General features: G+C 41.6%; 2 protein-coding genes across 4 annotated transcripts in view; one reads left to right on the plus strand and one right to left on the minus strand.

Annotated features, from left to right (window-relative positions):
* The first annotated feature begins 946 nt into the window (after window positions 1–946).
* LOC143297087 (lachesin-like) lies at window positions 947–29,491 on the plus strand. Its single transcript, XM_076609259.1, has 5 exons — window positions 947–1,069; window positions 10,918–11,134; window positions 18,750–19,058; window positions 27,934–28,051; window positions 29,470–29,491. Exons 1-5 carry the CDS (start codon window positions 1,025–1,027, stop codon window positions 29,489–29,491), a joined length of 711 nt encoding a protein of 236 aa, XP_076465374.1. The 5' UTR covers window positions 947–1,024.
* A 15,359-nt stretch (window positions 29,492–44,850) lies between these two features.
* LOC143296916 (ubiquilin-1-like) overlaps window positions 44,851–72,089 on the minus strand; it is a 30,887-nt gene continuing 3,648 nt past the window's right edge. The window contains exons 4-15 of one of the 3 annotated variants that reach the window (XM_076608926.1): window positions 71,253–71,387; window positions 64,787–64,912; window positions 63,324–63,374; window positions 61,627–61,704; window positions 61,077–61,200; window positions 59,135–59,290; window positions 57,651–57,793; window positions 54,974–55,057; window positions 53,537–53,652; window positions 52,466–52,700; window positions 51,091–51,178; window positions 44,851–50,248 (exon numbers count right to left, since the gene is read on the minus strand). In XM_076608926.1, coding sequence (XP_076465041.1) covers window positions 50,187–50,248; window positions 51,091–51,178; window positions 52,466–52,700; window positions 53,537–53,652; window positions 54,974–55,057; window positions 57,651–57,793; window positions 59,135–59,290; window positions 61,077–61,200; window positions 61,627–61,704; window positions 63,324–63,374; window positions 64,787–64,912; window positions 71,253–71,387 — 1,398 coding nt within the window. In that variant the 3' untranslated portion in view covers window positions 44,851–50,186. Of the gene's footprint in view, window positions 50,249–51,090; window positions 51,179–52,465; window positions 52,701–53,536; window positions 53,653–54,973; window positions 55,058–57,650; window positions 57,794–59,134; window positions 59,291–61,076; window positions 61,201–61,626; window positions 61,705–63,323; window positions 63,375–64,786; window positions 64,913–71,252; window positions 71,391–72,089 lie in introns of all 3 variants that reach the window. The other 2 variants (XM_076608925.1, XM_076608924.1) reach the window with 2 other exon arrangements.

Genomic DNA, 72,089 nt, shown 5'->3' on the forward strand with positions numbered 1-72,089 from the left:
ACACAACCGAACACCGAACACATTTTGTTTACACAAGTGAGTCAAAAAAGGGTGGCCCTGTAGTGTAGCGACGCGTTCTCCCTGGGAAGAGCAGCCCAAATTTCACACAGAGAATCTGTTGTGATAAAAAGAGAAATACAAATACAATGCAATACAATACAAATAATGAAAGAACAGTGATGATGACATAGTTATGGTTTTCATGATAAACGTACATCCACAAGACGTAACCCATCGCAAGTCATTCTTTTCACACCGAAAACATCACACAGCTGCTGTACTGCCTTGATTCTAACCACAAGTGTTGATCAGTAGTCAAGTTTCAGTTTCAGTTTCAGTAGCTCAAGGAGGCGTCACTGCGTTCGGACAAATCCATATACGCTACACCACATCTGCCAAGCAGATGCCTGACCAGCAGCGTAACCCAACGCGCTTAGTCAGGCCTTGAGAAAAAAAAATATATATATATATATAGAGAGAGAGAGAGAGATAAGCTTACATAAATGAATAAATAATAATTATGATATAAAAAAGGTAGTAGTAATGAAAATAATAATAAAATAACAATAATAAGAATAAATAAATAATCAACTAAATAAGACAACAATGATGATAAATAAGCAAATAAATGTAAAACATGAAGACACACATTCACACATACACCCACACATGCATAACAGATATGCACCAAACACGCAGTTTCACAGATATGAAAGCACAGTCAAATACATATAAACGTACATGAGCTCCAACACACACACACACACACACACACACACACACACACACACATTACCCTGCACCTCCTCTACCCCCCTCCTCCACACACTCATTTCTAGTCTAGTCTAGTCAGTAGTCAAGAAGTTACCCAGTAAACATTCGTTCTAGTTTTTCACGTTCTTTCTGTCTGTCTGTCTGTCTGTCTTTTTCTACCTCCACAGTGCTGCAGGCGGGTACTGAGAGGCGAGGAGAGTTCTCGGAAGGGAGGTCACCCCCGCAGACTGTGACGGTGGACGTGGGACAGATGGCTGTGCTTTTCTGCTCCGTCAGTGACCTGGGAGACAGGACGGTGAGTCCGTGTGTGTGTGTGTGTGTGTTGTGTGAATGAGTTTGTGTTTGTGTGTATGTGTGTGTGTGTGTGTGTGTGTGTGTGGCAGGACGATGTGTCTGTGTGTGTGTGTGTGTGTGTGTGTGTGTGTGTGTGTGTGTGTTGTGTGAATGAGTTTGTGTTTGTGTGTATGTGTGTGTGTGTGTGTGTGTGTGTGTGTGTGTGTGTGTGTGTGTGTGTGTGTGTGTGTGTGTTGTTTATGCATGAGTTTGTGCGTGTGGGGGAAGTGGGGCGTGAATGGGTGGTTGTATGTATATGTGTTTGCGTGTGTGTGCGTGAATAACACTTTTCACACACACCTCATCGCTTTAAAGAAAACACACCTATGCTGCGATGTCGGTGATGGTGGTGGTGGTTATGTGAGTGTGTGTGTGTGTGTGTGTGTGTGTGTGTGTGTGTGTGTGTGTGTCGGGGGGTTGTATAGAATAGGTAGAGTTGTTTGTGTGTGTGTGTGACTGTTAGTATGAGTATGGTGTGTGTGTGTGTGTGTGTGTGTGTCCGTAGAGAGGGGTTAAGTGGCTGTGTGGTTGGTTGTGAGGGGTGTTTGGTTGTGTGGGGTGGATGTGTGTGTGTGTGTGTGTGTGTGTGTGTGTGTGTGTGTGTGTGTGTGCGAGAGAGAGAGAGAGAGAGAGAGAGAATCTGACTTAATGGTTTACTGGCTGGCTGGCTGGCTGTCTTCCTATCCGTCTCTGTATCTGTCTCTTCGTATGCCTGTGTGCCTCAACATGATTAAAATGATCACCATCGACGTCATCATCATCATCATCATCATCATCATCCTCGTCATCATCATCATCATCATCATCATTTTCATCCCAAATGTCGGTTCTAAACGACTACACGTGCGCACCAGACTGGACTTTTTCTCCACACAACAGTTTCCCTCTGCCCCTACCCCCACTCCTCCACACACACACACACACACACACACACACACACACACACACACACCCCGCTCTCCCCCCCCTCCACCTTCAAGCCATCTGCCTGGCTGATCAGCTGATGAGCCTCCAACAAGTGAAAGTCGCCGGTGTGTCGCCTGGAAATGACCCCTAGCACAGAAACGGCCCACGTCTTTCCGTCTCGCTTGCAAGATGTCACGTATTTCTTTCCCGGGGTTACTGACGCGTTAAAGGGGCGGGACTCTTTTGACCTGGACTCCATGACCTTTGACCTCTCTGACTCTATGGCTCTCTCTCTCTATTTCTTTTTCTCACTGTTTATCCGTTTCTGTCTCTGTCTCTCTATCTCTTGTCTCTATCTAGCTAGCTAGCTATCTGGCTATCAATCTATCTTATTTTCTTTCTGTCTCCTTTGTCTTTCACTTTCTGTATTTATCTATCTGTGTCTGTATACCATTCTCTGTGTGTGTGTGTGTGTGTGTGTGTGTGTGTGTGTGTGTGTGTGTGTGTGTGTGTGTGTGTGTGTCTGTCTGTCTGTCTGTCTGTCTGTCTCTCTCTGTCTTTATATCAGTTTTATCAATTTATTTATCCCTATCATATCTGTTTCTCTCTCTCTGTGACTGTATTCTCTCCTCTCTCTCTCTCTCTCTCTCTCTCTCTCTCTCTCTCTCTGTGCCAACTATGTCACTAGAGCTTTACAGCTAATGACATTAAGGAACCTCTGCAAGGCTGCATACTTTCAAATTGGAAAGATCAGTTCCGTCCGACATCTTACTTCTCAAGCAACACAAACTCTGCCGGGTGTGCTCTCTTGTCTTGTCCAGACTTGATTATTGTAGTTCACTCCTCATTGGTTGTCCCCAGTACGGGCTACAACCCGCAATTGCCGCGGCCCGTTGTTGCCGCGGCCCGCAATTGCCGCGGCCCGTTGTTGCCGCGGCCCGCTATTGCCGCGGCCAGTTGTTGCCGAAGCCCTTTTTTTTTCTTTTTGTTGGTCTTTTTTTAATGGGTTTTTTTTTTAATTTCATTATGTACATTAATTTTTATTGACGAGAAAATCTCTTACACAAGGAGAAAGGACGACCCCCAGCGGAAGTTATAATTCGTCAGGAAGGATTTATTCGCTGAACAAGAATAGAAGAGTAAAAGCAAACAAAAGACAAAACATAAGAAAAGTATAGAGAAATGCATAGATCAAATGAAAGTGAAAGTTAGAGGAATTATGACATGAAATGATATTTTTTAATTGTGAAACAAAACAACAATCTTGTTTGCATCGTTGTCTTATAAATCAAGAAAATTAATCTGGATTCGTCACATTATGTTCAACACACATTCAGGTGTCATCACATATTAAAAGCCAAAAAAAGGGGGGGAGGGACAAAAACAAGGGAGTGGGGGTGGGGGACAAATAAAACTAAAAAAAAGAAATAAAACGTTCGTAACGTACCACGCTTTCTCAAGAAGACAATTTTACAAAAAAAAAATCAAAAGAAAGTGCACTAACGTGTTGTTGGAACATAAAATACCATACCTTATTCAAACTGCTGTAGCAAGGTCAAGGTCAAGGTCAAGGTTCAAGATTTCAATGTGAAATCCAAAATCGTTGCGGCAACAACGGGCCGCGGCAATAGCGGGTTGACCCCCTCAGTACTAACACATAAACTCCAGAAAGTTCAAAACGCAGCAGCAAGGTTCATTTTTAAGAACCAAAAAGATTGACAATATCACTCATCTTCTGCATTCTCTTTACTGGTTACCAAATTTCTTTCCTGCATTCAGTATAAAGTCGCAACTCTTACCTTCAACTCCATTTTGTGTGCTACCCTTCAGTGTTTAAGAGAAGTCATTCTGACCTACGTACCCCCACGACAACTCAGATCATCTTCCGATTCACGGCGGCTACTCGCTCCCCGTGTGTAAAAAAAAAAAACCCAGTCCTTTGGTGATTCTTCTTTTTTCTTGTTCAGCTCCATGTGTATGGAACAGTTTACCTCACGATCTTCGCCACTCTTCCTCATTTCGATCTTTTAAAACTGGTCTGAAATCACATCTTTTTGAAAACGCGAAAACACAAACCGTCCTTCCCTTTCCAGTGGCATTCAGTTATAATCCATGAAGACTCCTCGCGTGCGTGTGTGTGTGTGTGTGTGTGTGTGTGTGTGTGTGTGTGTGTGTGTGTGGCTAAGAAATTTCTGTTTCATGCTTTTGTACATCTTTCTTTTTTTTTCTTTTCTTTTTTTTCTTTTTCTTTTTCTTTTTTTTCTTTTTTTTTTTTTTTTTTTTTGCGCGTGTGTTTTATGTTTATTGTAAAGCGATTTGAGCTCCCTTTCAGAGAGGAAAGCGCTCAACAAGTATCTATTATTGTCATTATTATTATCATTATTATTATTAAACATTTTAGTGTCCAGTGTTCGGTGTTCTCTCTCTCTCTCTCTGTCTCTCTCTCTCTGTCTCTGTCTCTGTCTCTCTCTCTCTCTCTCTCTCTCTCTCTCTCTCTCACCCCCCACCCCCCACTCCCCACTGTTACTGGATCAGATGAACGAGAATGGATGATAACTGACTTCCTTGTAAATCTTACAAAATGCTGCTTTTGCTGTGTTATCATGACAAGGTGTGCTGGGTATAACAAAGCACGAAGCACTCTCAACAAATTTAAGATTCGGCTTTGTTTGGGATAACCAGGGTGTAGAAATTTTACGAGAAATATTACCTCATTTCAAGCAAATACTGATTGATTGTCATTGTCAAAAACGATAGGAAAAACAAATAAAACTGCACGCAGGAAAAAAAAAAAGGGGGGGGGGGGGTGGCGCTGTAGTGTAGCGACGTGCTCTCCCTGGGGAGAGCAGCCCGAATTTCACACAGAGAAATCTGTTGTGATAAAAAGAAATACAAATACAAATACAAAAACGGCACGAACATCTTAACAAGAACAGAAGATTTAGCGTGTATCATAATTTCAAAATCAACCTATCTCTGAAAAAAAAGAGTAAACACATAAGAGACGTGCGTACAAGGTTTAGAATGGTATACTCCGATGTACGTACACACAAAAATGACATTAGCTTCTATCAGTCCAAATGATCTCGAATATATTGAAGATGAAAAACACACTTCATTTTCCATAGATATATTCCGTGTCGGCGCACAAAATATCCCTGTGACAGAAGTCTGGATTTCACAACGCAGGATGACCCGTTGTGAACTGAGAAGTTTTATTTTCCTCTCAAATAAATGTCGCTCTGCTTTTATTTGGAAAACAGATAGGGCCCAAATGTCAAACACTGAACACTGTGGCTTTTTTCGTTGTGTGTGTGTGTGTGTGTGTGTGTGTGTGTGTGCTCTTTGTTTTATTCATCTGTCACCTATTGTTCGCCTACATTTCCTGTCCATTAGTGTGTGTGTGTGTGTGTGTGTGTGTGTGTGTGTGTGTGTGTGTGTGTGTGTGTGTGTGTGCGCGCGCGCGTGCATGTGTATATACGTGTGTGTGTGTGTGTTTCTTCTTGTTCGAATTGTCTCTTTTTTGATTTTTTAATGTTCTTTTTTGTCTTTTTATATATCTTTATTATTCTGGTTCGCCAAGACATGGCCAGTGCACTGAGGTAATGCGTACGTCAAGCACCTCCACCTCTCTAACCTCCCCCCCCCACCCCCCACCCCCGCCCCAACCCCCTGCTCCCCGCCCCCCTCACCCTCCGTTTTTTTGTAATCAGCACATCGCGTGTATGGATCAGCCCGCACGCTTTTGGCGCCTTCTGGAAAATGAACAGAAACTGAAGCTGTCCATTGCTTTTTTTTTCCTTTTTTTTTTCCTTTTTTTTTCATCTTCTTTTCTTATCCCTGTTCTAATTTTCTTTTCTTTTCTTATTTTCTTTTTTTTTCTTTTTTCTTTTTTTTTATAAACAAGCTCTGTTCCTATTTTCAATACTTTGTGGGGTTTTATATCTTTCTCTTTTTTTTCTTCTTAATTCATTTTATTCCTGATTTCTGTGTTCCTATTATCTGTCCTCAATTCTTCCCCCCCCCCCCCCCCCCCCCCCCCCCCGCCCCCCCCCCCCCCAACCCCCCCTTCTTTTTTATATCTAATTTCCGTATGTGGTTTTCTCCCTTTCTTTTTTTTCTTTTAATCTCTGCATTCATTGCCTGCTCTTTGCACTTCTTTTTTTTAAATTTTTTTTTGTTATCTGATATCTATTCTTATTGCATGCATTGTGCGCTTTTGGTTCTCATCGCGGACTGACTGGTGACTGGGAGGACTCATGTTCGAGCCCGACAAAGGTGTGCTCGTTTCTTCTTCTTCTTTTTTTTCTTTTTTTCTTTTTTTCTTCTTTTTTTTTCAACATTTTTTTTTTATTCAGACAGAGGTTTACAGATACAGAATATATGTTTTGTGCATTAGAAAGTATAGGGTAAGCATATAATTAAGTTCTATGTTCTGACAAGTCCACAACTCAAAACAATATATGTCCAATGACAAAATTTCAAGGTAGCATTGAAAAGCTTAAGCTTGCATTAAACAGTTATAAAGTGCCCATTTTTCCACAAACTTGTTAATATTCCATAGTTATGTTAGTGTGCTTGTTTCTTTGTCGTTTTTCGACGCGGGCCTGGTTCCTGCCCACAGTTGAGTGTTGTTGGTTTCTTAGATAATGGCAAAGAGTGGGTGGGACCCACATCACGTCAAAGGTCACCCACATCACGTCAAAGGTCACCCACATCACGTCAAAGGTCACCCACATCACGTCAAAGGTCACCCACATCACATCAAAGGTCACCCACATCACGTCAAAGGTCACCCACATCACAACAAAGGTCACCCACATCACGTCAAAGGTCACCCACATCACGTCAAAGGTCACCCACATCACGTCAAAGGTCACCCACATCATGGATGTGTCTTTGGGAATGTCGCTCAAATTTCCTGACCAATACTGGATGGGTTCTTTTTCTTATCTATCTATCTATCTGTCTATGTATGTATATATGTGTGTGTGTGTGTGTGTGTGTGTGTGTGTGTGTGTGTGTGTGTGTGTGTGTGCCTGTATTATGACGGTATATCCTTGACACGTATTCCCAAACCTAAATGGACTTCCATGGCAGTCCCACCCCCAACCCACCCACCCCCAAAAATCATAAATAAATTAAATAAATAATTGTGACATTTAACTATGTTCGTTAGGAAACTCAAATGATGAGGAGGAGGAGGAGGAATTTTGTTTAATGTCCTGTCACACATTCCGGTGATTGAAGACAGTATTAATGTATGCATTTGAGTATTATCGTTTAGAAGAAATGACATTTCCGACAAGATCGCCATTTCGTTTCGGGAATTTCCCAAAAGGGAAATAATCTAAGCTATGTTTGAGAAGCTGGTTGAAAAAGGCTGATCACATCAAGGTAAAACAAAAAAGGGTTCATTGTCATCATTCCAAAAATGACGGTGATTCTTTATCTTTCTGTGCTCGAGGTCACCATCTCCGACGTTCACTCCTATCACCCTATGGGCTTTCACTGGCATGCCTTGTTGTTGTTGTTTTTCCCCGCCATATAGGCAGCCATACTCCGTATATGGAGATGTGCGTCCAGGTTTTGTTCTTGTTTCCGTAACCTCACGGAACACTAACATGGATTGCGGCCGTTTTGATTTTCTCCCTAATTTCCGTGTCTCTGTTGTCTGTTTTCTCTCTCTCTCTCTCTCTCTCTCTCTCTCTCTCTCTCTCTCCTTTTTTTCTGTTATTCATTTCCGACCTTTGTTTTCTCCTTTGTTCACTCTGTCATGTCTGCCTTTTGTGCTTATTTCTAATCTCTTTTCTTATGTATTCTGCCCTTTTTCCACAAAAAGAGCACAGTGGTCGGGCCACTCAAACCTGCGGCGCCCACCAGTCGCCGTGGTGAAATGGTTAGCGTCGCGGACTGACGACTGGGAGGACATGGGTTCGAACCCCATCAGTAGCGGGTTTTTATTCTTTTTTTTTTCTTTTTTTTTCAACCTGTGGCCGGCTTTTGCCCAGTGTTATGGGCTCAAATCGGAAGACTGGGACTCCACAAACATGTGGCCCAGAGGTAACGCGTCCGCCTTGGAAGCGAGAGAATCTGAGCGCGCTGGTTCGAATCACGGCTCAGGCTCAGCCGCCGATAGTTTCTCCCCCTCCACTAGACATTGAGTAGTGGTCTGGACGCTAGTCATTCGGATGAGACGATAAACCGAGGTCCCGTGTGCAGCATGCACTTAGCGCACGTTAAAGAACCCACAGCAACAAAAGGGTTGTTCTTGGCAAAATTTTGTAGAAAAATCCACTTCGATAGGAAAAACAAATAAATATCTACCTTTTAACCCATTAAGCGTCGATGCCGGGAAAAGAATCTCTACCTTTTAACCCATTAAGCGTTGATGCCGGGAAAAGAATCTCTACCTTTTAACCCATTAAGCGTCGATGCCAGGAAAAGAATCTCCACCTTTTAACCCATTAAGCGTCGATGCCACGAAAAGAATCTCTACCTTTTAACCCATTAAACGTCGATGCCGGGAAAAAACCTCTACCTTTCAACCCATTAAGCGTCGATGCCGGGAAAAGAATCTCTACCTTTTAACCCATTAAACGTCGATGCCGGGAAAAGAACCTCTACCTTTTAACCCATTAAGCGTCGATGCCAGGAAAAGAATCTCTACCTTTGAACCCATTAAGGATCGATACCGGGAAAAGAATCTCTACCTTTTAACCCATTAAGCGTCGATGCCAGGAAAAGAATTTCCACCTTTTAATCCATTAAGCGTCGATGCCACGAAAAGAATCTCTACCTTTTAACCCATTACACGTCGATGCCGGGAAAAGAACCTCTACCTTTTAACCCATTAAGCGTCGATGCCGGGAAAAGAATCTCTACCTTTTAACCCATTAAACGTCGATGCCGGGAAAAGAACCTCTACCTTTTAACCCATTAAGCGTCGATGCCACAAAAAGAATCTCTACCTTTTAACCCATTAAACGTCGATGCCGGGAAAAGAACCTCTACCTTTTAACCCATTAAACGTCAATGCCGGGAAAAGAACCTCTACCTTTTAACCCATTAAGCGTCGATGCCAGGATTTGAACACAAGACCCTCGGAAAGTACAACACTTAAACTGTCCGGTTGTTGCTGGGTTTTTTCAGTCATCATTGACAACATTTGTTGAAGCCTCATTACAACAGAAACTCGAACGCTTTGAAGTTCTCGCTGTTGTTTATGATAAAGTCATATAATTATATTGAAACTGTCTGAAGAATTTTTAAACCAAAATTATTATGCAACATTTATGAAATATTACTATCCTATTCGGCTAGATTTCTAAAACACTCCGTGTTAGTTATCAATACAATCTGTGTTATTTGAAATTATATGGGGTTTTTTGCGTGTGTGTGTTCGGGTAATACTGTAAACGCAGCATTATTTCATTCACTTAATTACACGTCCGATATGTACTGGGTAACCTTGCCACATACATTGTCGCCATGTATTGTTTGCCTTTTGCCCCTTTTTTTTTTTTTTTTTTCCATGTGCCTCAATGGAGACTTTTGGGAATAAATCTTGGCTTGACTTGTTGCCACCAGACAAGGGGGAGGGGAGGGCGCGCGGTGGGACGGGAGGGGGGTAGGGGGGGAGGGGGCGTGGTGGAATGACTGTGGGGAAGGAGAGGGAGAAGTATAGTGTGAAGGTGGGTAGAGATGAAGCGGTGTGCCATGCGTGGATCGTTGGTGTGAAATAGCCACAGCCTTCTTTCCTGCAGGACCTGTGTGTGGGGGGGTGCTGAACGTCATGGCTAATTCAACACGCGTGCGACGGTCAACACCTCTTGTTCCCCCCCACCCCCCCCCCCCCCCCCCCACACACACACACACACTCCCCCCGTCCCCACCCCCCTTCCCTTCCACACCCCTTCCTGCACTGGCATTTCTCTCTGTCTCTGTCTCTGTCTCTCTGTCTCTGTCTCTCTCTCTCTCTCTCTCTCTCTCTCTCTCTCTCTGCGCTTCATGTGTTATGATCACTGTCTGGGTTGGGCTCAGGGGATAGGATGTGTGTGTCTGCCTGTTTATCTGCATGTCTGTCTGTCTGCCTGCCTGTCTGTCTGTCTGTCTGTCTGCCAGCCTGTCTGTCTGTCTACCTGTCCGTCTGTAAGCACCGATTTGGTTCCAGTCCAATCCAGAAACACTCTTCTTAGGTTGTTGTTGTTGTTTTTCGCTAATTTCCTTGTCCCTGTTGTCTGTTTGTCTGTCTGTCTGTCTGTCTCTCTCTCTCTCTCTCTCTCTTCTTTTTTTGTCTGTTATTCATTTCCGTTCTTTGTTCTCTCTGTCCTTATGTCTGCCTATATAGATAGATAGATGTGTGTGTGTGTGTGTGTGTGTGTGTGTGTGTGTGTGTGTGTGTGTGTGTGTGTGTGTGTAAAGTATCCGTGTTAAACGCTTGAAACTTGGTCTCTGACCGAAGCTAGGTACATTAGAATAGAATAGAATATGTCTTCATTACCAAGTGTACCGGGGTCACAAGGAAAATTGGGGGTGGGGGGGAGGGGATAGTAATGGAGGGGGAGATACGAGCATAAATTGAAAATCATACACAAACACAGAAGCAGTAGAAATTAGGATACATACAAGTGCATATCAATATAAAAACGTGTGCATATTCACACACGCGCGCGCACACACACACACACACACACACACACACACACTCTCTCTCTCTCTCTCTCTCTCTCTCTCTCTCGTTTGAGCAGAAGCTGCTTATTACATGTGGATGGGAAGGGGGGGGGGGGGGCTGATGACTAGATCTTCAGGTAGATGGTTGTTGACTTATACATTAGATGTAGAAGTGTCCGTGTCGTCATCATCATCATCATCATCGTCATCATCGTCGTCATCTCCCAACAGGTCACGTGGCGGAAGCTGCCCAACCGAAACCCGCTGACGATCGGCACGCGCACCTGGGTAAAGGACTCGCGCATCCACGCGGAGCACGTGCCCAACAGCAGCCAGTGGAACCTGGTGATCGAGAAGGTGAACGCCTCGGACACGGCCACCTACGAGTGCCAGGTGAACGCGCGCGGCCGGCAGCAGTTCCGGCACCAGGTGCACCTGGAGGTCAAAGGTGAGGTGGAGGTTGTTTGTTGTTCACGTGTTTTTTTTGTTGTTGTTATTTGTTGTTGTTGTTTGTTTTGGTTGTTTGGTTGGTGGTTGTTGGTTTTTTTTTTGGTTTGGTTTTGTTTTGTTTTTGTTTCTTTTTTTTGGGGGGGTTGTTTGTTTTGTTGTTGTTGTTGGTTTAGATAATCTTTAATTGTTGTTGTTGTTGTTTTGGAGGGGGGGGGATTGGGGGGGGGGGTCTTCCTGTTCTATTTTTCATTATGTATACGTACGTATATGTGTGTGTGCGGATATATATATGTATATGTATGTGGATGTATGTGTGTGTGTTTTTCTATGCATATATGTAGGTGTTTGTATGTTTTCTTTCTTTCTTTTATATATTATGCATACATATGTACGTATGCGTGCATGTATGTATAAATATGTGTATAGATAGATAAATATAGATACACACACACACACACACACACACACACACACAGAGGGGGGGGGTTGAGAGAGAGAGGAGGGAGGAGAGAGAGGGAGAGAGAGACAGAGAGAGACAGACACAGAGAGAGAGAGGAGGAAGGAGAGAGAGGGAGACAGAGACAGAGAGAGACAGACACACAGAGAGAAAGGGGGGGGAGCAGATGTGGCGCAGTGTATAAATATGGATCAGGCCGCACGCTTGGACACCTCCTTGAAACTGAAACTCGGATTCTCCTTTATTTTCTCTCTTTTTATTTTCACTGTTCCCTAGTTCTCTCTCTCTCTCTCTCTCTCTCTCTCTCTCTCTCTCTCTCTCTCTCTTGCAAGTAGGTTGCTGTTTCTTTTCTTTCTTTTTTTTTTCGGAGGGAGCAGGGAAGGGGCTAGGGGAAGTTGTGGAGGGGTGGGAGGAGGTAGTCTCTTCCTCTCCCCCCCCCCAGAAGTCACACCCTCTCCCCCCCAACACACACAGAACACTGAACACCCCCCAACACACACACACACACACACACACACACACACACACACACACACACACACACACAGAGAGAGAGAGAGAGAGAGAGAGAGAACCGTGCCCCATGCCACTTACCTCGTCTCGCTTCCTCGTCAATTGCCTCTCTTGCTGGCTTCAGTGGGTGTGGGTGGGATGATGGCAGTGTGAAGTGGTGCGTTTCAGCTCTGTGTGAATGGGGGAATTGTGTGTGTGTGTGTGTGTGTGTGTGTGTGTGTGTGGTGTACGCTCTTATGCCATGATTGTGTCTTGAACACAGCCAGTAATTAATCTCTGGATGCGTCTTATCTATTTAACACTGGCATTGTCAGTTTTGTCTTAAAAAGGAGCTTACTCGCTCGCTCGCTCTTGCTCTGTGTTGTAGCCTTGCTAGACCCTTCAAAACAGTTTTTCTGTCGCTTTTATTACTTGCCAGGTTAAATTTTCCAGCCAGTGACAACATGCTAATTGGGTACACGAATATGAATTATGAAATAGTCTTTTTCCTATATAAAAGAAGCCCCCCTGTACAGGAACATACCGTCGTACGCTGCGGGGCTATCGGACTGGAAACGTGGCAGACTTTGCTGTACTTGTTAAGGAGTCATGTGACGTCCCGACGTGTCGTCAAATAACGCCGTGTGCTGGCGGCGGCTGATTGGTTCGTTTGAATTTTCTTCATCCAGAGTCCGGTCAGCCATTACCGTAAGAGGTCACTTGGAAAAAAGTCTGGCCAATTTTGTTCGGATCGGTTCAGTTTAGCTGGTCGTGGTGGAAGCGTGTAACCATAATTAGTCTTCTGTCAGTCGGATTTGTGTAAGAAAGTCGTCTCTTTCTGTTTGTTTGTGATATATGTATATGCCTTGATTTATCTCTGTCTTCGTGTCACTGGAAACGTCCAGACGGTAGCTGGTGGTAGAAGCGTGAGACCATGATTATTCTGTCAGTTGTACTAATGCAAGAAACGGTCACCATCCGTTTGTATATTTTTAACGACTTGGTGTAGTATATCTTGTTTTCGTCTCAGGTATCATTATTGTTGTTGTGATGATTGTTATGGTTGTTGTTGTCTTATTTATTACCATATCGTCGTCGTTTTAGTTTAACTGCTACAAATCAGGGGCACTTATTTTCTGTCTGTGACGAGCAAAGAACAAAATCAACAACAACAAAACCAACATTGCACACATGCACAAGCACACAGTCAGAGACAGAAATGGGGAGAGAGAAGAGAGAGAAAGAGAGTGAGGCAACCATTTCCTTTTAACACCCTCAGTTTATCTCTCAATTCTCACCCCATTTCCTTTTAACACCCTCAGTTTATCTCTCAGTTCTCACCCCATTTCCTTTTAACACCCTCAGTTTATCTCTCAATTCTCACCCCATTTCCTTTTAACACCCTCAGTTTATCTCTCAGTTCTCACCCCATTTCCTTTTAACACCCTCAGTTTATCTCTCAGTTCTCACCCCATTTCCTTTTAACACCCTCAGTTTATCTCTCAGTTCTCACCCCATTTCCTTTTAACACCCTCAGTTTATCTCTCAGTTCTCACCAGTCAAATGTTTTCTGGTAATGTAGCTGTGCAGTTTTCCTCCACCAACACACTCTCTCTCTCTCTCTCTCTCTCTCTCTCTCTCTCTCTCTCTCTCTCTCTCTCGCTCTCTCTCTCTTGATGAATAACACAGATCTTATATCGTTCCTTTTTCCTGAAATGTATTGATTAAATCTGTATAAAGTGCACATTTTCCTCTTTATTTCTCCCTATGCAGCTTTACGTTTAGTTTGTGACTCCATTTGTTTTTTGTGTGTGTTTTGTGTGTGTGTTTTTTCCTACGATTTTATTTCTGAGTATAATTTTAAGTGTGAATGAATAGATATAGGGTGATAATTCTCTCTCTTTCTCTTTCTCTGTCTCTGCTGTTATCATTATCATTGTTATTGCTGTTTTATTATGATGCTAATGTTGGCGTCGTCGTCGTCGTTGCTGTTTAAATTCAACAAATGAGAAGTGCATGTTTTGTGTTTGTTTGGGGTGAAAACAAAAAATATAGAAAGAACAGCGCACGTTTGCGCTTACACCCAGCAAGAGACAAAGACAAATGGGGCGGGAGGGGGTTGGGTAGAGTGTATCAGTATCAGTGACTCAAGGAGGCGTCCATATACGCTACACCACCTCTGCTAAGCAGATGCCTGACCAGCAGGGTAACCCAACGCGCTTCGTCAGACCTTGAGAAAAAAACTAACTAAATTAATTATTTTTTTTTTTTAATAAACCCATGTCTCTTGCTGGGGCAGAGAGAGAGAGAAAGAGAAACATGGTCGATGGTCGTAAAAGCCTATAAATATTTACCTTTGACCTTAACGAGTTATGCCTCAACTCTAACATGCATGCATACATACATACATACATACACACACGGATGCATACACTGACACAGACGCACGCATACACAAACGCACACAAGCGGCACACGTGTGCTACACACAACCGTTGCGCACGTAGAAGCACCACACACGCCTACTCCAGCTTATACCTAGTGTAGCATCGCCAGACTCATCAGAACTCTCAGTCTCAGTGTCTCTTTTACTTTTCTTTTCTTTTTTTTTCTTTTTTTTTCTTTTTTTTTTCTTCTTTTTTTCTTTTTTTTTATTACCAGATTAAATTTTCCAGCCGATGACAGCGTGCTTATTGCGTGCATGCATGGAAAATGAATTAGCCTTTTTTTTCTTTCTTTTTTTTTTTGCCCCCAAAGGCGCCCCTACTGTACAGGAGAAACATACTGACGTCCACTGTGGGGGGGTTTCAGACTGGAAAGTTGGCAGACTTTGCTGTGTACTTGTTCGGGAGCCACGTGCCCTTTTCACGTATCGGCGAGTATCGCCGTTTGTGTGGTGAGGTTCTATGGAGTTTCCCTGCAGGGTCGGGCCGGCCGTTTTTGCCTGAAGAGGTCGCATTGAACGTCTGGCGTTTTGTCGTGATCTAATGAACGACCGTCGGTGTGTGTGTGTGTGTGTGTGTGTGTGTGTGTGTGTGTGTGTGTGTGTGTGTGTGTGTGTGTGTGAGTGTGTGTGCGAGTGTGTGTGTGTGTGTGTGTGTGTGTGTGTGTGTGTGTGTGTGTGTGTGTGTGTGTGTGTGTGTGTGAGTGTGTGTGTGTGTGTGTGTGTGTGTGTGTGTGAGTGAGTGAGCACGTTCCCTCTTTTGAGACACTCTCTCTATTTCGCACAGAGAAATCTATTGTGACAAACAAAGTAATGCAACGCAATGCAATGCAATACAGTTGCGCTGAAAATATCATGCAACATTACAAAAACTGAATGTCATGCCAATAAACTAGCCATCCTTTTTTTTTCTTTTTTTTTTTTTTTTTTAGTGTGGGAGGGGTGAGGGAGGTTGCAGCATCATCTACAACAACAAAAAAGGCAGTGGGAAATTAGATTCTCACTTCCGACACTAAACATAAAAGATTCATAAAGTTCGTGATGTTCGGTTCTGGTATGGTTTTCGTTAATCTTCCTTTTTCTTTTCTTTTTTTTTTTCTTTTTTTTTTTAGGTCGTGATTTTTTTTTTTTTTTTTTTTTTTTTCAAAACACAAAATTTCAACATGTCCGGCAGAAAAAAAAGGAATTTAAAAAAAAACTAGATTAAGAGGACAGAGAAAATATGAGCAGTTGAGAACTAGAAATCAGTACTGCAGAATGTCCAGAACGTAGGTGTTACACGCAAGCGCGCGCGCACACACACACACACACACACACACACACACACACACACACACACACAAAGCACGCACGCACACACGCATGCACATCCACGCACGCACGCACGCACACACACACACACACACACACACACACACACACACACACACACACACACACACACACACACACACACACACACAATCACTCACTCACTCACTGAAAACAAGGGAAATAAGTTGCTGGTCCCATGCCAAATTTGCAGTAGAAAACTCAAATGTGGTTCCTTCTTCCAGTGTAACACCAGCAAGAGCTTTAATTTTCTGGCAAAAATTCTGTGGAAACATCCACTTTGACTGACGGGAAAACAAGCACATTGGCGGACAGGAAAAAAAGGCGGGGGGAGGGGGTGGAGTGGGGTGGAAGGAATGGTGGCGCTGCACTCAAGTGACGTGCTCTCCTGGCGGAAAGAGAGGGCCCGATTTTCTCACAGGGAAATCTGATATGACAAAAACAAAAAAAGTAGCTTTCAGTTTCAGTTTCAGTAGCTCAAGGAGGCGTCACTGCGTTCGGTTCAAATCCATTTACGCTACACCACATCTGCCAAGCAGATGCCTGACCAGCAGCGTAACCCAACGCGCTTTGTCAGGCCTTGAGAGAAAAAATAAATAAATAAATAAATATATTATGAAATAAATAAATAAATAAGTAAATAAGTAAATAAATAAATAAATAAATAATATAGTTAAAAATGAATAAATAAATAAATAATATAAGTAGCAGTACAGTACAATAGTTCCAGTTTCAGTTTCTCAAGGAGGCGTCACTGCGTTCGGATAAAACCCATATACGCTACACCACATCTGCTAGGCAGATGCCTGACCAGCAGCCATAACCCAACGCGCTTTGTCAGGCCTTGGGTGCATGCGTGTTTTTTGCGTGTTCATCACAGCGGATTTCTTCGACAGAATTTTGCCAGAGGACAACACTCTGAGTCGTTGCCATGGGTTCTTTTTCAGTGCGCCAAGTGCGTGCTGCACACGGTACACTCGGTTTATCGTCCCATCCGAATGACAAGACGCTTAGTCAAACATGGGAGAAAGGGCGAGAGCGGGATACGAACCCAGACTCTCAGGGACTCTGTATTTGCGGATGAGAGGACTTAGCCATTTTGCCACCTTTCACCTTGAAAGTACAGAACAATTCAGTACAGTATAAAATACAGTCGGCACGGCGTTAGGCAACAAGTAAATCAAAGGTTCTGTGGGAACGGTAGGTATACTGTGTGTGTGTGTGTGTGTGTGTGTGTGGTGTATGTGTGTGTGTGTGTGTGGTGTGTGTATGTATGTTTGGTGTGTGTATGTGTGGTGTGTGTGTGTGTATGTGTGATGTGTGTGGTGTGGTGTGTGTGTGTGTGTGTGTGTGGTGTGTGTGTGTGTGTGTGTGTGTGTGTGTGTGTGGTGTGTGTGTGGGGGTGTGTGTTGTGTGTGTGTGTGTGGTGTGTGTGTGGTGTGTGTGTGTGTGGTGGTGGTGTGTGTGTGTGTGTGTGTGTGTGTACGTGTGTGTGGTCGTCAGGTGGGAAAGCATTTACACGGCGATACCATCATTTGCCCATTACACACATCCCGGTAAAAAAAAATATTGGGAGAGTGTGCAACACAGACGTGAGAATAGTGGCTACTGCTGATGATGCACTGCGCTTAGAGGAGGTTGTACTGTTGATTGTTCTGGTGGGAGTGATGAGGAGGAGGAGGATGGTGATGATGGTGGTGGTGATAATGATGATGATCATGCTGATGATGATTATGATGACATGATGATGCTGATGATGATGATTGTGATGGTTATCGTGATGATGATGATGTTGATGATAATGATTGTGATGGTTATGGTGATGATGATGATGATGATGATGAAGATACGATGAGGATGCTGATGACGATGATGATAATTATGACGACATCATGATGATGATGATGACGATATGCTGACGATCATGATCATTATCATGATGGTGATTGTTATTCTTTTTTTTTTCTTTTTCTTTTTTTGCAGCATTACCAGCCGCCAGATTTCCAAGTGAGTATACCTTTGTTTCTTCTTTTTTTCTTTCGCTTTTCGTTTATCTTGTGGCGTCTACCCAGCAATAGAGGTCAGAGGACTGTTGAACAGAACCTGTCTTGTGGTGTCTACGCAAATAGAGGGTCCCAATAGAGTAATATAGCTGTGATTTGTGGTTTATGCCTTTGTGTGCGTATTTGTATTGTATAAGAAGCACTCAAGCATGGTTTTGACCATATCTTATCATTCTACCTTCATGTAAACTACGGTTTATTGCTTTGTACAATTCTACTTTTTCTCGTTTTTCTTTTACTTCCTTTGGACTGGATAATATGTTTATTGGGGACATAAGTATACAAGTGGACTTTATCTTTTCTACGTGTACACCATCATGAATTTCGTCCCATTGAGACTGTAATTTTGATTGGAGTAGGAAAACATGAAGAATAGAACCTTGTTTGCAAGGATGAAATAGCTATTGTGTTCTGGAAGGATGAACCACATCCCTCCCCCACATATACACACACCCCTTACCTCCCCCTATGGAAACAGATTATCGCCCTGGAGGACAAAAGAAAATGGTCTCTCCGTGTCATACACCATCCATCATCACCACCAAAGGGATAGAGATCAACAGTGGTGGAATAAAGAATAGCTGTTGTCTTGCAGTGTCTGCCTCCAACCCCCCCCCCCCCCCTCACACACACACACACACACACACACACACACACACACACACACACACACACACACACACACACACACACACACACACACACACACACACACACACACACCTCTATGGAATCAGATTATCGCCCTGGAGTACCAGAAAGAAAAAAAAAAACATTTGTCTCTCTGTGTCCTGTCCATCCACCACCACCACCACCAACCCCAAAGGAATAGAGATCAGCGGCCGCAACTTCCTGCAGCAAGGGGAGACGATCCACCTGCAGTGCAACACGACGATGGTGGACATCGCGGTGGACAGCCTGGAGTGGCTCAAGGACAGCCGGCCCCTCCGCACCCAGGTGGACCCTCCTGGCAGGATGACCGTCACCACAACGGCCTCGCTGACCACGCAGCTGGCCGGCAGCATCAGCAGCGTGCTGGAGATCCGAGGGGCCAGGGTCAGCGACGGTGGGCTGTACGTGTGTCGCTCCACGGAGAGGTCGCAGCTCGCCGGGGTCACGCTGACCGTCAAGCCCGGTGGGTGGGTGTTGGGTTTGTTGGGGTTTCTTTGTTTCTTTGTTTTGTTATTGTTTGTGTGTGTGTGTGTTGTGGGTGGTGGGTGTGGTGGTTGTAGGGGGTTGGGGTCAAGGAGGGTGTGTTGAAGTTTTGTGGGGTTTTGTTTGGAGTGGTTAGTTGTGGGTAGTGGTGGCGTGTGGGGAGTTGGGATTAAGCCGGGTGGGTGTGTGATTTGGGGGGGGGGATTTTTGGAGTGGTTAGATGTGGGTGGTGGGTGATGGTGGTTGTGGGGGTTAGGGTCAAGCCGGTTGGGTTGGGTTTTTTTGGGTGGTTTTGGAGTGGTTAGTGGTGGGTGGCGGTGGTGGTGGTTGTAGTTGTGGGGGTTGGGATCAAGTCGGGTGGGTTGGGGGTTTTCTGTGGGAAGTTTTGGAGTGGTTAGTTGTGGGTGGCGGTGGTGGTGGTTGTAGTTGTTGGGGGGCGGGGTCAAACCGCGTGGGTTTTGTGGGTGTTTTTTTTGGTGTGGTTAGTTATTGTGGTGGGGGTGGGGAGGTGTTGGGGTGGTTCACATTGCCTGCGAGTGTTGCGAGAAAGTACTTGTACGTTCGCTTCTCCACCCGCGGACACACACACCGTTTCCCCGCTTTCTGTGGATCGCCCCACGCCCCCCCCCCCAACTCGTCCGAGTCCAGCACGCGTACTCTTGCGCGGTCACAGATATACTCACACGCATGCGCGCGCGCACACACACATGCGCGCACTCGCACGCGCGCGCACACACACACACACACACACACACACACACACACGCACGCACGCTCACAAGCACACGCTAACACACACACACACACACACACACACACACACACACACACACTAACACTAACACTAACACACAATAACGCGCACACGCACACGCACAGACACGCACGCACATGAATGAAAGTCTCAACGCCTGCATGTCTGTCTCCCTCTACCTATCTGTCTGTCGGCCAGTTGCTCTCTCTCTCTCTCTCTCTCTCTCTCTCTCTGTCTCTCTCTCTCTCTGTCTGTCTGTCTGTCTGTCTCTCTCTCTCTCTCTCTCTCTCTCTCTCTCTCTCTCTCTCTCTGTCTGTCTGTCTCTCTCTGTGTCTGTCTGTCTGTCTGTCTCTCTCTCTCTCTCTCTCTCTCTCTCTCTCTCTCTCTCCCTCCCTCCCCTTCCAGCCCCTTCACTTTCTCTACCTTAGCTGATTGAATAGACTGGAACCTTCAACTTGATGTGACGCTGAACAGACTGGAACCTTCAACTTGATGTGACGCTGAACAGACTGGAACCTTCAACTTGATGTGACGCTGAACAGACTGGAACCTTCAACTTGATGTGACGTTGGATAAAATAGAACTTCAACTTGATGTGACGTTGGATAGAATGGAACCTTCAACTTGATGTGACGTTGGATAGACTGGAACCTTCAACTTGATGTGACGTTGGATAGACTGGAACCTTCAACTTGATGTGACGTTGGATAGACTGGAACCTTCAACTTGATGTGATGTTGGATAGACTGGAACCTTCAACTTGATGTGATGTTGGATAGACTGGAACCTTCAACTTGTGACGTTGGATAGACTGGAACCTTCAACTTGATGTGATGTTGGATAGACTGGAATCTTCAACTTGATATGACGTTGGCTGCCACAAAGACAAGATGAATGGAAGAACGGTTATTTAAAGGATTGTGCCTCGACAGAAGACAAAAGGAAACTTTCGGAAATTCACCTTCACCTTCACCTATCCCGTAGTCTTGTGGACCGTTGGGGCGCCATCCTCCAGTCCTCTCGGTTTTCTGACCTCCTGATTGTATCGCTCAACCTCAAGCCCGCCCATTCTGGGATGTTGTCCTCCCATCTCTTCCTCTGTCTGCCTCTCCCTCTCCCTCCTTGCACTGTGCCCTGCAGGAATGTCATGGCAAGCCCTGATGATCTCATGACATGACCATACCATGAGACATTACCAGAGATAAAGTCTCAGAAATTTCAGGAGGAAAGTCTCGGGAAAGAACAGAAGGGAGATAGGGTAGAAAAGAGAGAAGGAAACCCTCAGACATGATAAAATTACAATTCCGGAAAAGACTAGATGCAAACTTAGGAAAAGAAAAGACGAGTGTTTCTCAGAAAAGACAGAGATGGAAGTTCCACAAAGGACAGGGGGAAATTCCAGACAAAACAGAAGGAAACCCCCACCCCCCCCCCACCCCCGCCCCCGCCAATAAAAAAAAAGACTGGAAGAAAGTTCCAGAGTAGCAAAGAGAACACACTCAAATCACCTGAAGACAGAAGTGCAAAAAAAAGAAAAAAAAAAAGAAAAGAAAATAGCTCGACCCAACGGTTTTGACGCTTATTCAAAAACGAGAGAATTCAAATTCTTATCCGCTTTTTGTCCAAAAAGCGTATAAAAATGATTGAATATTTATGATTGGATGAGATCAGGATAAATTATTGCTAGGTTTCCGATTGTAGGGTACTGCTAAATGAAATGATAGGTAAAAAAAAAATATTATGAATGCCAAACTAGGTGTTGAAAATTGTAGTTATTCCATGCGGCTGTCAGTACCATTGTTGGCAAATTTAATCTGTTATGTACTGGAAACAAATGTGTATTGTGGATGTGAAAATCTGTTGGGTTATATAACTTGAAATGATATTTTTCAGGACCAAGACACCTCATAAGTTGAACACATGAAACGAGACGAGACGTGGGAAACAAAACATCCCAAGGATGTTAAGTGTGGCTGAGAAGAAGAATACTGTGTTTTCTCTCAGGTTATCCAGTACTATACATATTCCAGGAAACGAAATTAAGGCTCAAACACTCAGATAAATCTTCCATCCAAAAATCTGCCATTCAGCAAAATCGCAGAATTTTTATCTTAGTATTCAACGTTGTGAAAAAGCAGTCCAACTGGAGATGTTATATATTTTTCCTGTGGAAAAATGTGAATAAATAAAACGAAAATGACTAAAAACGAAAAAGTCCAAGATTATGCTGTGTTTGATGGTTTAGTACAGGCTTACGTAATTAGGCTGTGAAAACCAGCGTCACGTATCACCAGACAGGCCCTGACATGGAACCCTTATTAACTCACTCAGTACGGCCAGTCCTTCCTTCTCCTCTACACAGACCCCTCGGATGTCCAGTGGGTGTCTCAATGACCCAACCTTTAGCTTCCGTCGTCACAATTGCGGTATTCTTTGTCAACATTCACCTCTTCAGTATAAGAGCCTTCCGCTTGCAATATTTTGATGGTGGTAATTGGGGAGAAACGCTGTTAACGTCGTCTCTTTCGCCGTTCGTATGGAGAGAGTTAAGCGAAGAGGAAGAGAGGCTGACAGAGGAACACCTGGTATAAAGACCTCCAGACAGACACAGAGGAACGGACCACAGCACTGAACATCTTTAACCACCAGAGACAGACACTGAGAGGAACGGACCACAGCACTGAACATCTTTAACCACCAGAGACAGACACAGAGGAACGGACCACAGCACTGAACATCTTTAACCACCAGAGACAGACACTGAGGGGAACGGACCACAGCACTGAACATCTTTAACCACCAGAGACAGACACTGAGGGGAACGGACCACAGCACTGAACATCTTTAACCACCAGAGACAGACACTGAGAGGAACGGACCACAGCACTGAACATCTTTAACCACCAGAGACAGACACTGAGAGGAACGGACCACAGCACTGAACATCTTTAACCACCAGAGACAGACACAGAGGAACGGACCACAGCACTGAACATCTTGAACCACAAAGACAGACACTGAGAGGAACGGACCACAGCACTGAACATCTTTAACCACCAGAGACAGACACAGAGGAACGGACCACAGCACTGAACATCTTTAACCACCAGAGACAGACACTGAGAGGAACGGACCACAGCACTGAACATCTTTAACCACCAGAGACAGACACTGAACGGACCACAGCACTGAACATCTTTAACCACCAGAGACAGACACTGAGAGGAACGGACCACAGCACTGAACATCTTTAACCACCAGAGACAGACACAGAGGAACGGACCACAGCACTGAACATCTTGAACCACAAAGACAGACACTGAGAGGAACGGACCACAGCACTGAACATCTTTAACCACCGAACGACTACTGCCGGACATCTGTCCAGAACAACTTGACCTTACGGGCGTACTGCCGATAGGTCGTTAACTCTCTCCATACGAACGGCGAAAGAGACGACGTTAACAGCGTTTCACCCCAATTACCATCATCAAAATATTGCAAGCGGAAGGCTCTTATACTGAAGAGGTGAATGTTGACAAAGAATACCACAATTCTGACGACGGAAGCTAAAGGTTGGGTCATTCAGACACCCACTGGACATCCGAGGGGTCTGTGTAGAGGAGAAGAGAGGACTGGCCGTGCTGAGTGAGTTAAACTCCACTCTACAGCTACTGAGAGGATGGGCCTTGATGGTTGCCAGACAGAGGAAAAGGCTCAAGATAAGAGACCATGGAGGTCTTTTGTTTTAAGGTCTGTGCCTCGGGGGGAGGAGGGGTGGGCGGGGGGTTAAAAGCCAGAGAAAAACTAACATATGGTTCGATGGCGTTTTGCCTGGATACAGTAAAGATCAGATTTTTTTTTTTTCTGAAAGCTGGAAACTGCGTTACTGTGATGTGGTTCGATGATTCAGTACACGGGGTTTTGATGAGATTGGGATGAAAACGGCTGGAAACTGTGCGATGCTGCTGCGGGTGGATGGCTTTAGTACGACACGTGGGTGATGGGATGAGGGTGAAATGGGAGAAGGTTTGGGCAGCCGGGGAGGATGGGTCTCGTACATTATGCACGGGGGGATGATTTGCGACCGACTGCGACACGGAGATGGGGCTCCGCATGCTGTGTGCTGATTGGGTACTTTGTGAACCTGTCTCTGGTTGTCTGGCTGGCTGGCTGGCTAGCTGGCTGTCTTTCCGCCTGTCTGCCTGTTTCTTAGTCTTTCTCTTGCCTTTATGTGTCTGTCTCTTTTATCTCTATCTCTGTCTTTGTTTACGAACCCCCCCCCCCTCTCTCTCCCTCTCTCTCTTTCTCTTTCTCTCTCTCTCGCTCTCTCTCTCTCTGTCTGGACTGTCTGTCTGTCTGTATCTCTGTATCTGTCTGTTTACATCTCTCTCTCTCTCTCTCTCTCTCTGTCTCTCTCTGTCTCGACTGTCTGTCTGTCTGTATCTCTCTATCCGTCTTTGTTTACATCTCTCTCTCTCTCTCTCTCTCTCTCTCTCTCTCTCTCTCTTTCTCTATCTATCTATTAGTGCACTCCGAACAAGATTAATTGACTGTATATGGCAAGTATGGTCTGATGTTCAAGAAAGCGATAGATTTGAGTTTTACAGACAGTTCATTTCTATGCACTCTATTCCAACTTATCTGTCAATGAAAATGGATAAGCACTGGAAACATATCACAACCAGGTTCAGATTAGGAATTTCCGACATATTTCTTCATCATTATCGTCATCGAAAGCCCAGTGTCTCTGATCTTAGTTGTCCTTTATGCAGACGTGCTGAAGAAACCGAACTACACTTTGTGTTGTGTTGCCCTGCTTTGAGTGACCTCAGACATAAGTTACTTCCACAAAAATATTATAGACACCCTACTCTATTTCGACTTGCCATGCTTATGTCATCAACTAACTAAAGTATTTTATAACAGTTTCCTATTTACTTATATAAGGCTTTTAAGTTTCGCAGTGCATAATGTAGTTAATCATTATTAGTTGTGCATTATCCAATTTGTGGATTATCATTTGCAGTTTATCATTTACTTTCGTAATTTGTAAGATTTTGATTTTGAATGTTAGTTCACTGTACCCCCTTATCTATCTCTCTCTCTCTCTCTCTCTCTCTCTCTCTCTCTCTCTCTCTCTCTCTCTCTCTCTCTCTGTGTGTGTCTCTTTCTGTCTGTCTGTCTCTCTCTCTTTCTCTCTGTCTGTGTGTGTGTGTGTGTGTGTGTGGGTGTGTGTGTGTCCATGCGTGTGCACATATATATAGGCGTGTGTGCGCGCGCACATGTTTGTGTTTGTGGTGTGTTTCTGTGTGTGTGTCCGTGTCTTTGCATGTGTGCATACCTAGCTCTCTCACTTTTTTCTCCCTTGTTTTTAATCTAAACGTCTTTTCATTGAAGTTGTTTCCGTGACCATAATACGTTATCTGTTATTGTACAGTTACATTCACGAAGTTCATTCACCCCAAATAGATTAAAAGTGGTGGAGGTCATTCACTTGATTAATTCATTGATTTAATTTTCTCTCTCTTATTTTTCAGATGCCGTAAACTCCAAGCGAGGTGAGGACTTATTTTCTATTTTCTGTTCAAAGGTTTCAGAATTCTAATGTCCTGTTTCCCCCCCCCCTCCCCCCCCCTCCCATTGCGATGTCTTTTTGAACAAAGCTTTGAAAATGTAGTTTGATATATATGAATTCGAGTTGCAGGGCTTGCAGCATTTGTGCATAATCATCACACACACACACACACACACACACACACACACACACACACACACACACACAACACAACACAACACACAACACACACACACACACACACACAACACAACACACAACACACACACACAAACACACACACACACACACACACACACACAACTCAGATTCACATAAGATTTTCTTTCAAACGCATAACAGAACAGTGATTGTGGTGAATACTCAGCTATACAGAGGGGGTGGCGGAATCGGATAAAACAAAAATAAAACAAGAGAGGCAAGGCCTTCAAGACTCACTTGTGATAAATTAAGTCCCCTAGCATTAATTACAGAGTAATTTCCCTATTTTTACTATCTGCACCAAAACGTTTGCAAAATGAATAAAAAAAACTCCATGCTTAGCAAAAGAAGTTCATGTTTGAACAAAAAATGATAATAATGACTCCTCTTTTTGTTGTGTCAGAATAAGAGGTCAAAGTGCCAAGTTTAGAGAATACAAAAAATATAAATATAACAGTAAATGCAGTTTGCATATAATTAGGCTTCTTTTATTATTTTTGTGCCCATCCCAGAGGTGCAATATTGTTTTAAACAAGATGACTGGAAAGAACTGAATTTTTCCTATTTTTATGCCAAATTTGGTGTCAGCTGACAAAGTATTTGCAGAGAAAATGTCAATGTTAAAGTTTACCACGGACGCACAGACACACGGGGACACACACACACACACACACACACACACACACACACACACACACACACACACACAGAGAGAGAGAGAGAGAGAGAGACAACCGAACACCGGGTTAAAACATAGACTCACTTTGTTTACACAAGTGAGTCAATAAGAAGTTTCAGTTTCAGTAGCTCAAGGAAGCGTCACTGAGTTCGGACAAAACCATATACGCTACACCACATCTGCCAAGCAGATGCCTGACCAGCAGCGTAACCCAACGCGCTTAATAAGAAGACAAACATTTAACAGAAATGAAATGGAAAAAAAAAAAAAAAAACAAACAAACACGGGGACAATAAAAGATCAGGCTCCACACTGATTCTTATCAGTTCACAACATATCTCCACTCTCTGTCGGAAAAGACGGGAGATAAGTCACAGGAAAGACCGGAGGAAATTCTCTCTCTGTGTCTCTCTCTGTCTTTCGGATACGGATACGGATATGGATGATTTATTCATCCCAGGTCATGCCCCCTACTGGAGGGGTAGGTGAACAATTCCTAATACATATAGTACGATGTACAGAGAACACTATAAGTAAACCGGATACAAAGACATTGCGTTAATTAGAATTAACTCACTCAGTACGGCCAGTCCTCTCTTCTCCTCTACACAGACCCCTCGGATGTCCAGTGGGTGTCTCAATGACCCAACCTTTAGCTTCCGTCGTCAGAATTGTGGTATTCTTTGTCAACATTCACCTCTTCGGTATAAGAGCCTTCCGCTTGCAATATGTTGATGGTGGTAATTGGGGTGAAACGCTGTTAACGTCGTCTCTTTCGCCGTTCGTATGGAGAGAGTTACTAGAACTGAACAGTTTATGACGTAGCTATTTCTCTAAACTTAAAAGTCTTGTACAGATACAAAGATAAATTACGAACAACAGTAACATCAGGACTTGACATCAATAAAGCCATCTTAAACACACTTCCGTATCCGTATCTGTGTCTTTTTGTATCTCTCTGTATGTCCGTCTCTGTCTCTGTCTCTCTCTCTCTCTCTCACCTCTCTCTCTCTCTCTCTCTCACCTCTCTCTCTCTCTCTCTCACCTCTCTCTCTCTCTCTCCTCTCTCTCTCTCTCACACACACACACACACACACACACACACACACACACACACACACACACACACGGTGGAGTTTAGTTCCACATTAAGATCCTCTGCCAATCACAGTTCATAACTGAACAGTGAATTGGGCAAGACTCAACGGAGGAGGAAATGGATTCGGATGAAACAAAAATGAAAGACAACAACACCAACAAAAAAAAAGAAATTCAAATAAAGCAAAACAAGAAAGGGGGACATAAAACAGCAAGCTGCACACTGATTTTTATCATTCCACAATTTATCTCCCTTCTCGGCCGCTGATTTACGTTTCCCTGGATAAATTACTGTTATAATGCGCTGTCTTTCTGCCTGTCTGTCTGTCTGTCTGTCTGTCTCTGTCTGAGAATATGTGTTCGGATATTCGCTGTTAAGTGTGGCCTCCTGTCATTCCAACATGAAGTCACTGGTTTGTCTCTGCCATGTTAAGCTCATCCGAATGTACAGTAAATGAGTATAAAGTTCGTATGGATCACCAAAGTCCTCGGTGTGTGTGTGTGTGTGTGTGTGTGTGTGTGTGCATGGTTGTGTGTTGTTTCAGCGGAGAACATACAGCAGTACACGGGGGCAGCCAATGGGCAGCCCTGTTTCTCCCCGGCGCGGGCAGTCCTGGTGACCTTGGTGTCTGTGACCTTTTTATACCGCTCTTCCGTCATGAGGTGACGTGTTTCCGTTTCCGGGGACATGGCTTCTTCTTGGCGTGTCCAGTGAAAGAATGAACGGTCCGGTTCGAGGGTGACTCGACTTGTCAATCAGGCAGGCTGGGGAAGTGGAGAGGGAAGGAGGGAAGGAAGGAAGGAAGGCAGTTCTTGGCTGGAAGAATGCTCACCACCTGTTTGAAGAACCTGTTGGAGGGTTTGAAACTCATGGTTGCCACACGTTTGTTTACCATTGTGCACACTGTTTGTTTTTTGGGGGGGTTTTTTTTGTTTTTGTTTTTTTTTTTTGTTGTTTTTGTTTTGTTTTTTTTTTGTTTTTTGGGGGGGTCCCCTTGTATTTTTGTGTAGTGTTGATCATCAGTAAAGCAATTTTAATTTCTTATTAACAAAATAATTATAATGATAACTTTTCACTCAGAGTCTGTGATGTTGCATTTTTTTTATGACTGACTGGGTGATTTCTTCGTGGCGCCACGTATAGCGCCTCCAAGATCGGCGCCTTGGTCTTCAGTCAAGCTGTAGAATTCAGGTGCCTGTGTGAAAATGATGGACAGTTCAAGCGCCTGTGTGAAAAAACAACAACAAAGAATGCACTATTCAGGCGCCTGTGTGGACAAGGAGGAAAAGTGTGCAGAAGAATGTGGCAAGGCGGTCTGCAGTGACACTGTACCAGCCTCAACATACACGTGGGCCCATACACTTTCCTGTGTTTTGCAACAATAAGGTGTTGGCATTGGTGTTATGTACGAACAGTGTGGGGTGGACACGGAAAGTGTAACTGTTATGTGTCAGACGTTCGTAAACGCAATAGAACTTATGTTGTTGTTATTGTTGTTGTGATCAGGTTGGCGTTATGTTCTGTCGCTGTCTCCAGACCGATCATCTGTGGCTGGACTGATGGGGATATTTACCCTTTATTATAAACGATTGTCTAAATGGGTCTTCGTTATCAATTGTGATGACTGTTCGTCAGAGTGGGGTGTGCTTTATTGCAGAATGATTGCCTAAATGCAGGTATACTTTGCTATAAATGATTTGCCCTAGTAGGGCGCACTTTGTTATCCACGATGTATTGTTATAGATCGTGTTGTGCCGGTATTGTATAACATTTTGTCACAGCAGATTTCTTTGTGTGAAATTCGGGCTGTTCTCCACAGGCACAGCACATCGCTGCAGTACAGCGCCACCCTTTCTTTTCTGCCGACAAGTGTAGTTGTTTTCCAGCAAAGGGAATTTTTCTCTTCAGAATTTTTCCAGGGACCACCCTTTCTGTTGCCGTGGGTTCTTTTAAGTGTATGCTACACACGGGACCTGGGTTTATCGTCTCATCCGAATGACTAGCGTGCAGACCACCACTCAAGGTCTAGTGGTGGGGCAGAAAAGACTGGTGAGTGTGGTCCTCCAACCTGTGTTCTCAGACTGACTCCCTCGCCTCCTTGACGGACGCGTTACCGCCAGGATACAACTCTTAATTTACGTACTCCGCTTACTTTATTAGAGCGATTTTTTTTTTCCTGTGTGTGGTAGCCTTTATTTTGAATAATTCTTCTAACTAGAGATGGGTATGATTTATCATGAAGGTTTGATTATCTTATTACTTGTGTATACGTTTTTATAAACGATTGTTTTAATCTTAAATGATTATTTTGTCGAAAGTGGGTCACGTTCTATTGTTAGTGATTGATCGTCTGAGCCAGGTTCACTTTTTTTCTTTTCACGCCCATGCGGTTATTTATAACCACGTGGCTCGCTGATACCGTGTGTGAAGCGGCTGTTAGAAAGAGGCGAGAAAACAGGGGTACGGGTGGAAACGTAACCCTGCATGCCCTGTGTTTTTTCCCATACCTGGTTTCTGTTTGGTCACAGTCAGGCGAACGGAGAACGCAAATTCATGATAATGATGATGATAATAATAATAATAGTTATTATCATTATTATTATCATTATTATGATAATAGTGATGATGATGATAGTAATAATAATAATAATGATTCTGATGCTGATGATGATAATAATAATAATAATGATAATGATAGTTATTATTATCATCATCTTCATCATTGTTATTACAATATACGTAATATTGCCATACCAATGGAAATATAGTCTCGAGACACACACACACACACACACACACACACACACACACACACACACACACACCACAGATAGAGAGAGTGACCACGACCCATGACCACAGGTGATGTTGTTTATAATGGTGTACGTCTTTTGTTTTTCAATCATTTGCCTTTTACACATAAACTTTACTATATTATATTGCATTGTATTCATTGGTTTATTTATTTATTCATTTATTTATCTATCTATCCATCTATCTATGTATCTATCTATCTATCTGTCTACCTATCTGTCTGTATGTGTAACATTTTCCATCTACGTATCTTTGACACTACTACAACAAATTATTGTCATGTTTCCAGCTTCGTTTTGTTTCTTTCTTTTTTTTCTTTTCTTCTTTTTTATTCTGGTGAATATTCTCCACAAACCTACTCAAACCTGCCAAGGCCTGATCGGCGCGTTTGGTTCATGGGGAGATTTGGCGTTTACCGTTCTCTTTTTTTCTTCTTCTTCTTCTTCTTCTTCTTCTTCTTCTTCTTCTTCTTCTTTCCTTTTTCTTTTTGCCGATGTAGTGTTGCGTATATGGATCAGTCCTCACGCTTTGACGCCTCCTTGAAGCTGAAACCGAAAGTGGTGTACATTTTATCCGCTGGACAAATGAGCACAGCACGTGTTTGCAATTCCCGGGACCAGGTCATTGATTATGATGTGTGTGTGTGTGTGTTTGATGATCATCATGTCTGTGTGTGTGTGTGTGTGTGTGTGTGTGTGTGTGTGTGTGTATTATTTTGTTTCAATGATCCTCATGTATGATTATGATTTGAGAACAAATGCAGAGCTGTAGGAATGGACGCTGGTCTTGTACTGTTTGTTAGTATGTCGTATCAATTTCATTGCATCATCATCTTCTGACTGACAGTCTTTCTGTCTTTTCATTGTAGACGTGTTGTTCCAGTGTTTCGGTCACTTCAGAAAATTGCAGAGAGGGGGGGTTAGGAGGGAGAGGGGGGCCTGGGGGTCTGAAGTGAGTATGAACAAGGAGACATGTGTCTTGGTAGGTTTTAACTCTCTCCATACGAACGGCGAAAGAGACGACGTTAACAGCGTTTCACCCCAATTACCACCATCAAAATATTGCAAGCGGAAGGCTCTTGTACTGAAGAGGTGAATGTTGACAAAGAATACCACAATTCTGACGACGGAAGCTAAAGGTTGGGTCATTCAGACACCCACTGGACATCCGAGGGGTCTGTGTAGAGGAGAAGAGAGGACTGGCCGTACTGAGTGAGTTAAATTTTACATTCCTTTACTGCCTGTGTTCAGACTCAGTGGTTTCTAGTAGCATGACTGTGAAAAAGGTAACCTTTTATTTCAGCCCCCCACCCCCACCCCCACCCCCACCCCCCTCTTTATCGATATCGCCACTATTCATTCATCTGTTTGTTTATTTGTTTATTTATTTATTTGTTTACTTATTCATTCATTCATCTATTCATTCATTTACTTATCTGTTTATTTATTTATCTGATATTGAGAAATGACATTTATCCGGTTTTCCATTCATTTATGTCATATGGCTATTGTAAAACTACATACAGACACGCACGCACGCACACGCTCGCGCACGCACACACACACACACACACACACACACACACACATAATATTTTATATATATATATATATATACTACTGGGTCTCCTCTAGATAGTTTTCTTCCGAAGGCTGTTTCTGATAATCTTCGAGGATTGGTGTACACACACACACACACACACACACACACACACACACACACACACACACACACACACACACACACACACACACACACACAGAGAGAGAGAGAGAGAGAGAGAGAGAATATATCTCTGTCTGTCTCTCTGTACACCAGTCCTCGAAGATTATCAGAAACAGACTTAGGAAAAATACTATCTAGAGGAGACCCAGCAGTGCAGATCGTGTGATTAAATAATTTCTACATCAGTAAAGAAAGAAGTAACAGAATATTTCCAAGATTGCTACCATAAATTACACCTTTTTCTTTGTTTGTTTGTTTAGTACAGAGAAAAAAGATTGATAAGGTTTGGCATTTGTTTTTGTTGTTTTCAGACATAACTTTTGCTCGGTTGTAATGGACTTTCCCTCGGAAGTATTAAAATGTGAACAGGTTGGTTGTAGTATTTGATTCATACGGCTTAGCAAAAGTTATATAAACTGCATTTACATTACTTCAAAGTTTTTTTTGTAATCTCTGGCAACCTTCGCAAGTATATTTTACCCCATTCTAGCTAGAATTTTACGAAGTTGACATTTTACTTGTGGTTTTGCTCAAGTCTTGGTGTGAGTGTATGAAGAAGGAATAGCGTAATAAGAATATCATTATATACAAGGCAAGATTGCACTGGCTCTTAGTGCTGCACCCTTGGGGGCTAGCTGGCCTTTGGGAACCATCCCATCACCGACTGTCCTAAAACCCTCTTGGCCGAGAGAATGGGGATGTAACTTAGGCAAGACACTCTCCACTATAATCAAATTCTAGCCCAGATAATTGTAACGACAGTTGCCTCCTCTGCTGTTCTGAAAGTCAAAGTTGAACACGACTGACTATCATATAATTATATATATATATGCCCGAACATCTGACACGTTCACCCAGGAGAGGGAACGGACGGTCATGTCAGCTGTCCTACACGGTGCACAAATAGTTGAGGACCACTTGGGAACACTCATTATTTCGTCATGGGGGACGTGGTGAAATAATGCTGAATTCTCGGCAAACAGCGGTGTGTGATAAACAGTGTATAAGCACCACTCATATAACCCGAGATGCTTTCTTGCATTATTATACACTTTGATTTTGTTTTTATTTTTTACAAAGAAAAAAAAACAGAACTATCGTTTATAAACCATTGAATAACTGTAAATGTCTGCCTGAAACATGGGTTTTTTTCTGTTTTTTTTTGTTTTGTTTTGTTTTTTCAAACTGTACACGTGTCCGTGAAACGGCCGTTTGTGTATTTATTGAAATGTAAGTTATAGACCATGTACAGCGTACACAATTCAAATCATCTCTGGGTCTTACCATTTTTTAAATACTTACTTGCTTTCATGAAGTCTTTAAGTAGGTAAATATTTACAAAACGGTAAGGCCCAGAGATGATTTGATTTCAACTTGTTTTGTGAAGTTCATAATTGGGGCTGTCCTTTGGCGAAGAAAGAAGGCCGTCATTAAAAGGCTTAATATTGATGATGTTCATTTCCTCCGACACATCTAATTTCTTTGCGTGTCTGTACAAAGTTGTTCTCACAACATAAACAACTCTTGTTGTTTCTTGTGCTTATGGGGAAGACACATGCTGAACGTAACTTTTTGGTGGGGGGTGGGGGGGGGGGATGTTCTCTCTGGTTTTCTTGATTTTTTTTTTTTTTTTTTTTTTTTTTTTTGTGTGTGTGTGTTTTCTCAGTGACATCACTCTCAAGCCGATTTTAACCTCAGTCCCCCATACACACAGCCATCTCGCTGAAGCGCCAGCACTGGCAGTCCACAAAGTCGCCATGAGACCACACTCCACAAGAGACCCTGCGCAGCTGCTTTTTCTTGACGGTCAGTGGTGCCTGTTCTGTTCTAACGCGTGCAGGACACCGTCCCACTAAAAAAAACCTGTTTGATTCCCTGCACAGCCAGGTGGTGAGCGCTTCTCTTGAAGTGGAGACAGCCACAATGCCCATCCAACGACATTTCCGAGGAATCTGTTAACACCGATGACTTGGAAGTGGGGAGAAAGTGTTTGGGGGGAAGGGGGGGGGGACAGAATCTGTTGACACCAATGACTTGGAAGTGGGGAGGAAGTGTTTGGGGGGAGGGGGGGGGGGCAGAATCTGTTGACACCGATGACTTGGAAGTGGGGAGGAAGTGTTTGGGGGGATGGGGGGGGGGACAGAATCTGTTGACACCGATGACTTGGAAGTGGGGAGGCGGGGGGGGGGGGCAGTATCTGTTGACACCGATGACTTGGAAGTGGGGAGGCGGGGGGGGGGGCAGTATCTGTTGACACTGACGACTGGGAAGTGAGGGGGGGGGGCAGAATTTATTAACACCGATGACTTGGAAGCGGGAGAGGGGGGGGGCAGCAGCTGTTAACACCGATGATTTGTAAGGAATTGGGGAAGAACGTGATCTGTTAACACGAATGGCTTGGAAAGGGGGGTGGGCATAATCTGTTAACGCTGATAACTTGGAATGGGAGGGGGGGGGACAGAATCTGTTAACACGGATGACTTGGAAGGTGGGAGGGTGAGAGATGAAAGGCTATAGAATGGAGGACAATGTCTTTTTTTTTTTTTTGTCTTTTTTTTTTATTAAGATGATAGACGGGTATAATGATGATGATGATATGTCCTCCGTGTTTCTTGCCGGGGTTCTTTTCAGAATGCATGGTATCTCCTCCTGGAGAAATCTGTGCTTCAGTTTTCCTCTTTTCTTTCGCTCGCTCCGTTACTCACTCCCCCACCCCACCCTCACCCCTCTTTTTTTCTGTCGTCTCTACCTTTCTGTCTTGCTAGTCCGTTCACCTTCAATGAGGGGGTTTTGTATGAAAGTCTTGAATATTTTTTTGTCTTTTTCTGAACCTGATAGAAATGGATACTCTTACTATGCTGTGTCCGTTCTTTTATGATAGGAATGATAATAATCCAAATAATAATAATAATAATAATATCATTTATTTTCAGTCTAATATCATCATCTTAGATGAACAGACTAACGAACATGTCCGTTCTTTAAGCCATGGACGTGGGGGGTGTCGGTTGGCTTTTTTGTATGTTTATAATTATTGTTTATACTTTGTGTGTGTGTGTGTGGTGAAAACTTACCGGATTGGCTGGCGCCTAGGGCATGACAGGTGTGTGGGCATACAAAACGTGACTGTACTTGGGTCTCGTTGAATTTTCATTCTGCTTTTTTTTTTCTTTCCCCCCAGGTTCTGCGGGACCGATAAGACATTGCGTGGTCGGTGGGGCTGTGAGGAACAGAAAGGAATAGATAGATTACGTCAGGGAGATTTAGTGTAAGTTTTGTTTCGTCAATTCTATTCCAACAGGAGACATACGGAGGAAAAATGAATGCTGAGCAGTTGAAATGCTGGACGTTTGTCTTTGATACATATTTATAGAATACGCAGCCATAATTCGATGTTGTTTTACATAATTTTCTGTTCCTTTTTTTGTCATTTTTTTTCATAAAATGTTTGTGCACATTTCATTGTGTGTATATTTGTGAGCAATATGCTCTCTGAAATACTGGGTACACAAAATAAAACAGCATTTGCAGTAGCAGTTGCAGAATTGTATAGATACCATGTAACTGTATTTGTGCTTGATTTGAGTAGGTATCATCATGAGAATGATACGAAAAATATCTAATGTATTCAGAACGTGAGAGAGAGAGAGAGACCCCAAAAAATCAGGTATACATAATTGCAAAAATGCACACACACACAAAAATAAATCATCAGTGATATTGTTGTACAATCAATGTCATCATGAATGCATAATCCCTGAATGCCAATGGGGCAGGTGTGATTTACAGTGTATGCATTGTGTGAGGTCGTCCTTATTGTTAATATTTGTGTGTATAATTCATGCCACATAATTTCATGCGTTGTTTTCAATCTATGTCAAATACATTCCTAGCATCACAATTTGTTCCTTGCATACATTTTAACATATGTGATTTTGTATTTAAATAGGTGAGAATCGTTTTTTCCTGACAGTTCAGTTTTCCCAAGAGTTCGTTTTATTGCATTAACATTTTATGCATTATTCAACCTTAATGCAACTGCTCATTTTAATGCACGCATATGTTTTATCATCAAACCAACTATGAAAATAATGTCATGAATCAAGACCTTGATGAATACAAATTTTTCTGCCATAAATAGCTTTTTCAAATTCACGTGTTCGGGTTGGGTGTGGATGGAGATGTGGATGAGACAGATTGATTCTTTCACATTTACTTGTTTTTTTGCAGCGTGTGTCGACGGGCGCAATAGCCGAGTGGTTAAAGCGTTGGACTGTCAATCTGAGGGTCCCGGGTTCGAATCACGGTGACGGCGCCTGGTGGGTAAAGGGTGGAGATTTTTACGATCTCCCAGGTCAACATATGTGCAGACCTGCTAGTGCCTGAACCCCCTTCGTGTGTATAAGCAAGCAGAAGATCAAATACGCACGTTAAAGATCCTGTAATCCATGTCAGCGTTCGGTGGGTTATGGAAACAAGGAACATACCCAGCATGCACACCCCCGAAAACGGAGTATGGCTGCCTACATGGCGGGGTAAAAACGGTCATACACGTAAAGGCCCACTCGTGCACATACGAGTGAACGTGGGAGTTGCAGCCCACGAACGCAGAAGAAGAAGAAGCAGCGTGCTGTCGCATGTAGCTTAAAGGAGCTCATGTGAACTGTCGCCTGTAATAGTCTGCAAGTTTTGATTTGTATGCCTGGTATCACATGTATGCCTAATTTTGTGAAGGATGTGGGGGTTGTCCATTGGCAATATCTTGGTTTTGTATGCCTCTTATATAATTGTGTGTACGCTTACATAATAGACACGGACACTCTCCCCCACCCCCCTCACCCCACCCCCACCCGAACCCCTCCACCCCTAAAAAAAAGTTTTAAACAATGATGAAATTGAGTTCTCATTCACTCAAACAGGTCTTTTCCGTCCGTCCCAAGTCGTTCTGCAGGCGCAACAAGCTACCTTTTCATTTTCCCCATTGGCACGTGATCTTGGATCCGTTATCTCTGATCCCATGATAATTTCTGTCCATTTACAGCCACATCACTGACGTCTGTAGATCTGCCTTTCCAGCGCTCTGTCAGATAGTCAATCCCTTGCTACCTTGCGACTGCAGCAACACCAAAAAAACACCTTGTTTGTGTCTTTGTCATGTCCAGACTGGATCATGTGTCTGTGCACTCGTGGGGCGAGGTTGAACGAGCGTTTGTGCATAAATTGTATGTGTGTGTGTGTGCGCGCGCGCGCGTGCATATATAAACCCTGAAGTATCACATGTACCACGTGCTCGAAAGTCTGACCTGTTTACGGGTGCCTTCAATTGGAAAATAATAAATTCGAAGATCTGAATAATCGTATGCAGTCAGGTCACTTGTTCAAACGGAAAGACAGAAAGACAATGGCGCACAGAGAGGACTCACAGCCGTGATAACTTGAGAAATTAAATAAATCAGGCAGAGCATGTCGGTCTGATAATGCCCATGCTATTCCAATATAAGCACTGAGGATGCACACACACACACACACACACATACACGCGAGCGAGCGGGCGCGCGCGCTGACTAACTGGATTTGTTGATTATTTTTGTTTCGTTTTTTTGTTTGTCAAGTTTACCCACAACAAAGCCCTCAGGGTCAAGCTGTTCGGTGCTTGGGTCTTGACGTCAGTTTTCCACTGTGGGAGGTCTCGGCTGACACAGCGAAAACTTCGAACATTTTATCACGAGCAACCCGTGCAACACGCCGTGAGAATGTCAGGTTTGTGAACCCCTTCTCACACGTGCTCGGGGATAAGAGACCAGTTTGAAAGGAACGAGGCTTCAGCCGTGCACACACGGAGGGCTTCAACTCACTTGGAAAGGTTGTGGTGCGGAGAAAAAAGTTCAGACGACCACACAAAAATGGAAATTGACTCCATGACAGAATTCACAACATTTGGATCATGGTACCAAAAAGATGTGATGGGAGAGGAGGAGGAAGAATTTTGTTCGGCGAACGGCGAAAGAGACGACGTTAACAGCGTTTCACCCCAGTTACCATCATCAAAATATTGCAAGCGGAAGGCTCTTATACTGAAGAGGTGAATGTTGACAAAGATACCACAATTGTGACGACGGAAGCTAAAGGTTGGGTCATTCAGACACCCACTGGACATCCGAGGGGTCTGTGTAGAGGAGAAGAGAGGACTGGCCGTACTGAGTGAGTTAATGTCCCGTCACACATATCTGTGATTGAAGACAATTTTTTAAAATATTTATGAATACATTTGAGTATTATCGGTTGAAAGGGTTGGGAGATGTGAATGAATGGAGGGTTGTGAGAAACTGGACAAATGAGGGTGAAATCTGAAAAAAAATATCTAAATACAAATACAGGAAATTATTAAAGGACTCCGTAAAAGAGAAGTCGTTAAAATGACAAGTGAAACAACTGATAATGAATGCAAAAAGTCAAAAACATCAACGTTCTCAGTCACTTGTGAAGACACACTTTCCTGTTCATAAGGCCGCGTTTATCAAGCTACAGTCAAAAATTATATGCTTAATTGTCAGGTTACTAAAGCATATGCACTTGACATTAGAACAATACTTGGTCCGTAATGAATTTGATAATAGAGCTAAACCTCAGAACTGGTCTGCGAATCGACCAAAGTCTGAGTCAACTGACGAGGTTTTAGACTTGAATTCAAGCACCTATAAAAGTCTCTTTCTAGTATATTGCTTATTTCCTTGTATGACAATGGGCAATATACTTATGTATATCTATATGATTCTTTGCTCCCCTTTTTGCTGCCCTGTCTGCTTGGTCGTTATAAAGGAATCCAGTGTGGTGTCCAACAAAAATCAACATTTGTACCCTTCACGAATAGGGAGTGCAATAAGTACCTAATTTCAAACAATAAATCTTCTCTTTGATTATTCTCAAAAAGGAGCAAACTTTTTAAAACAGATTGAGAATCAACACAAAATAGGATATTACTTACTATGATTGGTATATCAAAAAGATGATTAAAAGCCATAAGGATGGCCACCAATTCAGCTGTGAAAAGTGAATGACCCTTACCTAAATAATATGCATTGCTATCTTCCAGAACCGAGCCATCAGTGTAAACTTTTAAATGAGAATAAAAAATTTTCTTCTAATTCAATTCTGACAGATGCTGCTATTATATGTGGAGATTCTCCTTTTGTTGTGTCAGAAGCACATATGTTGACGTTTGCTTTTGTTAACTCCCAGGGAGGGACAGGTGGCACCAGAACACGAGGTGCCATATCGGGTAAATCAATGTCTGAAGAATTTAAAATATCTGACACGTGTGCGAATGGTTTGTAGATTTGAATTATTTTGTGCATTTTTTGTAAAATCAATATCAGATCTAATATTTAATTCATCAGAATCATCCACTGCTGTACATCTCACAATGTATTTAGCAGAACTTAATTTTCTGATTTCATTTAGTGGTAGAAAACCCGCAAGCTTATAGGCTTCTGAGGTCTTAGTATGCACAGGTACCTCTAAAGCCAGTTTCACAGCTATACTGTCAATTATTCGCAGCTTCTTTAGAAACGTCTGCGGAGCAGAAAAGATTTCTTGACCGTAGGTCAATCTTGATCTTACGAGAGATGTCGCTAAATGTGAAAGGAGTCTTGTCCCCAATGGGAGTGACTTACAATTTTTAAGAAATTTAAACTTTTAACTGCTTTAGTCACTATTGAATCAATGTTTCTTCCAGTTTGGTTTTGAAGTAAATAGGATCCCAAGAAATTTTATTTCCGACTTGAAAAAATATTTCACGTCCTCCCCAAAAAATCGTGGTAGTTTGCTGGGATTATAACCATTATTAAAGAGGATCAAATGTTTTTTCTACAGAAAACTCAAAACCGTTAGAGTGCATATAGCTACTCAGTCTATCGAGTTCACCCTGAAAATGTTTCTGTACATAATTGATGTAATGTAGGATTGTCCTTTTCCTCAAGGATGTCTGAATCCATATAGCAATACCATCCGCATATTGAGCCAGCTTGGTAGATGATGAAAAACGTGTGTGTAAAGCAAGATGGGAGAGAGAAAAATGTGAATTCACTTTTCTTCAACCTCGTTACCTAGTGTTATGTGTTCACTTTGTGAATATGGAGTGGAAATTTCAAAGTGTGAGTTGCGCAGTCTTCAGTCTGAACAAAAACATGAGTGCGTGTTATGTGGTGGAGTGTGAAGAATGTACAGTCATACAAAGATTGTGTTCGACATGATTTCCGTCGATAAAGAGGACCTGCTAAGAGGCATTATAGACAGGCCTAATTGTGGAGTGTGCGTGCTGATGTGGATTTGCACAGAATCTTTGCCCAGAGAAGTAAGGTAAGATGTTCGATGTTTCTTCCTCCTCTCCCATTCCAAACCAACATTGCGCAAATTTCTTCAAAACGGAACAGAGTCTCTGTGGGCTTTTCCAAATACAATAGACTGAGCAACACACTAGACGCCACTTTCTTGGCATCAGAGATCTTTTCCCATCCCTCTTGCGGCCAATCAGCCTCTGTGCGTGTGTGTATGTGTGTGTTTGTGTGCATGTGTGGGTCTGTATTTTTGAGTGCGTTTGTGCATGCGCGAGAGTGTAAGTGTACACAAGTGTCAGTTCTGTGCACGTGCGTGTGTGTGTGTGAGGGGGAGGTGGGGGTGCAGGGGGAGGTGGGGTAGAGGATGAGGTATGTGAGTGTATGCATGCCTACACTGTGGGAGCAACAGGATATTGGAACGTATATATATATATATATATATATATATATATATATATATATATATATATATATATAAAATCTTTGTACATATGTGTGTGGAGATATGGGCATATGTGTGTGCGCTTGTACAAGTAAGTGTTCATCTGTGTTGTGTGTGTGTGTATGTATGTGTGTGTGTGCCGTGGAAGCTGTGATACGTAGACTAGAAATGAGTGTGTGGAGGAGGAGGGTAGAGGAGGTGCAGGGTAACGTGTGTGGTGTGTGTGTGTGTGTTGGAGCTCGTGTACGTTTATATGTATTTGACTGTGCTTTCATATCTGTGAAACTGCATGTTATGCATGTGTGGGTGTATATGTGAATGTGTGTCTTCATGTTTTACCCTCTTTTTTTTTCTCTTTTTTTTCTGTTTTTTTTTTTTTTACATTATAGTTATTATTTATTTATTTGTGTAAACTTATCTATCATTTATTCACCTTTTTTTTCTTCTTTTTTTTTCCAGGGCCTGACTAAGCGCGTTGGGTTACGCTGCTGGTCAGGCATCTGCTTGGCAGATGTGGTGTAGCGTATATGGATTTGTCCGAACGCAGTGACGCCTCCTTGAGCTACTGAAACTGAAACTGGCCAGAGTTCTAGGCCTATACATCTTTTCGATCAGGGAGGGTGTGCAGACCCGCTTTCGTCTCATCTTCGTGGAAGTTCCCTGGTTTTTTTTTTTTTTTTTAGTAAAAACCAGGTCTGTTTCCTGTTCTTTCCAAGTCACCGAAAAGCTTGGATTTCGTCGTAGAATTCGGCGTTCTGACGAAAGGATTTCGAATATTTTGGTGACAATTTTTGCAAGTTTAGAAGATATATTTGGTTTTATAAATACACCCATTATTTGATTTAGTCTTCTGTGTTTACTTTGGGCGTGCTTCTTGTCATGTATCTGCCATTACATGTTCGAACTTACCTATTTATAAACTCTGCCGAAAGGTTTTCTGAACAAAGGCAGTGCAAACTCCGAGAATCCAGTTCGATTTCCAGTCAGTTTTCAGTATGCAGTATGTATTCAACCTGAGAATTAATGTTTATTACCCAGAGTTACTGTCGATAGATTCAGAATGATAGGTCCATAAAACACAGTGGACAGCAGAGTCCGTGTCTGTAAACTTTGGGAACTTTTTCGAACATAAAACTCAAAAGGGACACCTCGACTAATCCAGAACGATTAAAGGGAAGGAACAATATTTTGACATCTCTTCTCTGGGCTGGGTTCTTCTCTGTGCGGGTTACTTCCCTTTCCTTCTGGATTGACGAGTCGCTACAACAAAAAAAAGATTTCGTACAAAGCTGTGTGTGGCATTCGAACTATTCTTGAGAATTTGAACTGTAACCTATTTTAGCCACTTAACAATTATTAAGGAATTGTGTGTGCGTGTGCGTGCCGACGGTGGTTTTCCCTGTGTAATATTTAGTCAGACTTGTCAAGAATTCCCATTGCAATATCACAGGCCGTGAGTGCAGATCGCAGTTTGTGTGTCAGTATGTTCGTAATTATCAGAGTGCACACCGAGTTGGTTTGTACAAGCTAATGCACACAATAACGATTCATTTATATTACTATTTGTATTTTTACCATTACTATTATCATGGGAGGATGCAGTGGTCGAATGGTTAGAGCGCTGGATTTTCTTCTGAGTCTCCTGAGTTCAATCCCTGGTTCGGCGCACCTGGCGGGTGAAGGGTGGAGATTTTTCCCATCTCCCAGGTCAACATCTGTGTAGACCTAGCTGCTGGTACCTGAACCTCCTCCGCGTGCAAAAGAGCAAATATCCCGTGTGTAATTCGTGTCAGTGTCTGATGGGTTCTTGAGACACGAAAATACCCAGCATGCATCAAGCACGACAGTTTCAGTTTCACTTTCTCAAGGAGGCGTCACTGCGTTCGGACAAATCCATACACGCTACACCACATCTGTTGAGCAGATGCCTGACCAGCAGCGTAACCCAACGCGCTTAGTCAGGCCTTGAGTGCATGCTTACATATTTGTGTACCTATGAAAGTGGATTTCATTTTATGTAATTTCGCCAGAGGACAACACTCTCGTTCCCATGGGTTCTTTTTCAGTGCGCCAAGTGCGTGCTGCACACGGGACCTCAGTTTATCGTCTCATCCGAAAGACTAGACGCTCAGTTTGATTTTCCAGTCAAACTTGGGAGAAAGGGCGAGAGCGGGATTCGAACCCACACCCTCACGGACTCTGTATTGGCAGCTGAGCGTCTTAACCATTCTGCCACCTTCCTCCCAAACGGCAGTCATCAGCAAGTTGATGTTGGTCGTTGATACGGTCTTCTGCAGTTGGGCAGGCATTTGGACTAACAGACGGAGAGCAGCCACCCTGACACCAGTGACGGGGCCAACCCCCGTGGACGTGCTGACTACAGAACCAAGTGAGAGGAGGACAGTGGTGACCTGGGACAGTGCCACCTGTCATTGAGGCCAACTCGACATTACGAGCTGCCCGTGCACGACCATCGTCCTCAACAGGTCAGTCCGTACATGACAGTTTCTTGTATTACCATTCAGCAGAATGGTCGGCCTGGGGGTCCTTAGAGGTGGTGGTGTATTGGTGTGAACTCCAACAAGGCCTCATTTGATTTCGGATTCTCTCTCTGCATTCCCTGCACTCTGTGCTATTTGACCAATCACCACACGGACCATTCACCACTGACCAGGCGCGCGCAAGCACACACACGCACGCACGCATAAACATGCACACACATACACAGCAAATTTTAAAAATGAGGAAAACCCATCACCTTCAGTGATGAACAAGGACTTCCATTTTTGACTCACTTGTGTAAACAAAGTGTCTGTTTTAACCCGGTGTTCGGTTGTCTGTGTGTCCTTGGTAAACTTCAACATTGACATTTTCTCTGCAAATACTTTGTCAGTTGACACCAAAGTAGGCATAAAAAAATAGGAAAAATTCAGTTCTTTCCAGTCATCTTGTTTAAAACAATATTGCACCTCTGGGAAGGCATAAAAAAAATAAAAAATGAAGCCTAATTATATGCAAACTGCATTTACTGTTATATTTATATTTTTTGTATTCTCTAAACTTGGCACTTTGATCTGATATTCTGACCCAACAACAAGAGCAGTCATTATCATTTTTTGTTCAAACAGGAACTTCTTTTGCTAAGCATGGAAGTTTTATTTATTTTGCAAACGTTTTGGTGCAGATAGTAAAAAAGGGAAATAACTCTGTAATTAATGCTAGGGGAATTAATTTGCTTTAAACTGATCTTTCTCATCTTAAACATTACATTTTGAAATTATACTCAATACATAAAAAGCTTGGATTTTTTTTTTAAGTGTATCACAAGTGAGTCTTGAAGGCCTTGCCTCTTGTTTAGCAATGTACTACCTTCATGGCAGATTAACCTGCCACAATACTTGCGATCACAGTGGTCATGCTTTGCATTGTCACCCAATCACTGAGCAATTTGTGAAGAAAGTATGTTTGAGTGTTTGTCGGAAATTCTGTTAGCCTGACCCTGTCCCATCCTCTTTGTTGGTTGGATGTTTTGTGTATTGATGTTCAACTGCTACATGTTACTCATGTCATCAGTTCTTCCTGTTCTCTGGTTGTTTTCCTGTTAGCTTCAAGTCTGCTGCTGCAGGTTCACTCAACAAGGAACCATCAAAATCATAACCCATTTCAAAAGTGCTTTCAATAGAAAGCTGTTATTTTCCTTTCTGAAAAATATATTTGCACTTCTAATTAAAAAAAAAAAAAAATTTAAAGTAGCCAGCAGATTGTTTTTAATTTATACTGATTTTCAAAACAAACAAAAAAAGTCCGTTTATTGGATTGTTTTATTATCTATTTTATGTTCAGAGTTGAAGCAGACTATGAGAGCCTCCAGAGGAGACGCATCAGAATGGAAAAGACCCCTACAGCTGTGACCCAAGTGCCAGCAGCATTTGAAGGAGATACACTGAAGTGTGGATTTTTTTTTTTTCTTTCTCCTGAACAGTCTTTGACACTGCTCACCACAAAATCAGTTCTGTTTGAATTGATTATTCATCCCACCCCCCAACATTATGTATGTGTAAATGTTATCGATGTTTGGAACCCCCCCCCCACACACAATTACGTATGTATAAATGTTTATGTATGTATAAATGTTATTGCTGTTTGGAACCCCAACCTCCCACATTATGTATGTGTAAATGTTATCGATGTTTGGAACCCCCACATTATGTATGTGTAAATGTTATCGATGTTTGGAAAAGGGGGAACAGGGAAATATGTGCAAGTAGAAAGTTTGCCCATGTGAAAGTTGGTTGGGGTGTGCGCGCATGTGCATGCAAGAGAAAGAATGATCATGCTAAATGTGCACATTTTCAAGTTGGTGCACTTACCATTCTCCTCATGTCTACCCTTTTTCCAAACATCTGTTCTCAGTGGTGGTATGGGTGCTAGTCCTTTGCATTCCACGTCTGGCAAGTGAGGGTGGATCAAATTTTAAATGCCATTCAAACTGGTGACTACTGGCCCCTCATCTAGTGTCTGTGGATAAAAGAATGATGGGAGGCCACTGGGTCAACTTTGAATGGCATGTTCACATTTCTAGTAACAGACTTGGTATGGTTTTAAATTGAAATTTACTGTGGGGAGTAACTGCTGATTCACAAAGCTGGATTTAGTATGTATATGTATTACTATATATACATGGTATGCATGGGCCTTACTTCCCCCCCACCCCTTTTTTTTTTGGATTCAGCTGAATATTTGTATCTTAAAATATTTCCAATCTTGTTATGATTTTGTCATCAAATGAAAAAATTTTCCAAAAAGTGAATATGGTTTGCAATTTTATTCTGTGTTAATGTTTCTTCTATAGGGATAAAAGGCAGATTCAAATATTTTCTAACTTTTTGTGATTCCTCTGTTCCTCCCCCCAGTAAATTTTTTTCCCCAAAATTTAATTAAACACTCATCCATTCAGTGTTCCGTTTATTTTTTTTGGCACTGCTTTTTCAGATGAAAAAGCAGCGGTTACAATGTCTCACATGATTCCGGTGACAAAAACACATCACCATAAGTGTAATGGAACCAAACAAGAGCTCACCGACGATGCGCCAAGTAATGGAAATGTTACAAAAACCGATTTGGCATCGACGAAACCACAAGCGCATGAACAAGTTACAAAAATGAGTGAATCAACAAAAATGAGCATTTGCTCCCTCACTAAAGCATTACTTTGCCACACATTGTCAGTGAGCTTTTGTCCCATGATGATGTGCTATTGTCCACAATCCAAGAGGAACAGCCTGGGGAAACTGCTGGCATAAAGCCTAGATCTGGACTGCCAACCCCATTGGTCCACTTCTGAATGCATAAGCTTATCTCAAAGATACTGCACAAAGAGCTGTCATTTTTTAATGCTGCAGCATATACTCAGAAATGGACTTTTGGGGGTTGGCACCTAATTGATTAGGGGGGAGGGCGGTTAAAACCATCCTCCACGTCATTTCATTTATTGCATTATGCAGCCAAGAATCTTAAAAAAACAAAAGTAGTTTTAGTACAATCTTCTGAAATGACAAACATGGATGGATGGCTCTTTTGGTGCAAAGCCCTGCGTTGGCCAGCTGGGCTATGAGCAACAAAGGTAAATGAAAACATTCAGTGCAAGGCTGCATTTTCAAACTGAACAGGCCCCTGGTGCCTGACTGCACAAAAAGTTCTCGATACTCCTTTTCTTAATAGCGAAGCAACACAACCCCTCTTCTCTCAAATACTGACCCTGACATTGCGTACAGTAAATTTTTTTTTTTTTTTGGTCAATCACATGTCCCAGGAACAACGAATAGCACAGCACAGTGCTTTCATTTCCAACCACAACAGAAATTAGCAAATGCTAGACAAAAACTGTGCTGCTCTTCAGGGAAGTGAACTTTCACCTTGTGCTTTGCAGCACAAAGACAGGGTTGGATGGCCTGCTTAAGCTTCAGAAAACAATTTTTATACTGAAAACTTGTCATTTTCTATGCTCGTCAGTGCAAATTTGTTTCTTTGCCTTACAAAGTGGACCAACCAGCCCAGTCACTGTATGAAAACTGGACATTAACATGGAAGAATACAGGCCTAGTCACTGTATAAAAACTGGACATTAACACGGAGGAATACAGGCTTTGATACTGCAAGAAAACTGTACATCAACATCAGGGAATACAATCCTTGTCAATGCATGAAAACAGACTGGAGGGAAACCCTGTTGAACAGGTCCTATAGCACCACATCTCAATGTTCACCTTGTACTAACAAAGATGACAATGCACTGTGTGTGCCTATGTATGTGTGCACAAGTTCAGAGTGAATTAGAATACTGTGTGTTATGCCACTGTGGCAATTTTGTTACAATTTATTGAAGCAGAATCCTGATGAAAACAAGGAAAGTATGAAACTTTGATACATCTGTGTATTATGAATGTAAAACAACGAAATCAAATACCAACTGACATGGGCTGCTTCAGCTTCATGGAATTGTTTGGCTTACAGCATACAACTTTCAGTTCAACAAATGCTCATTTCAGATGGTGAGTTCAAGTATGATTTGGACCAAAAGGCTTTTATCGCTTTCCTTTTCCCCACCCACATCCATGTTTTTTGGTTTCGTCTCCATTTCCTCCTTTTTGATCTTATGCCGTTTTCATGCCTGACAATTCTACACATCGTTTTTGGGTCTTTCACAAACCTCAAACGCATACTTCTGGTAAAAAAAATTTTTTTTAAATCTGTCCATCTTATTTCCCCTGAACACAAAACCAACTGGAGTGTCAATGGCAGGCTGCAGCACAGAAATCCAGAATCACTGAACACACAGGCAGTTACTGTTACCACAGTCCGCCACACCACTCCTGTCGGCTGCAAGTATTAGATGTGTGTAGTCCTTGTGTGAAATCAAACTGTAGTTTCTTGCCACTCAGTAAGGAAGAAAATGAAGTGAGATGACACATGTGCATATCAAGTTTGAAAACATGCAAATGGCACAGAAAGGACAAGCAACTGTAAAACAAAAAATGCCAATTCCGACTAGTACAAAAGTAGTCAAGATATCGATTTCCAAAGTGCATGACAGACTTCACATAATGTCGTTGCAGGACCGCCCTAGCAAAATTTTTCAACAACTGTACATTATCATATGCACTCCTACAGCTTGATATAAGCTACTGCCTGGCCACAGGGTATGAGCATATCTCACCTGAAAAGATTTTCAGGAGTCCAAAAATTTCACTACCCCTTCCATCCCCAATAGAATACATAACCTTTTTAAATAACTTGTAACACCAAAATTTGACATAACAGTACCAAGAACCTCAGTTTGGCTAAGTATCTCCTGGTTTAAAATAATGCTTTTGCTTTTGTGCGTTGCTCATTCAAACCCAGATTGACCACTGAACCAAAGCATAAATGAAACTGCAGCAACAAAAGCCAAATATTAAAGCCAGCAGCAAAAACAGACTTGACACGCAGAACACTCAGCACCTGGGTAATTGCTTATGTTCTCTGTTGAGAAGTCCACACTAATGCCATAGACTTGGTAACACTGATCACCAAGCAAAGTTAGCACTGCTAATATCACTTAAACAACTCCACAATGGGTGGTTATAATGTACATTGAACACAACGGCTGTTGCAATGAGTGAACACACAAACACAAAAGAAAAGGCCTATCATGTTTTTGGCCAACCACCTTGTTTTCATCTCACAAAGAATTGTTGCACCAAAGTGACAAATTTTCCATTGCATACAAACATGCACAAAAATAGAAAAAAACATTTGCTTTCACCTTTCAAAAATTCTAAACCCATCAACCTGAAAAAAAATTCAATGTGAACATACCTCCCTTTCTTAAAACTTTTTCTTTCTATCAGAATTCGACCTTGACCTATCAAATACAATGAAGGTGTAATAGATATTCGGGAAAACTCATTCATGAGGCACTGCTAAACACTCTTGAAGGTCAGTTTACTGAATGATCTACCAAAAAGAAAGTTACACCCACTATTGAGCAAGTTCATTTCAATTTCATTGCAATATAAACGAGATGCATACATAGTGATGTGCTAAAAGACTATCTCACACATCTTCAACAGTGAAGGGGAAAAAGGTTACTTTGGAACATAGACCCCCCAAAAAATCCACCCCCATAAATTCCCCTCCTCCCCGCCCCTCCAAATCAAACAAATAAGCTACAAACATATTTTACTTCCACTGAGAAAATTCCACAACTGCAGTTAAGCAAAACCAAGTCGTATCATGAGCTATTTCAAGAATAAACATGAGCCTTGTTAATTTTGGAGTTAAGGTGGTGGGAGGTTATACTCCATTTCATAAAAAAAAATTTTTTTAAATCAATTAAAAAAAAAAGCTAACAAGCTGCAATACGCAGTGTATGATCCCTCCCTTCTGCGCTGCCATACTGTCATAGTAATAAATTTCCATAAACTTGCACAAGGAAGTTACTGTTAGTACAAACCACATAGTAAAATAAATCAAACAAAAGGTGGTCATTGACATAAAAATGGGAAGTACTGACTTCAACAACTGTAGGAAGCACCTTGGAGCCTTTTTTTTTTTTTTTTTTTCAAACCCCCAATGCTTAGTCCATTCAATGCTTAAGGTAATGCTCTTCTTTTTCTTCTATATGCTGCAAGAGACATGTACAAAACAACACATATATCACATTGTTGTTCAGTATCCTTCCCTCTCTCTCCACACACACAAACAAAATCATGTATAGCCCAGTCCTCTACCACCTTTGAAGTCCAGCTCAGAGTTCATACCATACACCTTTCACCATTTATACCTTTCACTTTTATCTCAAACATACTATACACAGTAAACAAACTGTAATGAAAACAATATAAAAAAAAATCAGTTAGTGCACCAAATGTTTAAGATAAAACTTTGACATAACCTATGGTTACAAACACACACAACCAGATACTGTCGAACATTGTACAGCCATGGTTTATACATTAGTCCACCCCAAATTCAACGCTCTAGTTTGTGCATGGAAGTCAGACCTTTAACACACAGGTTACATGCTGAAAACACTTGCATAATGATTTCACATAAAATACTGATGAATACAAAAATAGTACACACACATGTATGAGCAGTTGGTCAAACATTCATCTATTGTACACAAAACCAAAACACACTCCATGCGTTAATAAGGAACAACTCCAACAATCAGAAGAAAAACATGTAAGAATAATGAACAAAATCAACTATAATGATAAAAACACAAAGAACCAAATCAAACTTAAATATGACAAACAGGAAACCCAGTACATAAAGACAAAGTGCCCACAAACACAATATTTTTCAAGGTGAGATAAAAGTATAAAAAATAACAACAATATCAATGAAAATTAAAAGAGTGAATCATTTGGTGCTGAAGACAGGAGGTATATAACTTGGTGAGGATCACAGAAGACGAAGGGGACCAAAAGGCCATCATCTCTGTTGTAACAACCGGTCAATGGCTGCATTCACGTCACCCAACGTTGCTGTCAGTGCTGAAATCCATTATAAATTAATATTTAAACTTATTTTTTAAAGAAATCATAACCATAATAATCAAGAGACTTGCATGCAAACACAAGAAAGGAACTTATATCCATACACACTCTAATTATTATACAGTTCATTCTCTCAACCTTGTTGACCAGTTGTGGTGAAAATGGGGTGTGTCACTAAAACACTAACAATTCCTTCTTTTTGAGAACAGCACTTTCATCACATTTTCATGGATGATTCAATCGGGCAGTCTCCAATAAACAGATATGATTTGGGATCAGGTCTTCATACAGTATCTTGTGTTGCCACCATTCTACCTCAAGATCACTTTCTGAGTATGGTTCAAAATCTGCACTGTCACAGTCGTCTGAAAATGTACTTTACTGTCTTCATCACTGCTGTCATACTTCACAGACAGCTCAGCAACCCCTTCAGTATACCGTCTTCCTTTATCATGTGTTTGTGACTCTCATATAATTTTTTTTTTAATCGATAAACAGCTACAAATTCTAATGCAGGATATTTGTGCTTCAGCTATTCATAAACACTCCAAGTAAGAAAGCAAATTTTACCCTGACGACAATAAATGAAATTGAAACAGTACACTAGAACATGGAGAGAGAATACATGAACTTATCTGCAAGGGAAGTAAGTGTGGTATGAATCATCTCATAACAGGAGAATGGGTCAAGATGACACACAGTAAACAAGTATCCAAGCCACACTGCGAGGTACCACAGACACTAATATCTCACAGACGGTCAACTTCTTGGGTGGGTGCACAAAGTAAGTTGACCGTTTATGGGATGTAAGTGTCTAAAGACTATGAAGAGACCCTCACCTCTGATGTTAGCGTCTCTGTCCACGAAACCCATGGCTGCTAACTGCTCCAGCTGAGAAGAATACACTTGCTCCGGTGGCTGGCTCTGCTGTGATCAACATACACAAAAGCTGAAGGATGAACAGCAAAAACACACTCTTATTTTCAAAGCACAAATCATTATCTAAACACCCAAAAGATGTTTTTGGTTGTTTTTTTAATGCTTTCACAGGCACTTTCACTGTTCAGTCCATGATAACAGACCCTTTCAAAAAATGGAACCTGAAGTCTTGAGGGTGTGGCAGAATTGCTATATAGGATAGGAACGTAAAGATGGAAGAGTGATATGTGCGTCAATTACTTACCTATATCTGCACTGTGGTTGGTATAAACCCAAGTAATGTGAAAGGTCAAAAGTTAAGCTGACAGTGATGTGGACCACTGCTGCACGTTCTCTCTACTTGCCAGTAATCAGAATAGTTGCCCAATTTCCTGCCTCCCTGACGAGTTGCACTGCTAAGTATTCAACCATGACAATGTCCTTTCCACCTGAAAATACTATGCCTGGTAGCTGAGTGTGAATCGCTGCTGTTTCCTCCACTGAAATGCTAAGGGTCATTACCCCAACTACAACTGGTCGGCAATAGATCCTGAATATCTCCCCAGTCACCATTTATCCAGACCTACTTTCTGAATCCCTGTTGTGTCAATACTCTCAGAAAAACATCTCAATATTCAGCACCTGATGGATTATGGAAAAAGTTAAATATTCAGTATGCAACGCACCAGAAACACATCTGGCTGCTAAAAAGGCAAGGGAGAAATGTCTAGATATATATCACTAAAGATACATAGAGGCAAAGCATTTTGTGTGGGATGCAACAGTTAATTTCAGTGACACTGATAAAGTATGGTTGTCCGATGTGATACGATTTAAAAATTTAAGTTATTTATTATGTCACCCACAGCAAAACACATCCTCTCTCACTTTTCAATAGTGTTCATCAAATCAAATGTGTGTGCACACACCTGTACATGTATACCACTACACCCACACTCATGTACCTTCACACAGAACACACACTCACGCACCTTCACACAGAACACACGCTCACGCACCTTCACACAGAACAAACACTCACACAACCACACTCACCCACCCACACCTACACATACAACACACACACACCATAACACACACAAACTCACACCAACACACACCCACACCCTTTGTCACAATACACAAAGCACACACAGTAACACCCAGACAAACACACATACCCGAAATCAAAAATACAATACGTCACCACCACCCCTACACATGTACACATAAAAATACAACAAAGCATCCTTGTACACACACACACACAGACACACACACATAACAGAAACTGACCCCCTGTCCCTGCGTGCCAACCATCAGCTGTCCCATCAGATGTGACATCATGCTGGCAAACGCGTCCTGGCCCGACCCTTGGCCTGTCGTTCCCGTTGTCCCCGCTGTGCTGGTCGTTGTGGGGCTGGCTGGGTTTGAGCCTGCAGAGGAGGCCGTGGTGGTGGCAGTGGTAGTGGCCGCAGTCGTGGAGGAAGGGCTTGTTGCAGCTCCCGACGCCCCCCGAAGGCCTGCCATTCTGTGCATGGGAAACAATGGTGTTGGGAATATTTCACCATTGGGTTGTGGTTACAGGCAATACACATAACCCCAGCAAAAATCTACACTTTAGGCTCCCTGAAGACCTGATACATTCTGGGAGGGGAACAATGACTAGAAAAGGTACGTTTAAGTGTAGGTTATGGTTAAAGCGATAGAACCCCTGCTAAAATTTACGCTTTAGACATTCCAAAGACCTGATATTGTATGAGAGGGAAACAATGAACCAGATGAATATTTCAATATTTGGGTTTGGTTACATGCAATGCAACCTGAGCAAAAAATCTATACTTCACTTTCAAACATGCCCCCATCCACCTCCAAAAAACAAAAAACATCACCACAAATGAACACCAATACATTCTTTCTATTCAGTTACTAAGTTCATAGCACATACTGACAAACCCATGATTCCATGCTATGACTGCATTCTCTTGTATCATGTTGGGCATGAAAACTTTAAAAAATATATTTTTGTAATGAATAATAATAGTAAAAATCATCAGCTACTGTAGCAGAAAAGAGAATAACAAAAAAGGAAAAGAGAAAACAATTGATGACACAAACATTTAATAACTGGACACCAACCTTATCTAATCAGTAACTAATCCAAATTCCGTAACTGAAAACAAAAACAACAAAACTGAAAGTAGAATGCCATGAAAAGAAATTATAAAACACACTCACACACACACACACACAGACACACACACACACCACCCTGCATACTCAATTCAGCCCCATGACTGAAGACCACAGGAGGTTTTCTTCTGGAGATGTGGCGCACAGTTAGAAAGAATCACGGCAGATACTCACGACCCAAAGACATCTGGTGCCTCAGACTGCAAGGTCTGCATGCCCTGCTGGATCTGCAGCAGTGCATCCATGGCACGGGGGTTGCTGAGGGCCGACTGCATGTCCGGGTTGTTCATCTGTAATGGTGTCATCACTTCCGATGTATCCCACCAATGTATAATTACACAAATTTCCATACAATACTCCCTCCATTGACAAGCCTCCTGGGTATACGGATTACACATAAAAGTTGAGGACCACTTCATAAAAGATTGTATGTTTTCATAAGATTAAAAAAATCAAGAAATACTTCAAGGTATACAGGCTGCATGTGGTCTGCCACCAGCCACTCAGTGAACACACAAAGGGCTGTTTCAGAAATAGGTACACCATGAACAGCTTTAAAAAAAAAAAAAAAAGTGTTTGAAAATGTATGCTTAGGAAAGAAATTTACAGTTAATCAGCAGTGTATCAACAATAACCTATTTTTCATTGTAAAAAAAAAAAAAAAAAGAAAGAAAAGAAGGGGGATGAGCAGTCACCGCAAGAAAGCACCTCTGGTTATGAGTGGTACTAATTACACTGGCTGCATACACCAATGTTTGCCCAAAATTCAGCATCATTTCACCATGCCCCAAAGAAGAAATCTGTGCACACTCCCAAGTGGTCCTTAATTTTTTGTGAACCTTGTACTCCCATTTGCTGGTGATCAAGGTTGATGATGACATTTTCTTTATCACAGATTTTTTTTTTCCCCTCTCTCTTATCCTACATACTTTAGCTGACATTAGAACCGGAAAAGAAACTTTGATTCAACTGACACAGAAAGCAGGGATGGAGAACCAGGTAGCTGAAAGTAATATGCTTGTTCCCCCAACCCCACTTTCAATTAATTCTATTCTATAAAATTCATTCTCTCAACATAATGTGACTGCATCATGTGCAACACAGCAACACTGTCTTATTATATGACACCTGAAAGTGGTTTTCTATCAATCAGAAACAAACAACTGCCTCAACTGACATCTTAAAATGTTTTTTATGACTTTTAGACAAAACAATAACATGTTTCAATGCAGATTCATTCATACAGAGATGATATGCAACACTTCAGAAACTGGATTTCAAGAACATCTGGATTATTAAGGCTAGCCTCATGGTAGAGTGCCTGACTAAGAAGCGAGTGTTCCTGGATTTAGCACATGGATTGTGATTTTAACTCTCCCACCTCCACTGAAATTCTACATGCCACATGCAATAAGTGCAGGAAAAAGAACCCAAGGCAGCAACAGAGTCGTGCAATAGGTGCATGTAAAAGAACACAAGGCAGCAACAGAGTCATCACAGGCAAAAACACCTTGAACTGTGTGCAGAAAAATGTGATTGTACAATTCAATCAGGCATCTTTGAGCAGCTGCAGAAGTGGACAGGTCGATGCCCATGGCTCATGCGACTTACCTGTGCCATTACTGTGGGCAGCTGAGCCTGGAACTGCTCCTGTAGCTGGGGATTGCCGGCAAATAGGGGGCTGTTGTTCATCACCTGCAACACACACCCACACCATGTCAACCACCATCAAATGATCAAATACTGACTATACCACTTCACTCATCATCATCATCATCATCACTCTTAACATGGAAATCGTTGGGGGCTGAAGAGACAAAAGACCTCCTCCACAATGATCTGCTGGCAACTGTTAAAGAAGATGTGGAAGGGTCACTCCCATCCAGTCCTTGATGCTGTCAGACCAACTCTGGTCCATGCTGGGATCAACACATCCTGGAGAAAATGACTGTCAGAAGATAAGAGACGCAGGGCTCCTCCATTAGACTCTGGCAGTCTAAGCTTTAGAGATACTGCTAAATTTAAAATCTTGACAGCACAACACAAGAAAAAGAAGAGGTTATTCATTCAGAGAAATAACCACACAACTAAAGCACATGCCACATCTTAGACTTCAACAGTGAAACCGTCAACATTATCTACAGTCAGCCAAAGATTTCTAAACCCAAATCCAGACTAGCTAGGATTCAACAGGAGCTGCTAAAGATTAAAGTCAACATAGATCCCTTAGGGTTATAAATGTTTCCAGTCCTTTGCCAATGCCAGCTATTCCATATGTCCATGTACTTAAACAAAACAGGTTTATCTAGAACTTTGCCTGCTATGCAATACACAATCAACTAGATCTGTTCTTTTTCAGCCACATAAATCTTTTCTTTACTTACTTAACTCTTTCACCACCAGGTTTCTGCATGAAAAACACTCCCCAGTGCCAAATATTTTACATATGATTCTCAATCACAGGCTTGTTCCTGGTGTGAGAAAAACTATCTGGATCTCAACGTATTGAAAACAAAAGAAATGTTAATAGATTTTCAGAAAGACCCCTTGCCTGTAGCTAACCTTGTTATTGATGGTCAAACAGTGGAGAGGGTCAATGAATATAGATATTTAGGGACCATCTTAGACAATAAGCTGACTTTTGACAGAAATGTTGATTCCATTCATAAGAAATGTCAATCTAGAATTTTTTGTTTACAGAAGCTTAGAAATGTTGGTATAAATTCAAATATTCTTCAAAGTTATTATCGATGTTGTATCGAGTCCGTGCTCACAGTTTCATTTATGTGCTGGTATGGAAGTTTGGGAGTGAGGAGTAAGTGTGTTTTGAACGATGTCATGAGTGTATGCAGTAAAATTGTGGGAGTGAAACAAGCTAGTATGCAAGAGCTGTATGAAAGTCGAGTGGTTAAAAAAAAGCAGGCAGATAGCAACTGACGATACCCATATTTTAGCAAAGTATTATGAGCTGTTGCCATCAGGACAACGCTACAGAACTTTTAAGTTGAAATCCAGAGCTCTGAAGACTTTTTATTCCACGTTCAATCCACCTTTTAAATTCTTGAGAACTGTGTGTGTGTGTGTGTGTGTGTGTGTGTGTGTGTGTGTGTGTGTGCGCGCGCGCGCACTCTCATGTGAGACGTGTGAAAGTCCGTGCATGATAGGCTGTACCCTGTTCTAATTGTGGTGTGTGTGTGTGTGTGTGTGTGTGTGTGTATGTGTGTGTGTGTGTGTGTGTGTGTGTGTGTGTTTTACTGAGCTTAAAACGTGACAATTGGTTATAATGAATGTGCAATATGTAGGAAGAATAATGTGCAATATGCAGGATGAATGTACAGTGGAATATGTCTAATGCTAACGTTCATATTCTAAATATATTTGTTTAATAATTACGATGTAATAATTAATTGCAATGTTTTTAAAAGCGAATATGTGAAATGCCTTTATTTGAGAACACATGTTTATTACTCTTGTTTAATCAAGTTATCCGCGCGCGCGCGTGTGTGTGTGTGTGTGTGGGGGGGGGGGGGGGTGCGGGTGTGTGCTGATTATCTGGTTGTGGTTTTCCGCAATTCATCTTTATTCTTATCTTACCTGTCTATTATAATCAATGTGCAGTATAGTAGGCTATGTTTATAATTATATTCAAATAATGTTTCTTAATTCTTTCTGTTTTTACATTAAGAATACTAGTTATTACCTGCATTGCGTGTGGATGTATGTATGAAACGATGTATGTGATATTTTTTACATTTGTATCTTCGTAATATTTGTAGGGGCTGTTGTTGGCTTTTACAGTTATGGTCTCCATGTTGTTTACTTGTCTATGTTGTGATAATGCACCTGACCAAATTTCTCCAGTTGGAGATAATAAAGTTATTCTTATCTTCTTATCTTATCTTGGGTTTATGTCAATGCAACACAATGGACTTGCTCACTTCAAAGTGGGTCAGGGAGCAAAGTTTAGACATTGTTCTATTGGCAGCAACAGCTGTCAAGGCTTGTTACAATGTGAAAAATGGTCCTTTTAAAAAGACCCCTCGATGTCGACCAAAGTCGCCCATGGTGGCGCACTGTCTTGTTGACTAAGGTCGCCTATGGCGTAAAAAGAGTAAATGGCTGCAGATACTCAATTCCCAATAATAAATGTTATCTTTAACTTCCAACAGGATGGTTAAAGAAAGTCTGAAGTTGCAACTTTGTTGATCCATGGCTCAAAGTATTTACTCTTTGAGCACACACACACACACACACATACACACACACACACACACACACACACACACACCTGTCGAGCAAGGTCAGGGTTTGCAGACAAGGACTGCAGCATTGACTGCATGTAGGGAGACTGCATCATGTTCTGCACCATCTGGGGGTTCTGCATCATCTGCTGCACCATTGACTGCATGCCAGGCGTGTTGAACACTGACGCTGCAACACCACACATAACACTCCCTGAACCTCACTGCACTGTGGTGAACCAACACCACATCTCACACACCACTCACTGAACCTCACTGCACTGTGGTGAACCAACACCACATCTCACACACCACTCCCTGAACCTTACTGCACTGTGGTGAACCAACATCACATCTCACACACCACTCCCTGAACGTCACTGCACTGTGGTGAACCAACATCACATCTCACACACCACTCCCTGAACCTCACTGCACTGTGATGAACCAACATCACATCACACACACACCACTCCCTGAACCTCACTGCACTGTGGTGAACCAACACCACATCACAGACCACTCCCTGAACCTCACTGCACTGTGGTGAACCAACACCACCACATCACACATAACACTCCCTGAACCTTACTACACTGTGGTGAAACAACACATCACACACCACTCCCTGAACCTCACTGAACTGTCGTGAACGAACACCACATCATACACACCACTCCCTGAACCTCACTGCACTGTCGTGAACCAACAACACCATATCACACATAACACTGCCTGAACCTTACTGCACTGTCATGAACCAACAACACCATATCACACATAACACTGCCTGAACCTTACTGCACTGTCATGAACCAACAACACCATATCACACATAACACTCCCTGAACCTTACTGCACTGTGGTGAACCAACACATCACACACACCACTCCCTGAACCTCACTGCACTGTGGTGAACCAACACCACATCACACGCACCACTCCCTGAACCTCAGTGCACTGTGGTGAACCAACACCACATCACACACACCACTCCCTGAACCTCACTGCACTGTGGTGAACCAACACCACATCACACACACCACTCCCTGAACCTCAGTGCACTGTGGTGAACCAACACCACATCACACACACCACTCCCTGAACCTCACTGCACTGTGGTGAACCAACACCACATCACACATAACACTCCCTGAACCTCAGTGCACTGTGGTGAACACAACCCCACACTGAACCTGAACCTAACTGTAGGTTTTTCTCAAAGCTTTTCTGTGTTTTTGTTAAAGCACCACAACTCATCTTTCTGCAGATGCTTGTTTATAGTACCAATTAGTATACTGCTATATTTCCTTTTTCCTCTCCCCCCACCCCCCACCCCTTTATCCAGTTTTGTTGTTGTTGTTTCTTTCTCTTTTTTTTGGCAGGGGGAGGGGGGTCCATGAAGCAGAGACAACTCCTGCAACTGAATAATGTATTTCCCATCTACACGCACACACACACGCACACGCACACACACACACACGCACATCACAGGCACAAAGACACCCACACACCCAACTACACACTCACCGCTCTGGCCCAGCCCACCAGCCATGAAGCTGGGAGTGGTGGTGGAGGTGGTGGTGGAGGTGCCCGACGAGGTGGTGCCTGTGCCCCCAGAGTTGGGTGCCCATGGGTTGGGCAGGGGGTCTGTGTTCTCTCGGCCCTGCTGGGCACTGCCCGCCCCTGTTGTCAATAAAACATGCACACATAAGCACATTAAATATCCCACATAATCCATGTCAGTGTTCAGTGGGTAACAGAAACACACATATACCCAGCACACACACACATACAACAAAATGTATGAGTATACATCTGCATGACTGACCATGTCAAATATCCGTTAACACTGTCAGTGTTCAGAGGGTAACAGAAACACATATACCCAGCACACATACACAACAAAGCATGCAAGTATGCATGATCAAATGCCCAGGTTTAATATAAAAAAAAAATCCATGTCAGCGTTTGGTGGGCAACTAAACCACATACATACCCAGCACACATACACAACAAAAATGTGTGAGTATACATCAACAAAATTAAATGCACACATTAAATACCATGCACAAACACACAAACCATATCAGCATTCAGTGGATAACCAAAGCACAAACATGCCCAGAACACGCACCCTAAAATATAGACAGCCATACATATAAAAGCTGACTTCCTGATCTGAGTGAATTCAGTCCACAAACACAGAACAAGACAGTCCACAGTTTTCATAAAAACATTTGTAGTTTTGTACACAAAAGTGAACATACCACTGCATATAAATTCTTACAAACATTACATTCATCACCACACACAGCAAATATTAATCGGCATAGATGCAATAAATAAATATGTACAATGGCACCTGTGCATATGTGTGCACCTCTAACCACCACACATACACATATGCAGTTATCAGTTTGGTGGCTCCTGTGAATATATCCATTCTACACACACACACACACACACGTACACACACATGCATGCACACACACATTCAGAAACACACTTACACGTACACACTGAGAACTGAAACGAAATAATCCCCCTTTATATGTTTTGTTGTCTTGTTTTGTTTTTGTTCTTATTTTGCTCCCATAGCCAGAAAAAGTGTCCTAAAAAGTACCGTAAAGTTCAGTCTATAAGCCGCGACTTTTTACCCCAGCTTCAACCTCTGCGGCTTATGCAATGATGCAGCTTATTTGCGGATTTTAACGATCTTGGGAGTATCATGTTTTCGTCTATTCTTAGCTGCCCTTCAACTCACCAAAATCATGATTTCTGTCCATGAATTTTTAGATGAGCTTCAGGATAGTGTGCTAAATGTTCACGTTTTATAAATCAAATCTGCACACATTAAAGCCTTCAAATCAGCATTCAGTTCTACTCTGCTCAAGCGTACACCCTCATCATGCCAAAAACGCAACGTTATGCCTATGATGCAGCCTTCAAATTGAAGGTGATCGACCTAGCAGACGACAGTGCAAACGACGAACCAGCAGCGACCTCCACCTTCATGTTCATGAAGTGAAAGCGAGGCTGAAGTCAGTGACAAGATGGTGGAGGAAGCTGTGCTGGTTCTCTTCAACTTGGACACTGAAGACGAAGATTTTAGTGGATTCAGTGAGCAGGATGACGTTGAATAAATGTGACTATCCCTAAATTATGGATCTTATTTTCGTTGTGTTTATTTATTATTTTTTTTGTGGCACTAGCAGTATTTTCGCTTGCTTTTCTTTGTGTTGTTTCCAGCTTGTGTTTATTTCATAACCTACAGTATCGACAGCTTTTCTGTAGTATCAGTATGTGTTCTGGTACCGGAAATAAGTGCGGCTTATAAGCCGGTGCGGCTTATGTATAAAGTTCAATTTTTTCCAAAATTAGTGGGTGCGGCTTATATACCAGTGCGCTCAATAGACCGAACTTTACAGTAAATAAATAATCCATTCACTCACATCCACAAGTCACTCACCAGACCCAGAATTGACAAGGGAGGCGAAGGGATTGGAACCCAGGGTCTCCTGTGCCGCATTCATCATGGGCTCCTGGATGTCACGGTACATACGCTGCAACGCGTTGAAACCCCCAGGCAAGCTCTGCACCCAAGAAATTTCTAATATGCTCATCATCAAACAACACAGTCATTTCATTTCTACAGGAAAGAAGACAAGGGAAAGATCAAATTTACATCAAACAAACTCTGAATCATAACCTCTCCGAATATAATAAGAAACCCTCTCCATTCAAACTTCTGAGAGCCCAACATGAAATAAGTTTAATAATGGCAAATGTGTGTAAAAACGAATTCTTTAGAGACATGCTACTGTCCATATTTTAGAACAGCTGACACAGCAAAGAGCAGGGTTTTTTTTTCTCCATTTCTTATTCTCATCTTTTCTTTGTTCACTGTATTATCCATTCCATTTAACTGACTGTATGAACGAGGCAAGAAAGTGTACTGACACCACCCTTATCACCAATATCAATGTTGAAACAAGCACCAGAGTAAGTTCCAAACTTACCTCCAGGTTACTCATGGCACGATCCTGCGACCTCATCAGCTCCTGCAGCATGGCTGGGTTACGGGCTAGCTCCATTGTCTGCAGTAGGCAGTACAGGAAGAAATTCTCAGTTCATTTCATTTGAGCCTTGATCATTCTACACACACCCTCAACATTCATACCCACCCCCCTCCACTCAACCTCCACTCACCCAACACCCTCTACTCTCTTTATTTTACTTGGCTATGTAAACAATATTCTAATCTAGGACTCTGCTGAAAACAATCAAATATATAACATTAAATATGCACAACAGCAATATGCATATATATGTACCATCTTTGTGCAACTTGTGTGGATGCATGCCTGGTACATGTGGTTCATACTATATCCTTACATGTTAGTCTCAGTTTACACATCACAGTCACTGTTAGAGAAACTTGATATTGGCAGTCTGACTTCTAAAGATTCCAACTCCAACAATTTGTGTTAACCCTTTCGCTGCCAGGGAAATAAGATTCAAGTGAAATCTATTTACCAGGGTTTTTTCACAAAAAACGGGAACATATTTTCAAAAAATTCTGTGCTCTTTGTTATTGGAGAAAGACCCATAAAAGTATATATTTTCTGAAAGGTACAAGAATAAAGAATACAAAACAAATGATGTTTTCCAATTCTATACATTTTCAGTGACATGCTGTTGTTTTGAAATCAGTGTTTTGGTTTTTGTCACATTTTCAACTTGTTCATAACAAACATTAGTCAGGTAATTTGCGCTAAAATATGATATTTTCTGGGCAAATGGATAATACCTGTACACACAAATTATACTAGAACCACAATAAAATATATTTTTTAAAAAGATACACAATGCATTCTGACTACACCAAATGATAACATGGATGTGAGGCCACACCCCCTCCGTCTCCACCCCCCTCCTTTTCACCCCTCTCACATGGTCATAAACTTTATCCACTTCTCATCAGACAGCGTTGGCTGAGTGCCAAGAATATTGCTCACACTGTGTCCTAATAATTTGGTCACTGTCTGTCGTCTGCTACAACTGTACAGCCGGCATCACTCATTGAGTCATATCTTGGCCAGTCTCTTCATTGCTCCCTTTATTTTCAATCAAATCGTCCGATTAAAGTTCATCACTGTGTTCTTCGAATTTACGCTCCAAATCTTTCTGAGCATCAGCTAAAGAAAGCAATATTGGTTGATTTAGTGCACCATGATCCATGTCTTGAGCACAGTGTCCAACATTTTGTTGAGCGAGCTAGAAGAGGAGTCAGGCAGGCTAACACTGCAGCAGTAACCCAACCAAAACATTCAAATAAAGGACTGCCTCATGAGATAGTGGGGTTTCTAGCTATGAATAGAAAGTAGAAAGATTCCCAAAGCTAAAGCTACCAGTATTTTTGTCAACGAACTCAATGCAATCCAGGGAAAAGTCAGAATATTTCCACGAGTTATCTCGTCATTGTGGCAGCGAAGCATACACACTTGCACTGACAAATTATCTCGTCATATAGGCAGCCTAGGGGTTAATAAAGCAGGAATGAGGACATCAGATGTAAAACATATTTAGACATAAAAATAAATAAATAAAACATGACACACGCTCAACTATAACCGTTATTTATAAACATGAAAAATTAAACATAAATGAATAGAAGCTTTTTATACAAAACGTAATGAATTATACATTATCATACCTGTCTCATAAGATCAGGATTGTTGAGCATGTGAGTAATTTCTGGATTTCTCTGAAATGAAAAGGTAGCATAAGTATTACCATTCACAAACCAACAAAAAGAAAAGTGAACATTCATCCTACTTTTTAAGCCAACAGAATGAGCATTTGCTTTTCATTATTGGTCAATAAAAATTAAAATGCATGTCTAAATGAAGCATTAGCACAACAATTTAACTTCTCCAAAACAAGACACTTTTTTCAGTTTCAGTTTCAGTAGCTCAAGGAGGCGTCACTGCGTTCGGACAAATCCATATACGCTACACCACATCTGCCAAGCAAATGCCTGACCAGCAGCGTAACCCAACGCACTTAGTCAGGCCTTGAGGGAAAAAAAAAAAAAAAGGTGAATAAATAATAGATAAGCTTACACAAATAAATAAATAAATAATAACTATAATGTAAAAAAAAAATAATAATAATAAATAAATAAATAAATAAGATAACAATGATGATAAATAAGCAAATAGATGTAAAACATGAAGACACACATTCACATATACACCCACACATGCATAACAGATATGCACCGAACATGCAGTTTCACAGATATGAAAGCACAGTCAAATACATATAAACGTACATGAGCTCCAACACACACACACACACCACACACATTACCCTGCACCTCCTCTACCCCCCTCCTCCACACACTCATTTCTAGTCTACGTATCACAGCTTCCACAGCACACACACACACACACACACACACACACACACACAGATGAACACTTACTTGTACAAGCACACACACATATGCCCATATCTCCACACACATATATACAAAGATATATATATATATATATATACGTTCCAATATCCTGTTGCTCCCACAGTGTAGGCATGCATATACTCACATACCTCATCCTCTACCCCACCTCCCCCCACACCCCCACCTCCCCCTCACACACACACACACACTTTTTTCAGCAACAGAAGAATTATATTTCCTTATTTTTTTTCAGTTGTCTTAGTCATCAACTGCCTGTTCCCTTTCTAATGCAGTGTTTGCATACAAAATTACAAATTACAATGCTAACCTCTGTCTGTGGATAGGCTGCATGAGAACGACATAATATATTTTCTCCACTTTTAGTGTGTTCTATTTTGATACAATCTTCTTCCCACCAATCCAAACCCTTTCCACAAAACATCAAAATAAACACAGGCACACAATGAGATAAATGTGCTTTGTTGATATGTACAACCTTCACAACCACAATACATTAAACATACAACTGTTTCAAAGCGCAAACCATGTTATAAATCACTTATCATAAACAAATTTTATCAGTTTTTGCCTTTTGTTGCTGTGTCTGTAAACCTTTACTTGTTGTTTCCATGACAAGTACCGAATAAATCGAATTCTGATTTACACACAAACATACACTCCACTCCCCAACACCTGTCTTGATGTAACCATACCTCCATGAGGTCCCTCATCTGAGGGTTGTTCATGATTAGCTGCCTCATGATGTCAGGGTTGGACATCATCTGCTGCACGAAGGGATTCTCCATCATTTGTCGTAGCATGTCCGGGTTGCCCATTAACTGCACAATAGCGCCAACATCCCATGTTTTCTTTCTTTCAATTTTTTTCAACACTTCCAGCAACATGTTCATTTTCATATCAACCAAAAATAAACTACCAATTCAACCAGAACCTTTAAAAAAAAAAAAAATTATTATATTAACTATTTCTACTTGACCTATTCCTGCTCAGTTCTGTGATATGGCTTTTCTTGTGAGTACTGATTTCTCCATGTACCATAATTTTCAGCCTGCATGGTGTTGAACTGCATTTTGGCACACCCCCTGAATTCAAAGAAAAAAGTTATTTTGAACTTTTAAAAGGCGCACATATCCGATAAGCTGCATCTGCCGTAAAGTGAAAGTTCTCCATTATCTGATTATGGCTCTGCTAGCGGTGGATGTTGTTTTCCCCAATTAGTGACATCATCTTCAGAAAACTGGATTGGAATCCATCTTGTTTTCGTCTGCTTGTTGACTCGTCTCTACTTCTCCATTTGTCTGCTCTGTTATCAGCTGCTTTCTTTCTTTTTCTTTTCTTTTTTTTTAAACACTTTTTTCTTCTTCTTTTTTTTAAATTTATAACCTTCAGTTGGATGTACAGTACTACACTGTTGTAAAACCCCAGTTAATTAACTCACTCTGGACAATGGAACGCTATAGTGTTCCTGACGTAAGGCGCGGTTTCGGACGACAGAACGCTGTACCGGTTTCAACAATTAAAAATTTTTCCACATTTTCCTCACGGGGTAGCATAACAATCGCAGCTACACCAGGCATTGCGAACATGTCAAGGGTTGAATGGAAAGTTTCTTTGTGAGATTCCGTAACAACACACTCGCCAGCAACCGTTTGACTTGATCACCCCACATGACAAGCTAATCTGCATACATATCGAAAATGGCGTTGCAGGCGATACAAGTGGAAATTTTTGGAGCAAACTAGATCACGACAGCAGCTTTTTTTTTTTTACTGCTGCTGAAGTGGTTGAAATGCTCCAAACTGAAGTTTTCAACATCAACAAGGATGATGAAGATATTGAATAAAGTATCTGCAGTGAAGAAAGCTACCAGCAACAAGGTACTGACAGTGACTCAGCTTCTGAGGGCAGTGAAGAGGGAGGGTGGTGGGTGTACACATGACATGAGGAGAGGGGTCAGTGGGTCAAGTACAGTGAGTTTCATTCAGTTACTTTATGTTTTGTATTTTTTGTGATTTTTTTTCCTTACCCTAACAAGTGGGTCATCTGTAGGGAAAAGCAAGGGAAAAAACTATTTGTCCGGAGTGAGTTAACTTTACTTGTTCAATCAGAATCCAGTCTGCTAACCCTGCTTTCAGTCCCATCCACCATTTCGCTCTGTGTTCTACTTTTTTTTAAAAATAATAAAAAATAAAAAAACGATCAGTTCACTTTGGATTTCTGTAATTTTGCATCACAAATTCATCCGCAACTCAGACACTGCTCTTTTTACATGGCAAAGCAGCAAACCGCAATCACGTTCAGTTGAATTTTGGTGTAGCATGCAATTTAATTTCAATTTCATTGATTGTGAACATGAACCATGTCAAATTGAACAGTGGTAAGACTGGAGTAGTGCTATTCAGCATGAACACTGGCGTTTACTGTGATCAACAACGCTGTCGTATTTGATGTATCAGGTGGCCCCTGGCAGTGGTCAGGATTTATTTTTCAGACACAGATAGGACTCATACAGCCTATAAGACACAGAGATCAGATCTGAGTAAAAGGGGAAAAAAAAGTGCCTTACAGGCCAAAAATTACGGTAAATTTCAAACTGCACTCTGTCATTCAGCATCATGTATGTGGGGATGGGGAGGGGTGACACTGCTTTTAGATGTTGTTCTTTAAAATGTACATTTTTAGTGTCTTGTGATGTATGACTCACTTTAAGAGTTGAATGTCGGTTTTCAGTATTGTGATTAAGTTTATATGTTTTGTGATGATAATGGGAGTAGTTTTAAGTATTGTAATATGGGTTTTAAGTATAGTGATATTGGATTTAAGTATTATGTGATATAATATACATAACCATGTGCATTATCAAGTTATTGTGATGTATGATGTGTACGAAGAGAGTTGTGTAGTAGGAGGAGTTTGTATTATACTCCATGTTTGGTGATACAGTACCATGTCAGACTGATGCAAACTAGGCCTATCGGTTTGCTCTGCTTGGCCAAATTTCGTGCAGCTAACAGTGAAAAGTCAACCCGTCTTGCCCGGTCCGCTCGATGTATGATGTGTACGAAGAGAGTTGTGTAGTCTTTGATTATTGCATGAACATATATTAGTGCTCAAGTTTTTGGCTGGCTGTCTGCACCAGGTTATGCTTGTATTTCATCTATTGTTTAAATGCACATTTTACAAATCAGTTTTTACATTATACAGCACAACTGAATCAAATTATTATCATAAACATACTGGGTTTTTTTGGGGGGGTTTGGGTTTTTTTTTTCTTTTTTTCTGTATTACTTTACTACTCAACATAGGTCCAGTGCAACAGAAGAGGAGCGTTACTGGAACTAGTGGAAGCATAATCAGCCATGAATGACTGTTTATTTGTGAAAAGATGGTGTGATGAGATGGATGGGGACAATAATACTAGGTACCGGCACCCACTAACAAAGGCTGCGGGAAAGCCGGCAGCAGGCCGAAATTTGTCACTTTTCACTTGATGATTTTTGTGTGAAATTGTGTATAAATCTTGTTTAAAACATAATGGAAATAAAGACAAACCATTAATCTTTCAATCCATTGTTCGTTTATTTACTTGTGTGCGAGTGCGAGTGTGTATTCGTTCCGAGAACTGCCTACCGTAATCAGCGAAACTGATCCCGTGTCGCGCTTCCGCCATGGCGGACATTCGTGTTGTCCGAGGGTCGGTTGTTTTGATTTGTTTATAGGTTGCGGAATTTTCCATCCCCAATATTCAAATAAGGTCAAACCGCAAGGTCGAAGCCTAAACAAGTTCCACCATCAGTTATATTATTAATTTACTTCATAACAAAGAGCCAGCACACCGATCCGGTTAAAAGGACACATTTGAAGGATTTTTTTCGCGATGTAAAGCTATAAACACCATTGGTACATCATAGCGATAGAAAGCTTATTTTTCACTGATTCGAATGGTACCAAAGGTCAAGGTATTCATACGCACTCAAACATAGCGCAGCCAATGAAAAGCACGCTTGCAACCGTGACACACATTCACACACTGACTCGACTCGGCGGCCGCGGCTCCTATGAAATCGACAAGCGATGACGCTAACATTTCAAGCGTTTTCGTCATCCAGATAAAAAAACCACCTAGGTAAGTATTACAAATTTTACAAATCGATTCATGTTAAATTGATCCACGTAGGTTTTAGGGCTTATTAATCCATAGGATCGTTCCAATTTCGTGATAAATGGAGTAAGCTTTGACCGCTTGACGAAGTGATCGACACGTTTCCACCAGTTGTGTTTCGCGTTAGTGCTATTTTATTCTAGACTGAAATATTGTATGAAAACTCGTGTAATGAAAAGGAAATGCATTATTTTGCATTTTATTACATTTTTATGATCCTTTTAGGATTCTAAAAGAGAGGATCGCTGATTTAAATCAAGACAATTGTTCATGACATAAACCGGAAACAACCACCTCATAGGCCTCTCGTGACCTAGAAATTAACTAGGTTAGCATAATTATTGAGATTGGTTTGTTATTACTTATTGTTAACTTAGTTCAGAAATAAATACCAACATTAATGGAATATAATTATCTATATCACAATCTGAGCATGGAGAGGTGGGATCAAAGGCCATTGTACATAACTGTTTCACATCATCAAGCTCTTTGTTTACATTTGTCAATACACACTCTCTCCTTCCTCTCTCATAGTTTCAGCATGCACACACACGCATACACACACACACACACACGCACACACACACAAAAATACAGACAGAGAGAGAGAGACACACACACACACACACACATGAAGTGTGCATGCACTCATGCAGCAACACATCCGCTCTGTGTGTGCTAACACTGAGGGACAGAATGATGAATATTGTGCACAGCATTTTATACCCAGTGTCTTTGCTGTACATGCAGGTTTCACAGCACTGCTGAATTAATGCAATACCTTTTGATAACAAATATTAACACATGTAACAAATGTTAAATAATAAATAAGTAAGTAATAGAAACTAGCTTTCATTAATAGGAGGGAAAAATCCCAGTTTTAGTGACAATTGCAAATATTAATGTAACTGTCCATAGAGAATAGCCTTGACAGGTTTCACTCTTTTTTTTTTCTTATATGGTCTGCAGCAATATGATATAAACCTATTCTTATATGCAAATACCAAAGCTACATGAGAAAAAAAACAAAAAGTACAAACAATGCAAAGCTTATAATTATGCACACACACACACACACGCACACACACATACGCACAACATGAATCAATGAAATGATGCACTTGCAGATGCATTCAGTATATGTGTACATGCATGCATTCCGGGCAGCACACACTGAACCATCTTTGGGTACATCATATCATAAACCAATATTTAAACATATAGTGATTTAGCCTGCATTGTGTTTTGTGAACTTGCAAACCATCTGTATCAGATCAAATGATTTTTTTTTTTCAGAGCCAATGGATGTTGATACAGACCATGACCTGTCTTCAGAATCCAGCGACACAGCTGATGAGGAAAACACTTTTAAGGATTTTGTTTTCACCAGGATTGGAGAAAATATTGCTGTCTTCAATGACAATGATTTTCATGTCGGAAGTGTCTGAAATTTTTTGACCAGACCAGGCTAAGGTGAACTTTCCACACAAATGTACAGTTGCCAACAACACATATGTGTGGCCACATAAGCCAGAAGATGGGAAATTTCTGCAATGTTTGTATTTTCTTCTGGTTTTGAAGTTACAATGCAGAATGGCAGAGTGTGGTCTGTTCCTGAACATGACAAACTGAGGAAGACATACTTGTCAGTCAGTGACAATGCCACCAACCTCCCTCCCACACCACCAAACCCTTTTTTTTCTGTTCTGTTTCATTTTTTCATGTTATGGAAACAGTCTACAAACATAAAGTAGTACATGTACTGACAAGTTGTTAAGATTAAAAGAAATATGTTAGACTTTTTTTTTTATTCACTGATTTAAGATTTTTTGTACCTCAAGACATGTTCATTTTCATCATATGGATAAACCAAAATTGCCGGTTTGATGTTTGATATTATTGTTTTGAATAGAATTGTTTCTTGTAACATTCTTAACACTCATGCAAAATTTGAAGCAAATCCATCAAGTAGTTTTTGAGTTAGAGCTGTTTTAAGTTCGACAGCTTGTGACGTCACTTTTTCCATCACACAAATTAAGGGAAAGCCCATTTTTAAAGGCCAATTATTCATTTGTAAATCAAGTTAACTGTACAGAAAAGCATAATCACTATGTTGTATTGTGTCCAAATCATAGATTTCAGCAGTTTCCAATGTATAGTTTTTGTGTGGCTGTCCTCCAAAAATGCCTTATCAGGTTACTTTGGACATATGAAACGGGCATTTTTGTCAAATCTGAGGCTCTGTAAAATAGAACCTTTCTGTGTAATAGATTTGTGTTTTCTTTTTATTTGTTTTATATGTTATGCACTCTTGAACAGTAATAAAATGGGGCTGCTGTGGTAATGATTATGCTGTTCAGGTATCACTGAACTTGAGAAAAATCTAAATTTACGAAGTTCGTCATGACATGTTATCTTAAAACGGCCATATCTCAGAAACTAAGAAAGGTAGAGACTTCATTCTTTTTGTGTTTTGTCTATTTTTTAAAGTAGTTTTTTATAGAATGTATCACAAATCTTTTTTTCTATTTTAAAATTTTGAATGCCGGTACCTAATAATACCATCTGTACTTTCAGCAGAAAACTTTTCTTTTTTAATCAGGATCTGACTCTGTGCTGAAAATGTAAAGATAGTGGCTAATCTAATACGTAGTGCCATGAACAGCAAAAGATGCCACATAGTATTAATTATAAATATGCATTATGGAAGCTGAAAACAATTCTATCAAAGGAGAAAAAAAAAAACATTAAACAGTTCCAATACATTGTTCTATTTCTTGTACCTAAATCCAAGCCCTTTCAAAACCAACTCATGTCCTGCACCACAAACCCAATATACGTACATGTGTGTGTCATATACTGTACTATGTCAAACTGATGCAGAAACCAAAGTAAATGTAAGAGGGCAGTGCATACTTGTTTGCATGGGGAGTCTTTGTAACAGTAACAGTTGTGTTAGCCGCGACAGAGAAAATTCACTTGGTACCATCGCTCACCTCTCTCTGCATACGTTGCTGCATGTCCATGAAGTTTGCAGAGCCCATTCCCAAACCACTGATGCCAGGCAAGCCACCAATGCTGCCTAGTCCAAATGGTGTCTGAGACACATCTGGCTGAACTGGTCCTGTTGACTGCTGAGAGAAGAAATTTAATTCATAATTATAATCAGTGTGCTTCTTTTGAAATTCAATAATCATAATCGGCACAGCATGCTTCTCTTTCAATGTTATTTTAATGCTTAATCCGCTTGACCCCCTTTCCAATTTACACTTCTTCCAAAAAAGTTCCTTTCGAAGACTTCTGAACTAGTTTTCTTTTTCCAGCAAAAGACCAGTTTTCCCCTTCTGTAAAAAGAATTTCAAAGGGTAGTTATTACATTCTTAATTGTCAGGTGGTTTTTTGTTGTTGTTTTTGTTGTTGTTGTTAGACTTTCCATGCTTAATAAGTTAATTGCAGACTGCTGACAACTTCTAAACATGTCAAATGACAAGTTGTGCAGCTGTAGTGTAAACATCAACTTAAAATAGAAATTCAATGTGCAGCTGTACTATAAATATCAGCTTAAAACAGAAATTCATGTGCAGCTGTAGTGTAAACATCAACTTTAAATATAAATTCATTGTGCAGCTGTAGTGTAAACATCAACTTTAAATAAAAATTCAGCCTCAGATTATTACGATTAGTAGAAAATCTGCAGTGAAAAATAACTGATATTTTCATTTGTTATACCAACGACAGTCAAACAAAGTCAGATAATCTAAAGAATGATGGAGTATGTTTTGACAAAAAAAGAGAGAAAAAAAAAAAGAAATCCATGGAAATTGTAATGTTAA

This window comes from Babylonia areolata, chromosome 22, assembly GCF_041734735.1.
Source record: "Babylonia areolata isolate BAREFJ2019XMU chromosome 22, ASM4173473v1, whole genome shotgun sequence".
NCBI classification, from domain to species: Eukaryota; Metazoa; Mollusca; class Gastropoda; order Neogastropoda; family Buccinidae; genus Babylonia; species Babylonia areolata.

Coding starts and splice junctions, on each gene's coding strand:
- LOC143297087 (XM_076609259.1), top strand. CDS start 1,025: ATGGCTGTGCTTTTCTGCTCCGTCAGTGACCTGGGAGACAGGACG. Junction 1,070..10,917: donor GTGACCTGGGAGACAGGACG/GTGAGTCCGTGT, acceptor ATCTCCCAACAG/GTCACGTGGCGGAAGCTGCC. Junction 19,059..27,933: donor CACGCTGACCGTCAAGCCCG/GTGGGTGGGTGT, acceptor GTGTTGTTTCAG/CGGAGAACATACAGCAGTAC.